General features: G+C 31.2%; 2 protein-coding genes across 2 annotated transcripts; one reads left to right on the top strand and one right to left on the bottom strand.

Moving 5' to 3' along the window:
- The first annotated feature begins 620 nt into the window (after positions 1-620).
- Positions 621-1,646, top strand: LOC125067818. Its single transcript, XM_047676605.1, has one exon. The coding sequence runs from the start codon at positions 653-655 to the stop codon at positions 1,610-1,612; it is 960 nt and encodes a 319-aa protein (XP_047532561.1). The 5' UTR covers positions 621-652; the 3' UTR covers positions 1,613-1,646.
- A 14,438-nt stretch (positions 1,647-16,084) lies between these two features.
- Positions 16,085-61,040, bottom strand: LOC125067920 (lachesin-like). Its single transcript, XM_047676817.1, has 10 exons — positions 60,868-61,040; positions 41,371-41,543; positions 30,424-30,631; positions 22,455-22,625; positions 21,137-21,265; positions 19,596-19,734; positions 18,045-18,196; positions 17,337-17,444; positions 16,446-16,508; positions 16,085-16,305 (listed from the first exon to the last, which is right to left on the bottom strand). Exons 1-10 carry the CDS (start codon positions 60,974-60,976, stop codon positions 16,085-16,087), a joined length of 1,473 nt encoding a protein of 490 aa, XP_047532773.1. The 5' UTR covers positions 60,977-61,040.
- Positions 61,041-72,089: the final 11,049 nt, after the last annotated feature.

Here is a 72,089-nt window from a genome sequence, read left to right as displayed (position 1 = left end):
TGGTCCGGAGTTTTTATTGCAAGATGAATCATCTTGGCCTACCTTGTCCAAAAATCTTCAACAAGACTTAAATGGTCTAGAGTTAAGGGCAAATGTTGCTAATCTAGATAATAGCATTTCATCGGTAATTCAATTCCATAACTTTTCTAAATTAAATCGACTAAAGCGAGTGTATGCATACGTGTTGCGATTTCTTTACAATTTAAGAAATCCTAAGTCTAAGCGTCTAGAAGCATTAAGTGTGCAAGAATTGCAAGGCTCGTTTCATTTGCTTTGTCGCGTAGCACAACAGGAATCATTTCCTGTCGAATACGGCTTATTGGCTAAAAATAGGACAATCAGTTCTCGGTCTAGCATTATAGCTCTTACACCTTTCATGGATGCTAGTGGATTGATACGTGTAGGAGGTCGCTTAGACCAATCGTCGCTTCCATTTGAGAGCAAGCATTCAATTTTATTACATTCATCACACTACCTAACTAAACTTATCTTTGAGCGGGAGCATTTGCATAAGTTACACGCTGGTCCACAGTTGCTTCTCGCTAGTGTGCGGAACTATGTGTGGCCCATTAATGGCCGGTGCCTCGCGAGAAGTACTGTGCACAATTGTTTACAGTGTAGGAAGGTGCAAGGCAAGACTTTGACTCCGTTGATGGGAAACTTGCCCTCACAGCGTATTACGGTGGACTTCCCGTTTCGTAGTGTTGGTGTGGATATGGCTGGTCCTTTCCTTATCCTAAATCGAAAGGGACGCGGAGCAAAAACAACAAAATGTTATTTATGTATCTTTGTTTGTTTGAGGTTTAAATGCTTGCACTTGGAAGCTGTCAGCGACCTTTCAAGAGAAGCTTTCATTTTAACTTTACGTAGATTTGTGGCCCGTCGCGGAAGGCCTACAGAGATTTTTTGTGATAACGGCCGAAATTTTGTAGCCGCCTCGAAAGAAATAGGCAATTTTTTAAAATCTAATAAGAATTCCATACATTCCTTTTGTAGTGAGGAAGAAATTAAATTTGTATTTTCTCCTACCTATGCTCCCCATTTTGGTGGCATCTGGGAGGCTGGAGTGAAATCCGCAAAGTTTCACATCAGGCGTGTTATGGGCAATTCGCATTTAACATACGAGGAGATAGGCACCCTGTTTGCGCAAGTTGAAGCCATACTAAATAGCCGTCCCATCTGTCCTATGTCTTCGTCTCCAAATGACCTTCAATTCCTCACCCCGGGGCACTTTCTGCTTGGTCGGCCGCTAACCGCATTGCCATCACCGAATCTCGTCGACTGCAAGGCTTCTAGTCTCCGACGTTACCAACGGCTCGAACAAATTCGACAACATTTTTGGAGAAGATGGCAGCACGAGTACTTGGCAGAGCTACAACAGAGAACAAAGTGGCGCGTTCCTGACATCCCTTTGAGGCTTGGAGACCTGGTGCTATTGCAAGAGGAAAATATGCCACCACTGTGTTGGCGTGTAGGGCGCATCAGTAAGCTGTTCCCTGGCGCTGACGGTGTATGTCGCGTGGCGGACGTTCAAACGACTCGAGGGACATTTCGAAGACCTTTCACACGACTAAGCCCTCTACCAGTAACAGAGAATCAAACTGAGGGTTAAAATCTGGTGATTTTAACGGCGGGGATGATGTTCGCGCCTACGACAACTAATTTATCTGTATATATAATACAGATCATTGATATAATTTTAAATAGCATTAGTTTCTCAATCAACCTTTTTTTACAACATTTTTATAAAAAAAAATGTGTCATCGCGAGTGTGTTGTTTTCCTTCTTTTGTTTTTTTTTCACTTACTTATAAGCCATCTTATTAACTAGTGATACAAGCGGCACTAAATTACAAGAACATATTATACAAGTTTTTCAAGCAAATTTTGTTTTATTGAGTTCGGTATCGGACTCCAATGTCTAAGTAATAGACAAATGATAACCAATCTGCACAAAAATTAACTGCTAATTGTATGTATCATAGTAGAACTAAACACATTGATGTAAGGCATCATTTTATTAGAGAAAACATTAAGAAAAATATTATTAATGTTAAGTATTTGCCAACAGATTTAATGATTGCTGATTTGTTGACAAAACCTCTGACAAAAGAGAAACATGATCAATTTGTGAAAGGTTTATGTTTACATAATTATGTTTAAGCTTTGTTTATATTTTTTGGTTGTGTTGAAATAAAATTGCATTATCTTAGTGATATTGTATTTAAGTTTTATAGACATCAATAAGTAAATATATGTTGATTATAATTCTGATAGATAACAACTTATAGTTAGTTATTATGACATCGGTTTAAGGGGTAGTATTAGAGCTGTCTTTATAAACGCAATGTCATAAGAAAATAATTATGAATTAGGTCTCACATAATGTCTATTGTAACTTACTCTGTAAATGCTTAATAATTGGGTCTTAAAGAATGTTCCTTAACTGTATAGTTTTTAAAAATTGACATCTCTCACTTGCTTCTAGAACGTTCTCGAATGTGTTAATATACGGATTAAAAATCTTTTCTCATCTCTTTGGTGTTTGCATTTCCAACATTAATCTATCACATAATACGTTGCAATATACCACCAGAATATTTTATCAATCAAATCTTAGTTTAATAGCTAGCAGGGCAACGATTATTTCGCCAATATCATGTAGGTTGGAAAAGAATATTTTATTTGCAATCAGAATGTCACATGAGTGAATTATTATTATTAGTCAGCTTAGTGCATAATAGATGTAAAAGTACTACTACTGTCATTTGTTTGGTGAATCGATAATTAATTCAACTTTTATAAAAATGAATATTTCTATCGATCAGTGATTATTATTTATATTTAAGGTTATTATGAAATCCACCCACACATGCAGCGAGAAATATTTGTTGGCGATATGTTATAATACGCCATGACACGTATATGGTAATGGCATAAAATATTATGTCATATTAAAAGATATTCATATAGATTTTTGAAGTAATAAAATGTAAGAGTTATTTAAAGAGGAATCTTTATCTATAAGAACATTATAATATTAACCAGACCACGTTTATAAACTAGAATTAGTTTAATTATGATACCCTTGCAATAATTAGAGTTAAAGCCTAGTGAATTAAGACGTGCATGTAGGACTGAATCAGGACTATGCCACGTTTATTGTAATTTCTATTCTGGAACATTCGTTACCCTCATTACCGTGTTTCATTTCACGTCTTTCATAGTCGCGCTACTTTTTCATCTTATTAAAATACTTGAATGTAGCGAATGTGATATGAATTATATATCGTGAGTTATAATATATAATTTATAAAGGCATTCGAGCAACTCTTTGCTGTCTTACCTGATCATATCTGACTTGTATGTGTGTGTGTGTTACTTTAAACTGACTCGAGTATTTTATTACTGTATGCTTAATTAAGAGCCACTATTTCAAAGCGATTTTCATCTTCAGCTTGACGGAAAATTCGTGAGGACATGTACAGCCAGTAAATTTTCCAGTGCTGGACTTTGAGGAGAAGGTTAGGAACACATTGCACCACGCTGCTCCAATGCGGGTTGGTGGATTCACATGTGGCATAATTTCGTTGAAATTACACACATACAGGTTTTCTCACGATGTTTTCCTTCACCGTCGAGCACGAGACGAATAATAAACACAAATTAAGCACATGAAACTTTTGTGCTTGCCTGAGTTTGAACCCGCAATCATCGCCTAAAATTTACTCGTTCTAACCACTGGGCCACGTCGGCTCTTCTTGTGAGGAAACCTTCATCTAATATGGAATAATATTAATATGTATATAACACCCTTCCCATTAGCAAAAGAGGAGACCTATGTCCAGCTGTGGGATATTCACGGGTTTTGAAAATCCCATTACTAAATTTTCCCTTGTTTGTTTGGGCGTATTATTACCAATTCGAGGGTCAACGCCTGTAACACTGATACGACGAAGTAAATAAATTACGAGTCTCCCAACCCTCTTCAGCCGCCCCGACAAGTAGAACAATTATGCAACCCTTTGTGGTGGACACGTATTTATTATTGAAGTAAAAAGGTTAGGTTATAGAACAGTGAAATACAGAAGAGAATGGCTTAAAGTATCAAAAACATACCTAACAAATATGATGGTGGCATCAGGACACTTATATTTTATCTTAATATAAATTGTTTAACGTATGTATACATTTTAATTAAAGATGAGTTTCTTAATAATTTGGATCTCGACTGCTTAAGCAACGGCTTCTTGATAGCATTTCTGAAATTATTTTCGATCTAGGGATGTAGGTCACAATTAACAGCGATATATTTTAAACCAAACTGTCAGTCAAGTTCGTAATTTCATTCCGCATTCCGGTCAATCGCAGATACCCCAATGAATACTTTATAAACTCTTTCTGAGAGCTAAATTTAAAACGGACTCGTGTTGCTGTATTTATTCAGAGTAATATCACGCTGTGAACATTTTCAACTGGTCGTTTCAGTTCATTTTACTTTATAATTTAAATTTATACATTCAAGAGTCTTAAATAACATTGATTTTTAGTCAAAGCACTCACAGCAATTTCTATATAATTCTTTTTTTTTGTAAATATGCGTAATTGTTGGAAGATGGTTTAACGAAAATGTAATTTGTTTCTATTATATATTTTATCAAATGTAAGATCTATTATATATTATAATATAAAAATTTTAGAAGCAGATTATTTTCGGTCGGAATTTCATTTTGAATTTCGAACGTCATTATAAAGAGAAAATATCTTCAAAACATTATTTGAAATGGACGTCCTTTGATCTTCCTGCTGTGGAGAAAATCAAACGGAAACAAGTAGGTGTAAAATACTCGTGTAATTTATTATTAAGTAATTTGTATATTTAAAAGGAGCTAGGATTATTCTTATATTTACCATTGAAATATATGGGATGTTATACGGTGGCTTGAAATCTTATACGTATATGTATGCCAACAATAGCATTTTTTGGAAAACATTTGATCTATGAAATATAATTTCTGAAAATCAACTGGAACCACGATTTTCACTCAAAACCACTTTATTGTAAAGCCTTTCATAATTTTAAAGTCCAAAATAAATCGGCTTTGTTTTATAATGCGCGTAAGTATTTCTTCATAAATGCGAATTAATGATGTTAAAAAAAAATTACCTCTTTTTTTATTTGTTTTGTGTTACATGTTTTGAAGAAATATAAACCAGTCCATTTTTTTTGTTATATATAAAGAATTATTACGCTCTTGGCTCTTGAATGGCAATTCCAAAAATGCTTTTATTACTAGTACTAACTGTAAACCTTTATATTTTTTATAATGTAAAATAATAATTCAAACGAAGACGAGAGATTTTGTTCATTTTTTTAAATATTTTTGGTTTCGTATTTTGCATACGTACATTTAAAGATTTAGATAAAATCATATATTTGATCATGACTTAAATTATATTTCTTATTCGGAGTTTAGATAAATTTGTTCAAGACGTGATTTGAATAATCATACAATATATATATATATATATATATATATATATATATATATATCATTTACTTGTAATATTTAAGGCGAATCGTGACAAACCTTGAGAAAAGCAAATATAATTATATGGAAATATTACATTGAAGCGCTACATTGCCTAAATATTGTCTACGTAGAGTTATGAAATTAAAAACTGGTATGACAATCAAATCTGGGCAAGCACCACGCCTTTTTATGTGTTTAATTTATGGGGATATCTAAATTTATCTCGTGATCGATGGTGAAGAAGCCCATCAATGAAATTCTCCTACATTTATATATCCACCAATTCGCAAAAAGCTGGGCAAAATGAACTTCAAACTCTCTACACGACTGGAGAGGAAAACTTTTCAGCTACAGCAGTCCGACATTTGCAAGTGCAGGCAACAGAGAACTGAAATTTGATTTCATCAATTTTTTGTTTTTAACTTCTAACTCATAGCTAATTCAAGAAATTCATTCATTCATTCATGGATTCATCAATCGAATTTAGCTGATCAACCAGCTTAAAGTGATTTTTTGTTTACCACAACAAGCCAAATGTTGTGTATAACATGTTATTTATTTCGGTATACAAAAGGAGAAGGAGACGACTTAGACGAACCAATTCCGTATCTTCCTAAATTGATCTTAAAACAATATTTATTCATACAAATTTTGAACATCTAAACCGATGATTGATTGATTGGGAGTGGAGGCCTTAGCCAAGCAGTGAGACATTGACAGCCTGATATTTCTTATTATACTGGTTTCGAATTAATAGGATGATGAATTAATAGTTATGATGTTTCGCATTATAATATTATGTCAAAATGCAGCCACAATAATTTATAGCGACAAATCTGATAGCTCAAAAAATGGTATATAAAATCTGCTGGTCTGCTGGGGTGTAAAAATTTTTCTCTGTGATATGATGTATATATATATATTTTTGTAAAATATATTTAATTTATCAAAGTATGTATTGTTGTTATTTATGCACTTTTGCTATCTCATCGGAAGTTTATTGATCGCTTTACTAAAAAAAACCATAGGGGCGAGAATCAATAAACTCTTTGAAGACGGTTTGGATTACCGATGCCGCATCGTAGTTGAACTTTTTTCCTTATCTTATATATAGTATCCTGTTGGAGCAAGGCCCGAGGAGTAGTGTGGATGTCGCAGACATTCCAATTGTAGCTCATCTAGCATAGTGGTTATTTATTGTGCAGTGTGTGGTCTTTGGCGTTGTCGTGAAGCAGTTGTGGCCTAGAGCGATTGACCAATCTCGGTTGTTTATCAGCTAGTTCTTACTAGGTTGTTTATAGTTGCTGACAATAGATATCTGCCGTAATCATTTGGCCAGATTTTAGATATCTGTAGTGAACGACACCAGCGCTAGTCCACCAAACACTCACAAGTCACTTTTTCCGAGTCAATTTTCGTTTAGGGCAGAATTTGGCTGGGTCTCCAGGGTTCAGCCGTTGCGACGAGCGCTTCCGAATATCGTAAAGTATCCAATTTTCATCACAAGTAATGGTTAGATTTAAAATACCTTCATTATTGTGTCGGTTGAGCAAAGTAACACAGCAGTCGACTCGTGTTTGCAAGTTCGATTTACTCAATTCATGAGGTTTTTTTAATTTCTCGATTTGCTTCAAGTGGATTAATAAAGTTTTATCACTTACTCCGAAGCCGAGAAGATAGCTGCAATCTCTGAAGTGCTTTGTGATGGATCCGCTTCAACAATAGCCTTTAATTCTTCATTTTCCATTTTCTGCCCGCCCACGGAGTTGGTTCTGAAAGTCAAAATTTCCAGAACGAAAACGATGAAATCAATAACGTACCATCCTTTATTTTGCTACAACAGCGCCTCACACATCATTAATCCTCCGAGCTCTTTCTGCAGCACTGGTGCTACGGTAGAACTCGTACTCGTAAATATACTTACCGATATTTCATGTTTTCCATTGTGCCAAAAAACAAATGAATGACTGTTGTCAAAAATCAAATGTACCAGCTAAATGAATTTATAATTTTGTGAATTCTTTACAAAGAGGAGATATTTCAGATCATAGTGGTCAGTACGTACGGTACTTTCATATGTAAGGATCTAATACTTATTCAATAAATGAATATGCTATTTTCTGATTTGCATCCGTAGCAGAAATTCAATAAAGTTTAATTTCATTGGTCAAGTATAAACAGCATTGAAAGTAAGTTATGAATCTTGTGATAAAATCATACCTGTCGTTTTGGTCCAGTTGGCGCCGTATAAACATATAAAAGCTATATTATTCTCGCATGTATATTTTATTATTTTTGGTTTACACTTTTTAATAAAGTTAAGATTTATTTGGTTGCAGTTGTATGTTAATAAAAAAAAACTTTATTAAGTCATCGACCTTAAAATTAACGTTAATATCGTTGAAAGGCTCGGTAATATTTATAGCTTGTGGTCGCGAGTAAATTAGCTTAGCCGTACTAAGCTATTTGTAAACAGGGTCGGTGCTTAAAACATAATTACGCGAGTCTGCATTTACTGAGCGTCGCTCTTCCCTTGTTTTATTTTAATTGCATTCTACGTAGTGTTTACCATTTTATTAACCCCTGACGCAAAAGGGGTGTGGTGGGTTTGACACAAATGTGCAAATTTTGTACCAGATTGTCCCGTTTTGTTGCATTTTTATTTGATGGTACAATTCAGCTGTCTGCCTCAACTCTGCAACTATACGTGTATTTAAAATTAACTTAAAAAATATCAATAAAACACAAATAATTTGCTTGAATGATCACTACCAAGTTCTATTATAGATCACTAAGTGATTTTGACTCACTTTTTATTATAATACTCTCTCTATACGCCGAGTATAAGGTGCGAAATAAAAATGAAAGAAAAACTAGTTTTTTTATGTTGTGGGTTAAGAAAGTTATTTAACTCGTAATTTAATCAAAGTATAATTTTATTATAGCAATTTAAGTTAGGTTATTAGTTGAATTTGCTGGTTTGGCAGTTGTATGCTGCTCTAAGTAGACTAAAATATTATAGGCCATTTAATTTTTTATTTAGAACCAAGTAAATAAGAAAACATTAGTAATAATGTATTCGCTCGTCTCTACTGTGTTCATATGTCTTATTGCAATATATAATGTAATATCATTATTTCTAATAATATATTAATTGAAATACGTACTTATGATTAAGAGAATATGTACTTTTCTTTTTACACATACTATTAATAAAAGACATAAAAGTAAACTTGTAAGCCCAGCTTTCCGCTTGCATATGTTACAGAGAACGTTTTGGGAAATGGTATACGCATAGTATATAATAAGATACCGGAAAATATAATCAATTTACAGTTAAACAAATTTAAAAGTTTATTTTTATTTATTACATTAAAATATTATTTTTTATAAAAAAACCGCCTTGATTTAGACTCTGGTACCATGACAGAAGAAGCATATACCATTGAACAATAATTGTGAATAATAGCATTGTAAATCTGTTTTTTTTTACCCTTAGTACGCTAAAGTTTGACCGTTGCCGTGCCTGATGTTAAGCATTGGCATGGTCTCTGATGTAGCACGCTCGCCTAGAAGATACCAAGATTATTATAGGAAATAGATCGTTTTGTCTAGTTTTGAAGACACCAAGGTTTTACTTATCGGGAAATATAGACTCCAGCAAAGGATTCCACAGCTTAGCGGTGCGAATGATATGAATCAACTTTGGATTTGAAGAGCTTCGTACGTGGGCGGGGAATTTCCACTGTGTACTTATGGCGCTTTGGCCGTGTTTGCCTGGCCGTTCTATTATTTGTTTGAAAATTTCGATTGTTTATTGGAAAGAGCAACTATGCGAGTTCCTTGTTTTTTTCGCTAGAGGCTGCCTTCCTGAAATGGTGGCTATGTTTATAAATAAAGTAAATTTTATTTAAATTAATAAAACTGATGAAAACGATGTCTTTCTAATAAAAATATATAATTCAAAAACGCCAATTTAAAACAAGAACACAACAACTCACCTTGATAGAATAAAGTTTTATTTTTAACATTGGTGTGGTCGTTTTCGAGAAATGGTAAACATCATAATACTAGTCGACAAATCTTCTCCAATTTTGAAGTAAGACCATTAAAACATTTAAATCAGCAACCTGTAAATTTCCCATTGCTGGGCTGAGGCCTCCTCTCCCTTTGAGGAGAAGGTTTTGGAGCATATACCACCACGCTGTTCCAATGCGGGTTGGTGGATTACACATGTGGCAGAATTAGAATGAAATACGTTGAATTTAGACACATGCAGCTTTCCTTAAGATGTTTTCCTTCGCTGAGATGAATTATAAACGCAAATTAAGCACATGAAAATTCAGTGATGCTTGCCTGGTTTGAACCCGCAATCATCGGTTAAGATGCACGCGTTCTAACCACTGGGCTAACTCGGCTCATACTGAATGCGTACAATTATTATATAAAAATAAATATATGAATTTCGTATGATGTCGCTATATTTCCGAAAAATATAATTGTCGTAATATTGAACTAAATAAAGGTCAAACATACGTCAACGATAACAATAGTATGAAAGGAAATCGATAAAACAGTAAATTATTTTTTATAATAAAATAAAGTACATAATATCTTATTGAAATATCCTTCTGCGGCCGTAGTTTGTTAAGCTTATGATAAAATACCATAGTATATTTTAAAATTATTCTGTAATTTATCTGTAATTTATACGGTTCTGAACAATTAGTTCAACTGAGCCCTAATTTAGCAGTATACATTATTACGCAAACTAAAAGTTTTGGTATCTATTAAAAGTTTTAAGTGCCATAATTTTAGATAAGAGATTCGTGATACATAAAAGTGTCATTATACTTTATACTTCTCATACACAGACCCCGGTGTAAATAATTATTTTGTAAATGTAATATTATTAACAAGTATACACATATGAAAGCATCATTATAACAAAATTAAATGTTGTAAATAAATATAGCAATAATTAAATTTTTCTATCAATGATGTAAAATTGATTCATAATAATGTTTTACATAATTTAATATATCGGAATCAACGTTTATTTATAATAATAATAAAAGGTATACTCAATATATGGCTATAATAATATGGCTCATTCGTTTTTCAACTGTCGTAGTGTATCAGTGAAATAAAATGATTGTTGGTACTCTGTTTTATATTTTTCATGGCACCAGACACTCATCCATTTGGAAAAATCCTTTAGCGTTAGATAGTCCACTAAACAATAAAGTTTTATAGACTACCCACATAAGAACGCGCTGCGACCCATGACTGCAATAGTAGCTAGTGACTAATAAAGACGGTTTTGCATTTGTCGTAAATGTTCATTATAAAGTATAATTTTTCTTATTTTCTTTTACTTGTCTATATTATATAAGAATATCATTGATTGATTTTTATCAACAAAATAATAAAACTTACCATTGGTGATCTTCCCAGATCCGTAACAGAAACCTTTTTGACATTTACAAAGTTGAAACCTAGAATTAAACCCATGTGTTATCGACCCTTTAGGTTTTCAATGAGCTCTAGGAGATCTACGAAAAAAATATATTGCTTAGGTCAACGTTTCTCATTCCCGAGTTTTATGTTCCTATCGATATGTATGTGCACCGCATTCACGGAACACGAACTTAAGGGCTCTTTTCATAAAAGGAACACGAAAGATCAAGAGGTCGATTCATTATTTAACTATAATTGGTTCATTCCGTTAGAACTCTCCCATGTCTGACCCTATTCCGACAAAGGGACAGACAGCATCCGACATTTTATTTATAAGTAGTTATTCGCCTTGGTCATCATTGGTAAAATACTTATCCTTTTTTTAATAATGATACATAATATATTATACTATTTTTGCATTTATAATATGATTTACATATATATATGTTCAAACCCAGGCGTGTACCAATGTATTCTATGCACTTAATTTGTGGTTGTGAAGGAAAACATCGTGAGGAAACCTGCCTGTGTCTAATTACAATGAAATGCTGTCAATGTGTATCCACCAAGCCGCATTGGAGTAGTGTGGTGGAATTATTTCCAAATCTGATCCTCAAAGGGAGAGGAGGCCTTAGTACAGCATATGAACGTTTACAGGCTGTTTCTTTCCTTACATAATACATATAAATATTGTTTTACAATCAGTATTGTATGCGCTTCTTACGATACGTAAATAAATATAGGGAAGTCTTTTTCATTAATTTATTCAAATAAAGTTTACCTAAAAAACCTTTAATATTATTTAAAAACATGTTAATAACTATGCTATTTACTTTAGTGAGGATACTATAGTACTAAGTTACCAATTAATTATGATACGAGATACGAGAATATTTGTGTGTATCATGTATATGTTGTCCACTCACGAAGGTGCGTCCCTTCACGATAAGTTATTAGCGTGCAGTGAAAAATATTCCTATCTTATTTGTATTTTTTGGAACGAATTCTTTTACGCAGCTTACACTAGAGTGAACTGACAGTAAATCATCATGTAAGGTAAAAAGTTATGGCCTCTATAGGGGGCTTCCCTCTCTTTCTCTTTTTTTCTGTCTCTTTCTTTTATATATTATAAATTTAGTATTATTAATGTAAATAATAGACAATACTAGCGACCGCGACTTTGTCCGTGAGAAAGTCGATTTTCAAGTCACCTCTGACAAATCACCATGAAAAATTCAGTCAGTTTCCTTTGTATTCACAGTCCGCGTTTCATACAATACACACACACAAACCATTGAATTAAGAATAATTCTCATGCAATACATAAATTCGAGAATGTATTTTATACAAGACAGTAACGGTTCATTCTGGTTGGGTTAGTGGTCATTTCAACTGTTTTATTATAATATTTATAGAAGACGATGATGTATGATAATTTTTTTTTCACCGTCATCCGATTTCAATGAAACCTAGCCTAAACTTTGCTCCAATCTGACTTTTATTTGATGAAAAATGTAAAAATGTTGGTTCAGTAGTTTCAGACATTAGCGTAAACATTCAAATAGACAAGTAGACAAAAAAAAAAACATTCAATTACATTAAAAAGTATAACATTCACCCCTCTTTTATCGCCCACGATTTTTTTTTTATTTTAATTTAGCTACTACTTATTTTTTATATTTATAAATACAGCTCATTTATTCATATAATAAATAATATTTAAACAAAGGTACTGAATAGGTACTAAATGCTGGCATTATTTTAAGGCTGATCTGCCACTATTACAGTCATTCCGATGTACGCTCGCACTACCGAAAATTTGCATGGACTTTTGATTTTGTAATCGTTTTTGTTGCTTCACTATAATGTTTTGTGCGCTCCATCTGCCGTTTGTTTTATAATCTGACTAGAGCATTATAAAGATTCAGAGTAATTTAAAATCAACTCTTGTCTATTGCTAACCTCAATCTATTGTTACATGAAATTACGGAAACGCCATATTTCAGCGAAACGACACACTCGCATCTGGTACTCCGCGTAAATGATGTTAAGTTTGACAAGTTCACGTTAGCACCGAGTGGCGCACACTTTTAAAACAAACTGCAGAACGTTTATTTGTCCGCATGCACGACATTAATTCTTCAACTCGACGATAGTAGTTCACTAAAGACATCAAACGTATCAATGCCAGACTCACCATGCAGTAATTTCGTTGGAAAAAGTTGTGATATCTCTTGAAAAACAATTCAGCTATTTTATTTAGTACCTAAGAAGCAGCTATTTAAAAACTTTGTCATATATAGTTTTCTAATAAGTTAACTAATAATATTTATAGTGACCGTTCCAATATTAGACATATTTATTTCTTATTATAATATATGGCTTCGAGAAAAGGATGTTTACGGCTGAGCGAGAGTTGTCGGGGGAACTGACGTACCCCAGATAATATCGCTAGAATATATTAGTCCCATCATAAACCACAACTTTTTGTAATTTGTGTTTTGTATGTAAATGTGTAAATGTTTTTTATCGGCTATCCGGCTTGGCCTCGTTCTTTTCCTTTATTTCAGCGACGACGATAACTTTTAAAGAAATAAGTTCTCTAAATCCACAGGAGATAATTTATAAAAATATTTTTGGGATTTGTCCTCGGCATCATGATGCTTCGTCTCTTCGATCTTACAATCCAGCTATTAGAGCTACGATGCGTTGATTGTCATTTTATACATAGCGATCCCCAAAATAAATTATCATTTAAATCGTTTTCGTCCGCAAATTTACATAACAAAGTGTGGGTGCTACGAATCGAATAAACAATAATTAAGGAAGCGAAAGTCTGTCTTTTATTATTTGATGATTGTAGGCTCATCGCAAAGCGTTGAACAGTATTTTTAATGCAGCTTAATTGGAATGTTTTCCTAACATATATTTAAATACTAATGCTGTGATCTGTGTAAACACATTAACATAAATGATTAATTGTTAAACGACTTCTGTTATCTTTTTTTTAATAATAAGCTTTAAGATAAAGAAAGAAATATTACATAAAATGATGTGGATGTTTTCATTTCATAAGTTATTTATAAATTGAATTAATGACGTCTTAACTTATACAGGTTATTAACCTGAATCTGACAGAAGGGCTGTATAACTAAATCTATAACCATGAAAATTCTCAGCCCTTTCTAATCTTTAGAATAACCCAAATGTGATTGTTTTTATTTATGAACTAAATTTAAATCAATTGTTAGCATTTCTGTTTAAAATACAACTTAAATAGTAAAATTCAACAATGTTGAATTTAAATAATAAACATTATATTAATAAACAATTTTATTGTTATATTTACATTACAATTCTATAGGCAGGTAACTTATTATAAAGTCTACATAGAACAGAGTATCATTGCTTATTCATAGATTTCTAATATTTACATAACATTCCCTAAAACTAAATAACGCTTACAATAAATAAACGCCACGAATAACCGTTTAGTACCAAGCCGGTAAACCTAAACAAAATGATCGCTTTTCGCATTTATATTTATTATTTTAATTGCATTGATTGGATTAATAAATTAGAATGTTTGACTGTACACGGTGTCGCAAAAGATGTCATCCATTAGAAGTCACCATCCCGTTGTAACGGTGCTGCCTTTGTGTAAGGCATTTATAATATACACGGTTTCATACCTGAAACGAATCATGACAATACGGCCTCCGTGGCGAGATTTGTTGATGTTCATACAAAATAATTCAGTTTGTTGAGTGGATGCAGAAGGAAGTGGGACCGTAGTGCGCAGCACCAAAATGTATATGTTCTTTTGCAGCACCGCGTGTCAACAGCCTATTGTTTAATCTAATCTTATAATAATCGTTAATTTATTTAATATATCTATATTTACATACAATAATTTACAATTTATTGATATGCTTTTTAAGATTAAATATTTGTACACATTTTGTGTTAAAACGTCACAAATATTACTTGTATTTACATAACGTATAGCTTTTGTATTAGAGATCATCTGTGTGTATTAAAAATCACTGAACCATTAATCTTAGATGATTATGATTAAGATTTACATCGTCAACAAGTAAGGTTTTTAAAAATATTCAAGATCGATTTTTATAGAGATATTGCTTTATAAATGACGAGAACTGTGAACGTGTGTATGTCGTTTCGTCGATATATGCCAGGTTTTGATCGTGGGCAGGCTGAGCTGGTCTAAAGGCCACGCTGCAATCAATTTTCGGTCTCTCATCCTTTTTCATTTTTGTATATATTGACTGACAATATAATCATGTTAATGTAGTTTCATTGTTATATTCTCTACCAATTTTAAGTCAATGACCTGTTGTTATATTCAGCTAACATGCATTTCGAAAGCTTTAACTAAATTGCACTGTTCCTGTAGTTTTTATTTAGTAAAGGAAGATTCGATTCGTAAATAAAGTTTTTAAAAATGATGACGTACTCAATTACAGAAGAAAATATGTAGTAAATATTATTTAAAAAATCCATTGCACTTATTAAAAAAATACTCAAACACATTTTGTTTTGAAAAATATTCGTATTTATTCGCTGCTGCGCTTACGTATTCGTTGGTTTTAATTTTTCTTATTCGCTGGTTTTTCTATCTATATTTTGTGAATATCGGGAATGCCAATTAAACAGGTGCATTACCTAATGGTTATAATATTATCTCAGATATAGATTTGCATTACATTATCAGTATAGGTACTGTTCACAATTAGATCTGCAATGTTGTGTTTAATGATATTAAAATTAGCAACAGAAGTAATACGATTCCACATGCTTCTAACAGTTATAACGTTGATAATACAAACGGTACTTCAGTTTATCCTGGTTGTGTTGAAACTCATTGTATTAGCATGTCGATTATTGCCTTAAATAAATGACTAATAAATTCAATGCACTTATGAAAAAGGTTGACTAGCTGTAACTAATCACAATTTTCACCATCCGCATATAATTATGAGCAATTTATATTAGATATCAATAATTTACAAAATAACATTACATTTGTATAACATTAAATTGACACATATGGCTTAATCACTAAACTTATCATCTTGCACCGCGTATTATTTGTTGATATCTAAGTTGAATTTCGTTTGTAAAATTTATTTTTAAATTAAATATAATGTAAAATAGTAGCTGCGGCAGCCCTGAGATCGCCGCGAGAGCGTGGATTGGCAAAGCTTGATGGGAGCTAAACGCTGTTGATTCTGCAGTCGGCTGCCAGTTATTGTCGAGGACGGACTGCTCAATCACATTCTGCATTGTATCTAATAATTAAATTAATTGGTCAATATAACTAAGCATTTTGATAAAAAATTACAAATATACATATTTAATTACAAAATCCTTAATGGTTATATTTTAAAATTAATCTCTTCCAATATTGAACAATAAATTCATATTTTACCGTATGTCGTAACATCTGGCGTATAAAATTTTTGCTCAGCCGGTTGTAACGCCACCACGAAATCTGTATGAAATAAAGGATTATTGTTTTGTTGAAGACAAGTTAGTTAGCATATACATAACTATAATTCATAGCTTGTTCCCATCGAAGAAATGAAAATATGACGCAAAAAAAACAGTTCGCGATCAACATATTCAATTTTTATTTCGAGTATTGCTAACAGTTTTGCTAACATTCAAAACGTCTTTTTCTCTTGAATCAATAATGAATCATAGAATTAACGAATTTTTTTGCGTTAATGTAATCAACGTCGATTCTTTACTTCTCTTGTTATTGTAAAATGATGTGGTTCTAATATTATACACGTTTAATAACTAAAGTGAGAAAATAACGTAAATTAAAAAAAAAAAAACCTTAGCAATTTCTTAAATTATTTTAAACCCGTTGCAATGTGTTTGCACATACATATTTCTTGTTAAGATAAACGAGACAAGTGTTTACACACGTGAAGAAATATAATACAGTCATAAATCGTAAGCAGCTGAACAAATAAGTATTAATATCAACAACGCCCCTGGGCGTCTGTTGCGATGATGTCTGCTATATCAGAAAGTACTAATTTGCATATTTGCTTAATAAAATTATAAGGGGTGAATATAGATTATTTCATTTGTTTAATTCTTGCTTCTATATAAATGTATAGGGTTGTTAATGGAGCTAATGTTAAGCTATTTGCTTAATCAGTCGTAAGCACACTTTCCAAAAGAGCTTTGTTGTTTCTCGAAGTTTTTTATTACTGTACATTACAGTAATTATTCATCGAAATTATTTATGTAGGTCTAAAATATAATATATTTCAAAAAGTGTATTAGTGTCTATATAAAAACCTACGTGGCGGTGTCGTCATCTCCGTCGTTGTTGGCGCCGGTGTGGTTGTTGTTGTGGTTGTCGTGGTTGTCGTCGTCGTCGTTGTGGTTGTTGTTGTTGTTATCTTAATCTCTGTGATTATTTTTAAAATATAAATTTCTTTATTTTTTCACTTTAGATAATTTTTTACTATATAATTTTAATTAATTAAGTTTGTGCCTGACTAATAATTCCATTAAAGTTTTTGGAAGCATTTATAAATCTTATTGTTATTATTTTTATTTTTTTATGGCATAGGTTAGCGGACGAGTATATGGGCCACCTGTTGATAAAGGGTCACAACCACCCATAGACAATGGCGTTATAAGAAATATTAACCATTCCTTATATCGCCAATGCGCCACTAAATTTGGGAACTAAGATGTTATGTCCCTTGTGTCTGTAATTACACTGGTTCACTCTTCATTCAAACCGGAACACAATACTGAGTACTGTTGTTTAGCAGTAGAATATCTGATGAGTGCGTGGCACCTACCCAGACGGATGAGTGAGGCTGTGTAATTACACGTATAAGGTATACCATTTTAGTTCCTATGGGTATAAGCAATCATATTATTGGCGTCATAAAGTGAAGGTATATTTTTTCCTTTTCTTTATAAGATTATCTAGTCTCTAATATGCGTAGATAATAATAATAATAGTAATATAAAGACACAACTGTCTATCTCTTACCATATAATCTTAATGTTCCTTCAGCCTTTCCTATAGTGTTTGTTGAAACACACGTATACGTTCCTGTATCTTCAGTTCTAAACTCTGTGATGGTTAATATCGTCCTCGTCTGATACGAGGAGACACGAATTTCGTTAATTTCATGCTTACCCCTGAAACAATTGATCTCTAATAATTAAAAAACAAATTTGTTTTTTTTTTCTCTTGATACAGACTTAAATACAAAAATTGGATGGATTTTTAATATCTAATAGATAAAATAAACATATACCTATAGTAATTGATAATATTATAAATGTGAATTTTTGAATAATGGACGTTTGTTACGCTAGAATAACTGAAAGGATCTGAATGAAATTTAGCACAGAGAGTTAGTTAGAGGTTAGTTTTTATCTCGAAAAAATACTAAATAATATCGAAATTTTTGTACTACCTTTTTGTTTTTTTTTTTAATTTATCAAATTATATCGATATTCATTTAGAACATATTATTCGATGTATATATCTATATCTTCTCTATCATCACATCATCTCATCTCTTATTAACATTTGACTGATGAGTTTATTGGTAGGTATGACAATAAAAGTGTGTAACACACGCGTGTACATTTTGAGGTTAGCTAGTAAAAAATGTAGTATCGTTACGACCTTTCGGGCAAATTTAAACAATCATCATCTCCTTAAATCGTTACATTGAAAAACTGTATCAAAATCCCAAACTTTTGGAAATCTACTGAACCATAAAGATTTATATTGAAGCGCTTTGTTTTATATTGTATGTAATGATTAAAAAAAACTTCAAACAAGGTAGCTTTGTCAGTTTTTAATAAAAGCGTAGTAGATGAACAGCGTGCGCCATTTTTCACCGTCGTTTCGCATTTGGGATATTTCTCATGCCGTGTCAATATATCTCTATATTTTATTTCACGTGGATGTTGTTTAATTGAAATGTACTAAAAACATGATAATGGCTTTTTCGTTCGGTATAATATACACGAAATTATTAATTTTTGAACTAATTTATTCCCTAAGAAGTAACCTTCAATAGGTTCAGGCCATTTTGTTCATGCAAAAAGGATCTATGCTTGTGATATGGCATTATAACTTAATAATATTAATCTTTATTTACTATACATTATCGCTTAGACACATTGGTTGTAGTAAGGACTCTTTGTAGTTTACTGAGGATAAAGATCACACACCCAATTCATACTTTTCTAGATGCACCACATACAGACATAAACTAACCGAACCGAATTTTATGAATAATCAAAATTATTTCGAACAAAATTATTTTTTAACAGATTTTTGAAACAGAGTTTTTACTATACAATAGATATATAGATAAGACGATATTTATTTCGATGCATTTGGAATTAAAATGTGTAATGCTTCAGACTTTGATTATGTATATTTCAGATATGAACCGATGACCAATTTAATTTATTTAAATTTTATTGTCTCTCTAGTTATCTCTTTATCTGTGAATTATATAATTTTTTTTCAATTATGTAATTATTTTGAAAGAGGACCTTTATTCCACTTACATACCCAGAGAGTATCATTTCTTCTCCACTTTTTAACCAATAGTTGATGGCCGGGGGGTAAGCTTCCACGAGACACTGGAGCTCGGCTTGCGAACCAGTGGGAACTCCTATCATTTTTGACGATATCATTATAGAAGGTCCAACTGAAACAAAAATATGCAGTAAATAACCAATATACTTATTGTTTTATATTACCCTTTAAATTTTTAATATATTGAAAAATTAAATTTAAGTTTAATTTGGGACAACGTTTTGATTACAAATTCAAATATCGAACTGAAAAGTAATTGTTAATTAGTTTTCGAAAATAATATTTAGATTCTGATGATAAAATCGGATACACCCGATATTTTATTAAAACACACAGAGTTGTTGTTAGCTTAGATTGACGGAATACATTAAATATTGAGAGACTGTTTAAAGGTTTTGATTTTTTTAATGATGCTACGTAGAAATAAAAACACGCGGGAATATAAAAAATAACGTATATCATAACAATAGAAGAGTATACCAAAAATACGTCTGTAGAGATTGAATTTCATTATTTAAGGAAAAAAAAAGGTTTTTGTTAGTATTCGAAATCAAAACTGTAAATTCTGCTGCAAAGTAAAAGTCACTAGCTTTTATTTTAAAAAATCAAAGCTCAATGACAAAAAATACAGTTTTATTGAGTTGCATCAATCCAGTTTATCCAAAAGGAATAAGTTTGAAATACTTTTATTGCGTTTTTGATACGATCCAGACATATAAAATTCTCATATTGGAATGAAATTTCCTTCGCTAACTTAGAAACTTATTTAAGAATATATTTTTGAGTATAACTTGGATTAGTTTTGTCCGGTTTTATTTTATTTTATACTACGTTAAATTTGGTAACTTTAAGTTGAAAATAATTGTTCTCAATAAGAAATGTCTTTTAAACATTTGTAACAAAAAAAAAACAACATTTAAACTAAATCAATTATTCTCTGAGAGACAGGCTGCCTGTATTTCTGTCACTGCCTATTTTTTCCGAATGCATTAGAAAAAAAGTTTCAATTTGGTTTACTGAGAAAAATTAAATGAAAATACTGGGGCTATATTTCCACTAAAACCTGAAAGGTACCTAATCTATTCAAGCAAACTCTTCACTTTGTTGAAATAAAACTAGTTTTTAACGGATTTAACCACGAACACTGCAAAGTGCTCGAAACGTCGGGATGTTAAAATAATTAATATACGCGATTAAATCCGTTAAAAACTAGTTTTATTTCAATGTGTAATAATCGCGAAAATCTAAGACAACATTATCTTCACTTTGTTGTTTATTTTAGATACATTTATTTTATAATTCCAAGATATGTATATATATATTTATGTTTAAGATATCAATTTACTGCCTCAAGTGGGATTTTATTTTCCACTCGGCCCTTTGTATGTTTACAAACATTTACCAGTAGGACATATGAATGATTGTAGAATCACTTATTCTATGTATTTTCATATGGAAAATATTTACATTTACATTCAAAAATATAAAGTTAGCTGTGTCGCAATAGTACTTACAGTTTACACTCAGCATTATCCGCTTGCTGACGGATGGCGGCACATCATTGGATGCTATACACAGGTAAGCACCCATTTGTCGTCGTTCCACCTTCGTGAGATTTAGTGAAGACCCCGTGTAGATATCAACTGCATAAATGAAGTATTATGTTATATTCCGTAACTTCTAAGCATTAAAAGTAAAGGCGTAACTGGTTTTTATATCATAGTAAACATAAAGAATTTTACAATTTTTTAAACAACAATTAAAATTAAAATTATAATTAAATAAAACTATTATATTTTCTAAAATGTATACTAACTTTATAATGTATAGTTTAATTGGAATAAATGTGTGAAAAAAACACAAGGGAAATTTCTTAACCTGAGTTAATAATAAATGTTAAATACCTTTCATCCTCAAGAATGAAAATATATTAACAATTAATTGCTTTTGTTTAATCTTCCAGGGATAAATAAGCGAAAACAGGGAATCATTTTCTCTTAACAATAGACGACACTTGGAAAAGAGGAAATAAAAGGCGCGCTTGACAGAGAAATTAAAGTATAAACCGTTTTTACAAAGGAAAATTTTATATAATACTTATCCGTGAAACGGACCTGTCACAGTCATTTATAAAAATCACCCCTAATTTTATTTTTCCGTATGCTGTATGGAAAGAATCTCATTTTATATCGAACTTTGTTCGCTCACAATGTTGACGTTGTATTTTGCAGTATTTTTTACCATTGGAAGTAAATAATTTTTATATATTATGTTTATGCCTAAAATGTTGTCTTTTTCTGAAACGTAATTTCAGTTATAATTTGAGTATGTAAAGGTGTACCAATGTTGCATATATGAATTTTAACATGTGTGTCATTGGCCTACCTACACTGAACACAGGATAAAGCGCATGGAAGTTAGTAATGGTTGTTAGGATTTGAACCTTTGATCCTGTGTTATTTCCACTGCGCCATCGCTTCATCAAATAATCTATCATCGTTTATTGTGGTAAAGAATATTGATAATGCTAAAAATACTCAGACTTTTTTTTTTTGTTATCAGTTTAGATTGATTGCCGAAAGGAATTCAAAATTTATCTGTATGTGCTTATATCTTTATTTTTGAAAATTAATAGATAGTATCTGCATGTTTTAATAATGTAAAAGGCAATGCCAACAGCTGACGATAATGCGACCTAATAAGTTAACCTCGTAATAAATTATCTAGGTTATATAGTATATATTATGTAGAACGTAATTATCTAGTTGAAACGTATAGTATCACCGAGTACTAAGTGACAAGGATAAAATAATGAACGTGAATTTAGGATACCTTTATAAAGCTCTCCCACTTCATTCCTCAGCTGTATGTTAGCGCCGTCTTCTCGCCTCCACAGTATTCGCGGTAAGGGTCTCCCGTCAGCTTTACACGAGATACTGACATCTGTGCCCTCTCGACCAACTACGTCCCCGCTGGTACCTTCATCTACTATGTTTGGTGGAACTATGTGACAAAATTAAATAGGTATAAATATAATACTTAATTCGAGAATATTTATTGATATTATAATTTTACAAACATATTCAATTGTTTATGGATACAAAATGGAAATATGCTTTTAATGTTGTGTTGCAATGATTTACTGAACTAACAAAAATTGCTTATGTCCTTACGCCATCATTGAATCAAATAAAATTCAATATTTTGTAAGAATATAGTTACAACAATAGTCGCAATTTTATGAAAGCAAAACTTATTTTAATCGGCGTGTGCTCAGTACTTAACAAAAAAAAAAAAAACATTTTTAAAATATATTTATAAATGTAAATTTCAAACTCTGTACATACATCATTACCATGAATTCGCGAGCATTACAATGCTATAAATTTTACAACGTACCTTGCTAAAAGCGATCGTCAATTTAAAAGACCCATCCCCTACAAATTCATCACGAAATCGGAATACATATTTTAATACTTAGCTAACACCCACCTGCTTCACTTGCTGGAAGTTATAACTTAGTAATAAAAGTGTCGAGTACGGTTCACAGGAATTAAATCCTAGGACGGAGAAAAAGACAAACCTATTCCCTTTTTAATCTAATTTCAACTCCAAGAAGTTGAAAGGAGTTTGTATAGACAATAGTGGAGGTGTTTATAATAGATAAACAAATGAAGTTAATATTTTTTGTAGTCTTTGTTTGATGTTCCATTTAATGAATGGAATAATCCTATATTAAATTATTATAATTGAAAAAAGATCAGCATTTTTACCACCACAACTGACTGTTGTACATTAAATGAAATAAAAAAAAATATAGTATTTATGTCCCTGTCCTTTCTTTGGTTAATTATTTTTGGAAGTTGTAAGTTCGCAAATGTCAAACGGGCAGATCTTTAATGCTTTGATTATTGACACATTAATTAAACTTTCAATGTCATAAGTAAACATCTTAATAACATAAGATATATCTATACAAAGTTAAAGATTTTTAGAATGTTTAGTTAGGAATGGTTGAACTATAAAATTAATTTTAATTTATATTTCCCGCGTATATGACTTGATATTATAATAAGATTGGTATAAGCTAGTTTCTTGTGCAGGTAAGAAAATAGTCAGGAATAATAACATCGCATTTATAATAGACAATTTAAATAATTGACATATTTAAAAATGCCTATATTTACTTTTTTAAACACCTATAATAATATAAACAAAGTTTCATTTTTAAAAAACTTTGATTAATTGGGAGGAAAGAAGAAGAGGAATAAAATTTTACTTCATTCAAAAATAAACATTCTTATTGTCATAATGTGATTATTCATTTTATTATTATTTTACAACGAACAAACTGATTACAATTACGTAAGTTAGTGTTGTGTTAAGATATTTATAATAAGTCACATCGAAAACAATATGTTATATATCATCTTAATAACGTTAGACGTTTTCACAATATCGATATTTTTCACAATTTTAATAAAGTCTACTACATTTATAAAAAGTAAATTTGTCTAGAGTGCACATGATGTAATAAAAAAAAACATAATAAACTCTTTTTTGTTTTCATTTGCATAAAGATTTTGCGGTAGTTTTTTTTTATATTTACAAGATACACTGCCACAATCACAATAAGTGAAATCCCTAGGCTGTAACTGTCGTACCGAAGTCAGTGCTTTGTTAAATTTTGTTAGACACTGAAAAGTCAAACGTTGATTTGTTTTCGTCGACCAAAATTAATGTATACATAGAGCGTAAATATCAAAACCATCAACGGATTTTAATAAAAGTTGGTTGGTTTTGGCTTATACTCCGCATAAGCGCAGTCGGGATCATTTTTCAAACTATCCTCATATTCAACTTTTATAATATGAGCCTCGTAACAATTTATATAAAACATATTTAGCATGATTTGTCGTTTATTTGTGTTGACAATCTAGACATTTTTTTTACTATTATATAATAATAATTTCACAGTAAAATGATATTAGCAGTTTCGAAATATTGTTTATTTTGAAAGTAATTGTGTAATTTTGCTTAAATTTCATATAAAATTCTTATGACGAGGTCTTGCAATAAACCTGGGCTTATTTATCATAAACTCCGAATAAAAATCTCGAACAATATTTTTGATATAAAATATTATACCAAGCGACGTCAAATAAAAAGTAAAATCGTGACGAAAACGGCCTTTTCATTTCCACTGTCATTATTTAATTTTAAGAAGAACATAAATATTTATACAGAGATCCTTATCCTTAGATTTATGCGTTCATTTCGGTCCAAAAAAGGGAATAAAAAGTAAATTATCCGGCCAGAATTTATTTCCGTTGGCGAGAAAAACGATTCTATGACGGCTGAATTACCGTTTACCGTTCAATGGCTATTGTTTTTAACTTCAATGCAATAAAAAATCGAATACCACAAATTATCATTACATATGTTTACAAAGGTATTCTTACCTAACATTAGTAACGTTGTTAGCGATTTATATTTCAAGGATTTCATTTTATTGTATTTCAAAGTCATTTTATATCATACAATCGGCTAAACAAATAAATACCTAGGCGCTATTGTTTGTAACAATGATATGTACAAATTACAGCAGAGTATAATAACTTAAATCAAAGTTATTAAAATTTAAAACATGTGAAAAATACATTCTGAAAACGTCTATCTGTATTAAGATCTAAAAGATGATGTTATTTCACATAACATTTCGATGTGATTTATTACAAATATCTTAACCCGACACTAACTAAAGCGATTGTAATAAATTTATTCGTTGAAAAAAAAAATCACAAAATGAATAACCCCTCTATGACAATCACAATGTTTACTTTAAACCAAGTTAAATTTCTTAACAGGTGCAAACAACAATTCCAGATTCCAAACAATATACAATATTTTATTATTAAGTTAAAATCGGTTAAAGCTTTTAAATAAATTTATTTTTAAGAAACAATGAGAAAATTTATATTTAAGTATTGTAAAAGATTTCCAACGATAAACAACAATTCTCAATTACTCAATTACTATAGTTCGCTACGCTATTCTTTGAAATAGTTTTCTTCAATTCATGTGCCTTCGGAAACATTTTCCAAATCTATTTTACAGAAATTGTCAATTAGACTAGCACCCATTGAAGTCGACAGCTAGGAGAGGAAGCTCTTATTACAGCGTCTCATAATAAAACGATTTAGAAAAAGCTTTCAAACAATAATGGCAATTTATTGTTATTAGACTAAACTCATATGAAACGCTTAAAAACTTAGCATACAAGAGCTACGAGAATACTATAATATATATATCAGAGAAAACTAACGCTGTTTAACTTAAATGCTTAATGTAATTAAAAAAAAAAGTTATCAGTTTTTAAGTATGTACTAACGCGTCGGTTAGTATTTGAAGTAATATTCTGTCTATGATTACAAGAATTTTCAAATAATTAGAAAAAAAATAGCAATATCTGCAAATATAGAATGGTTAATACCAAAAATAAATAAATTTATAGTTATTATAATGTAGTTTACATTCAACTTTTTTTTATTTTGACGTTTACGATTGACGTTTGACGTCAATTGAATGAAATATATTTAATTTCATAAGTTGATAAATATATATATATATTATAAAATCATAGGAAATGGAAAAAATGTTGACCAAACTATCTGCGGTCGTGCAGTTTATTTTACAACACTCGGTTTCGGATGGAAGCGCGAATAACCGCATTTATGGTGGGAAACATACTTTATTTTAAATAAAAGTCTTTATTACATTCCATGACAGTATAAAGACAACTTTAATTTCTGAACTAAGTGTACTTTATAAAGTGTATATCTAGAACGCAGACATGAAATCTCAAAACTTAATTAATTTTAAATGGTAACCATAATTTTATAGGAATGTAGTGTTTTTATTAATGAAACCTAACGGTTAAGTCGGCCAATACAAACTCAAGACAACAATCAGTTCAGCCAATGAGCTGCTATGTATTGCTGCGTTTGACGTATTTTTTGTGTTTTAAAAAAATCACAAAAAATTACTTTTTTTCTATAGTGTGTAAATTGAGAGTATAGTCTAGGCAGTGTGATTTAGAACTACACATAAAAACGCAAAATGAATCGTAAATATTGTATCGGAAATGAAATAACATATCGATATACACGCTACATTAAAAATACTCGGACTACCACACTATACAATTTCACTCAGTAAACTGCAGAGCACTTTATCGTTTTAATCAAAACGGCAAATTCTACGTGAAAACAGACACTATTCCTATTTATAAACGATAAAGCAAGTCCATCGATACACTATTGTGCGATTTTGTGATTTAATCATTGCATAGTGACAAGCTCCTCTACAACGATTAATGGATACATTTCATTGTTCATCAGTACAATGAATAATATTCAATGGAATATTCGATTCCGGTATTGTACTTAATATTGAACAATATCGAGTTAATTATGGATACGCCATTACAGAATCAAGTATCTTGTTTCGTGAATTTGGATAACATGGTAACAATATACGAATAAATAAGATTTTTACTTCCTCGAAGAATTTAAAACTAAGCACGAAAACTCTTCAGGTTCAAAAAAATCATTTTTTTTATATTTGAAATTATTAGACAGTTTCAGCCAGGTAAGTGGCTATGGTTCAATGACATTGGATCACATTACACATTAACAGCCTGTAAATTTCCCATTGCTGGGCTAAGGCCTCCTCTCCCTTTGAGGAGAAGGTTTGGAGCATATTCCACGACGCTGCTCCAATGCGAGTCGGTAATTTTAACGAAATTCTGCCATATGTGTATTCCACACATATGGCAGAATTTCGTTAAAAATTACACACACCATTTTTTTTGGTTTTGGTTTTCCTTCACCGCCGAGCACAAGATGAATTATAAACACAAATTAAGCACATGAAAATTAAGTGGTGCTTGCCTGGGCTTGAACCCAAAATCATCGGTTAAGATGCACGCGTTCTAGCCACTGGGCCATCTCGGCTCTTGGATTTTTATATTCTTGGACATTGGATCATTAGGAAAAATTAACTCAAATGTTAAATTATACTTTATTTATGTCGTTTCGTATAAGCACCTTTGAATCGTTATGTTACAGGATTATATCTAACGTAAAATTGAACCGGTTCGGAAAATTTTACCGAGAAGAACCAAATAAAAAGTCAGTATTTACTCTTTTTATGAAATGTATTTCTTGCATATTAAATTTTTTTAACTTCCTAAAAAGTTATGAAAACATACTCATGTTATCTAACTTTGTATTTTCACTAATTTTGTATTTTTATTGCTTGATTTTTATAAAATTACAAAATTAATTTATATTTTAATGTGCCACTAGCCTCATTGTTGTCATATCCCTCGTGCCTGTAATTACACTGGCGAACTAACCTTCAAATCGGATTATATAATACAAGGTATTTTGTATCTGTTAGTTTGGTGGTATAATAACTCATTATTATGAGGTCTGTACAAAGCCTAATCAGAAAAATGAATGAAATAATTTGAATACCGTTGATCATTAATCGTTTTTTTATTTGAAATGATGTCTCAAGTTGAAATTTTTCTTGAAATCTTATCAGAGATTCGAATTTGGAATAATCCTTTTAAGCTATAAATAAGTATATTCTCGTAGCATACAATAACTGAGGATTTGTGTCAATTTCATGTGAATGATATGCACAATATCTGGCTCTGAAATTGTCGATATCTACATTATTAATATCGTATTTGATTTATAACTCAGATGCGGCGCATGGAAAACGAGCTAGAAGTCTCGTGACTGGAAATATTTAGGGATATTTGAAATTATATCGTGCGTGTTGTAAGCGCCGCAGTGCTACTTTGACATATGAGCTACGATCAGTATAGCGTATCTCAGTGATACACTGTTTTTATCTTTTCGTTAATTTAAAAGAGGTATATATGTAGATTAAAAGGTCGGTCACTTGATGTTAAGTGGTCATTAGCAATGTAAGTAATATCAACCATCCCTTACATAGTGATTGTGCTATTGATCATGGTAATTATGATATTATGTCCCCTGTGGCCGTAGTTATACTGCCTCATTTACCCTACACATCTGAATACAAAATAGTATAAATGTGTCCTTTAATTTTACTTCTAAAAAATCTGCAGCAGATTATGAAAAACTTACTGGGAGGTTCTAAACCTTGTACATTAGTATGTAAGAAAGAAATGAATACACTTATTATTATATGACATGTATGACAAGATTGTGTGTAAATGAATAGCCCTATTTTTTTGACTGCCTCGTTGGTCTAGTGGCTATACATAGGGCTGCATATTCCAAGGCCCTGGATTCAAACAGGTCAGGCCGATTAAAAGTTATTGGGTTCTTCTATCGAAAAAATCTCCTGAAGTTTGTACACTCCCGCGCCTTGGAAATTAAGTAAAGCCGTTGGTCCTGCGCCTGAACTCTTTCCGTATGAATCGGACTCACTCATCAGATTACGAGAGTGAGGGAATAGAGAGCGCATCTGTTCTTTCGCCCACATTTGTGCACTATAATGTACTGCACAGGTGGTTAGTTTCCCTTGGGGTTTGCGGCCGAGGCAGAAATTGGTCAGGTTGACATCATCAGCCCAATTTTAATGATATAACATATAAATACATAGTAATCAGAAGACGTTATTAACCTTTTTTTATTTTGTTGCCTCAACCATATTCTTCCCTTGCCTGATATCCAAGTACAGAAAAACAAAGATAAACAAAAGTGATTACACTCATGTGTACTCTTCAATAATTTTCCAGTCGAGTTTTTAATTTTTTGCCACATCATCGTAGTGACAAACGGAAACTATGATCAACCGTCAACTGAGTGTATTCCAATAATACTGGCAATCGATGCGATGACACTTGCCTTTTATGAGGCTATTGTACCAATGACTACGATTAGAGTAGCAGCTCTATGCCAGATAAGCACTTGAAAAGCGTATACGCTGTTGTATGAAGGACTTTGCTTATGGCTTTAATCTAGGTATTTCTACTTTTTAAGTTATTCCCTATTTATAGCTATTTTAAGCATATTTTTAAAAACCAACATTATTTAAATTCGAGTTATATAAACGGCTTTGGCTCTTATATGGAATACAGAGATATGATATATTTTTGCATTCAATTGCATAATTTGCTCTATGTGCCTGAACACAACACTATACCAAAGCACAATTAGATGATAACTGAAGCATGAGATAACTGATTGTTAGTTACATAACACTATTGAATAGTGCAGTACCATCGCTGTGTGTATTGTTAAAGTAATTGTAGCCTGGTCTGCTTGCTTAATAATTGCTAATTACAGTAGTAGCATTATATACTAGGTAGTCCTCTCTTCGTGAAGTTTAGAGCTTATTGTGTCAATGTGTTTTACTGATAGATTTTCATGCATAGATCCAATTTTGTATACGATATTTTTTCATCGCTAAGCATAAGATAAATTTGTAACACATGAAAACTTAAGTTTTAAATCCACAATGCTCTATTAATATTCACGTGCTCTAATCACTAAACTGAGATTGCTCAGTTGCTAGAACATCAAATCCAGACACATATACTTGATCACTTTTAATGCTGAACTCAGATAAATTATAAAAAAAAAAAATATATTTCTGATTATAAAAAAATTGACCAATTCCAAGCCTTTATTTTGAAGCTCCCTTACTAAAACTTTAAGTATAAACACTTATATACGTGGCTGTTTACATTCTAGTATTACTAGGTTAATTTACTGAGCATAAAAAAAAATCTTACCTAGAACATCAACACATCCTATCTGTTTCTTCATTGTGCTTGTGTTGATCTGGCACATGTAACAACCTCGATCTTCAACCTTCAGTGGTCGGATGTGCAGTTGCCAGGAGTCTGGAGAATCGTTGGTGACAGCATAGCGAGAACTGTGCGTCACCAGCCGCGTGTGTAATGTGAGTATTGTCTGGTCGTCAGCTCTTATCCATGCAACCTAAAATAAGTTATTATTGTAGTCACATATTTACTACTCATTTTTCGTTATATACATTAAATAGACTACTTATTGTGAAAGCCTGTGAAATTAATTGAGAATATACATATATCTGTCGCATCCGGTCAAGTGTACAGACACTCAACGGAACGAAATGCGCGCCTATGGTTGTGAACTTGACTTCGGTGTAGTTCGGTGCTAACTTCAGCGCGGTTTCGACAAAATCGTGAAGGCTTCGCTCGGGTCGAGGCAGATGACTTACTGCAACGTATTAGCCGAGTGAGGTTACGGAACTGTTCTACCGTTCCTGAAGTGCTGAGTGTTATCATTCTTATTTTGATTACTTTGTGTGTTAACCTAACAGTGTAATTAAATATTAACTAAGTGTTCCTTGTATTATTTTCACGATTACCCACTGTACGCCCACACGATAAAAAATAATAATGACAATAGATCTGATTTCCCCCCGATATATCTTTAATCTATGACTCATGGGGTGAAGTTTGATACTGGTAAAAACGTGAAGATCAACTAGCCAAAATTAAAACATAAAAAGTAATAACTAAACACAAATATACGATAAACATACTACAATCGATCCGTTCAAAGTGAAATTTAGCATCCGGATAAACTTACCGTCGTTTCCAAAAGGTTTAAATTCCATAATACCATTTTACAAATAATTGCGCTTCATTATTAACTAACATAAGCTATAAATATACTCGCATGTCATGTTTGTGCTATAGGAGAGGCGATACTAATTTCAAACATGCAACGTAAACCCTCTGTTTATGGAATTCCGTTCAGAAGAATGTAATTATTCGCCCATCGTTTGTTTTGTCATAAATTATAAATAGACTGGAAGAATAATTTTTATTATAGCAATAATTGAGTTATGACAATATTGTTTCTCGAATGATTTAATGTTTGCTTCACCAAATGTATGTGTTACTTGAGTTTAGTCGTTCTAGTTCCAAATGGAAGGAATTTCAGTACATTTAAAGATCAATTTTCCCATTTCACGTCTTGGAGAGAGATAAGTACATAGGTCTACCAAGGTTTTCATCAATTCATCTCGGTATAAACAACATTTCAAATCATGAAAATATGACAAATAAAAAATGCTTGTTCTAAGTACCTATTTCCCTAAGCTACTTCTATGCCTATTTTAACTTTAAAACAAATACTTGCCAGCAAATAAATCGTTTAAAATAAAGTCGTACTTATCCAATTTATAATAAAGTATATACTCGTTTACAAGAAACATTATACACAATCTTTTAGAATTACGGTCAAAAATTTACAAGATGTAACATCATGATTACAAGATCTAAATTTGCAAAAAGTCGAATATAAACCGATTGCTATTACGCCCGGGGTCAGAAATCAAGTGAAATCGTGTTACTGTAATGATGAAAAAGAATCCCTTGTAAAGGAAAATTACTTATTCTATCACGGCCCCTTTGTATTTCTTCAAATTCAATTCGATGTTATATTATTTAAGCTGAATGTGTGCGAGGTTGACGAAATATTTAAATGTCATAAGATGTTATCAATTGTATAACATTATATTCGACGATTCGTAATATTTTTAACTGAATTCGAAAAAGAGGAGGTTGTGTTACAATTTTATTTTGGGTCGTTTTTTTTTCTTGTTACCCAATTGTTCGATTATTTTTGTTATGGGCTCGAAATAGCTTCAAGTATGCAATTTCGTTTTATATTGGTAAAGAACATTGTTAAGTATTTTTTTATGAGAAGACTAAGGCAAATTTTAAAAGTAATTTTTCGCTAGCTTACCAGTATTTTTTTATATATTTTATTTTAGTATAACTGAACACACAATGAACACAGAATTATTAAACGTGAATCCAGGAAATCCAGGCAAACATTACTAATTTGGTCTTCTCTGGCTAAGGCTAAGCCAACTTTCAAAATTGCTTCAAATTAATTACTCTCGAAAAATTTAAACACGGTAACTAAATATTATACTTTTTTGCAATGAGATAATTATAACAAAATGACACCATAATTTATAGGTAACGAGGACGCATTTAAGCGGGACGCCACGTGCGTTGGGCATATTGCCCCGATTCATGACAGGAAAACGACGTTAAGAGCGGAAGTAGCGACGAAATTTTTCAAAACGATCTCGCACAAATTGTTTTGTCATAGATTTCCAATTATATATTTATGTTCTAAAACATTCGGTTAAATAAACTTTACCTTCGCTAGTTTTACCTTTAACAAAGTCGTATTTCATTAATTCAATCTTGTATCCGTCAAATAAAATTTTAACAAAAACTTTATTATGACATAAAAAGAATATGCAACTAGATTTAAATTGTCGCTATCCTATAGCACTTTGCATAATGGTCCCTTTTAATATGCAACGGTAAAACCATGTCAAGTGCGCTGACAGCATACAAGAAGAAAATTGCATTGCAAGGAGCTTTAGAAATAAAACCACAAAACGAAGTGAGTGCATGATCCAACTAGCTTTATGAATTGTATTAACTGAAACCGTATATTCCAATCTTCGAAATGATATTTGTAATCTCTTTTTAACATTGAAATGTAAGATTTAATATACAAAATGGCTTTTCCATTGAATAATTCCGTTCTGATTTCATGCTCGAATTTGACGTTGTATTTCGCTTTAGTTATTCAAGGTTGATATTTTTATGTACATTCGGAGTCGTTTATTTACTCTTTCTATTTCTCTTTATTTTGGTAACTTCAATGTATTATAACGTCCGTGTAGTTATTAAAGTACCGATTTACATAATATTCTATTAACATAAGCTTAGGTTTAACTTGTTTCATAGAATGCGTTATATTGACAAATGATCTTATAATAATAAGATATTTATAAATTGTGCGAAGGCTTAATTCTATCCCAGATACTCCATCGCTATCAGAAATATTTAATATTGTTGTATTCCGGTTTGAAGGGTGAGTTCGCCGGTGTAACTCGAGCACAAAGGACATAACATCTAAGATTTCAATATTGTTGGCGCATTGGCGAGATAGGGAATTGTCTGTTGGCTGAAATACCATACGGGCTCCAATTTTGATGTTGACCACTTATTATCAGATGATCCATAATCCCAATTTTAGATTTAAAAAAAAAAACAAAGTTATTGAAAATATGATAATTGAGTTATATTCTATGCGTTAAGTGAAAGTAAATATAACTTTAAATAGGAATTCAGCCGAGCGGCGGTTATCTTAGAAAGGACCATCCTAGAACACAGCCTTAAGACATCTATACATAAACGCGACATCAGAGTCGCCGAGGCTGTACTTTCTGTAATCGAGCTCGGAGCAGGGTCCGCTGGTTTACAGGAATAGGATTAAAATAATTACTTATATATTATTTATTATGGATTATATATATATTATTTTTAAATGAAAAGAGAGAAGACGACAATCTTGAAATCCAGCGAAGATCTTCCAAAATATATAAAAGTAAGTAATATAATCGTGTGATTAGATTTTTAAGCATCATGTTTGTCATCTTCCTCAAATTGTTCAATTTATCGCCCAAATATTGTTAGTCGACAATGACCCGGACTTCTCCGAGCACAGACAATGTCCTTTGTGATTGGAATTTAATTGAACATTAGATAGAGTTATCGGACTATACGTCAGTGTTAAATTTGAGAGGACTAGCAAGCTCATCCTGTCGTCTTTTCACACATGAATACGTTGTATACCAGTATATCCACTCAAGCCTTTCTGATTGAGAGTCGCATATTTTGACAAAGCTAGGTATTTGCAATTTGAATTTATCATTTTCTCATAGAATTCCAGAAATAATACCTATTTTAATTAATTATTTTATTGTTTTAAACAGTATATATTTTTTATTTATATATTAAAAAAATGTTTAGGGCCTTTTAGAGCGGAGTTGCGTAAATTATGGTAGTTGTTGGTAATCGCGTAATATTTTTTTCGACATGATACACTAATCAGTCAACAACATAAATACTTATTGACGCTATTTTGGTTGGTGGTTGGGTATAACTGGTGAGATAGAAAACATATGTTTGTAATGTTTTTTTTTTCGGTGATTACAATAAGATATCCTAGCGGTTATCGTAAATACAATGTTGCATGAGTATATTTTTTAAAAACAGTATATTAACGTACGTTTTTATAATTTATAAACGTCTTATTTATTTGAGGTTATATTACCGGATAAGTAATAAACACAAGACCACTTCGTTGCTAAATTTGTAACCGTTAATATTTTTTAAATAGTACTAGTCCAACAAAAGACTACGGATTTTTACTAATACCTGAGAAAAATAAGTCCTTTCAGATGGTCGAAGAAAAAATATATATTATAAATGGACTGAGGAAAATTTAGAGAAAGTCCAAGAGTACTTAGCAAATAAAAGGATGGGTATAAACGCATGTTATTCGATTTTGTAATAACCAAACCTACGACCTGCGAATAAGCCAACTGCTTCCTGGGTTGTTGCCGAATCTACTATTGAGTGCAATTCTAGTAAAGTAGATTCAATTGTTTCCGAAGTTACTACTACATGAGGCTGAAGCTGTTTACTTTGCATTTTCAGTAGCTTAATATGAATTTTATTTTAAAGGTTAATTAGTGTCTTGTATAATATGAAAAGTAAATGTTAAAGTTAATTAATTAAATACATACATATATTTTAAAGTTTTTGAAATCGCAATATTAATTTATGTTCCTATGGATGCCTTTAACTGATCAGACGGTGGGGTACAATCTGAGAAACCTTTTCAAATCAAGCCTTACACAAAATTAGCACATTATGTTGAACTATTACGTAGTTTTTATAAAAAAATAACAGACTTTCATAACTAACGAACTTCTCTGTCAAAATTCAAAAATTCCTTAAAGGGGACAACATAGGCTACTTTACCCTATACAGAAGCTCCTTTGCCCATGATTTCGTATCTGCATCGATCGTTTTTTTTATGGCAACATTAAATGCTCATTTTTATTTTTCAAATAATAAAATTCCAATAATATTTTTTCTAGTCCCGTAATATTCTTGGATTAATTTATATTTTTACAATTACTAATTATTTACTGAGTTTAAACTTTTACCTCAAATGCGACTCAAAGCATTTTTACTTACTACACATTGAATGAGCCTACAATCCTGAAAATGATTTCGCTGTACTTTATGTTCATTATCAAAGGCTTAACGTTAAGTCTGCGTTAACGAACGTCGTTTTTTTGGAACTAAAGAACGTCCATATTTATTTCACCTGATAAAATGTGATAGTTGCCTTGCCGATATTAATTTTTGATAATATTAATATTTTTGATGAACTAAAATTCAGAAATACAACGTCGGGCGATAGAAAAATTCTAGGAGTGTTATACTAAAATGAATATGTACTGGGACATAAAAAAATAAAGTAAATTTAATATATATACACTCTATCTATACACTGTTAGGTCAAATCATGAGTGAGTGAGTGGAATAGAAATTATTGCCTTTTTTATTGTTGTTAATAAAATAACACGTGAAAAATTAGTGCCAGTTCAAATAAGATCATAAAATTTTTTCACTTTCATTCACTCGCTACAATGTACAAGAGCTAATAAAAAATTACAAATTGTTTGAAATATGAGGAAAGAAAATTTCCAGAATTTCATTATCATTATAATATTTGTAGACGAACTTAATGATAACGAAGGAAAGAAAGCAAAACATAATAAGGTAACGCCTCGAAATGCAAATGAATTTGCCGCTTGGATGGTCACAGCCGGGTCCGGATTGAAAGTAAATTGAAGCTGACGGCTAAGTTTGAACGTTCGGGAAAATATAACGCTTTTGATTTGTAAAATACGTTTTCATGTGCGTTTTACCTTTTGTAAAATAAAAATGGAAGGACTGTGTTTATTTTAAACTACAACCAAAGTTTGTATTTAAAAACTTGAACAAACCTTACAAATATTAAAATTTGGTAATTCGTTTTCAATTAGCAAATTCCGCATCATGTATTGTTTCGAAACTAAGTCAATATTTAATTCGAATCAAATCAAATCAAAATATACTTCATTCCAGTAGGCTTTTACAAGCACTTTTGAATCGTCATTTAACAAACTAAGTATTTAAAGTAAAGCTATCACCGGTTCGGAATGTAGATTCCACCGAGAGGAACCGGCAAGAAACTCAGTAGTTACTCTTTTTTCAACATCTAAAAATACAGTGAAGTTAGTTAAATACAATTATATATGTATGTTATCCTCCTGAATGGAAGTCAACAAGCATTAGCTCCACACTTTTTTATCATCAATATAATCTTGTATCGTATAACATGCCTTCTTTACCAATGTATTTTTTACAAATGACTTGAATCTATGAAACGGCAAAGTTAAAAATTGCCTCAAGAATGATCGAATTCATAATGACATACATTGCTTGTGATTATCACATAATTAATAACTATATGAACTACAAATTACAAATTACAAATTTAATCATATATATGAATTTTTTTTTCAGTTGTTGTACCAAATATGAAAACAAAAATAATAATATAACGGTAGCAATACATTAGCAAAAGTGAAATCGAGCTATTTTAATTAATGCATTTGAACATTTAAATTGATTTAAAACGTACTTAAAAAAATCTAACACATACTCAATTATTAAATGGGGAATGAAACATTGGTTATGTTTTTTTTAGTATCTCGTTGGATATACCCCACTCCTTCCACTGGCTTGTAATCATGGATTGAGAGATTTTTATCTTGTGTCTGTAAACATCCAGTGTATTCAGTCACAAGATATCTCGATCACTTTGTATGGAACACAGCAATACAGAGGTTCATTCGCTAGAATCATTTATGAGTAGGTAATATCCACACAGACGGACCAGCACATAACCTCTGTACTCAACTTAATATTAAAAAGAGGTCGGCATAAAAAATGTTCTCATGTAGCCCCCGCGGACATAAAACGCGTAGTTAGTTCATATTCCATTTTAAATATTCCGACTATTTTGCTTTTTAATTTGAAAAAGAGTAAAGTAGACTTTAACTTAAAACACGCCAAGCCGTTTTCTATGCTTGAATACTACAGAATGCATTTAATTCTTCGTAAACATTTGCGCTAAAAGACTGCAGGCGTGCTAATTTTCCGTAGTAAAAACGAACGTTGCGAATGGCTTTTATTTCATCGTTAGTGAGAACTATGTCTACATTACTAAACGTTATTATTTTCATTTGATACTGTTTTAGTATACGTTTGATAAATAAAGAAACAACACGGCAAAAAAGAAACTTAAATATGCGAATTGAAAAACTTATCCAGTTCTACTGCTGGATAATATTTGCGTGTAAATAAAAAAAAAGATAATGGCAAACGAAAACTTTCGATATAAAATCTCCTTCGTTATATTTTGTGTAGCAATTCTAACATTCTTGACAGTTTTTTTTATTCTTGTAATACAAAAGCAAACAATATTCTTAAAGAAGAAATCAGTCGTTTGTTTTTCCTTAGCCTATTTGAAAGGATAATATTTATCAGATTTCTTTTTCGTAACCGACATAAGAAGTAAAACAGACGATATTATACTGAATAACAAAGTGAAAATACTTGATACGTTACTTTATTGTCATATTTTTAGGGTTCCGTAGCCAAATGGCAAGAAACGGAACCCTTATAGATTCTTCATGTCTGTATGTCTGTCCGTCCGTATGTCACAGCCACTTTTTTCCGAAACTATAAGAACTATACTATTGAAACTTAATAAGTCGATGTATTATGTGAACCGCATTAAGATTTTCACATAAAAATAGAAACAATATAAATTCTGGGTGTACCCCATACTTAGAAGAGAATCTTAAAAAAAAAATTTTCTACAAACCCGTGTGCGGTATCTATGGATAGGCCTTCAAAAATGATATGAAGGTTTCTAGCATAATTTTTTTTTAAGGTGAATAGTTTACGTGAGAGACACTTCCAAAGTCGTAAAACGTGTCCCCCACCGATAAAACTAAAAAAAATATATAACGTTAACGTACATTACCGTGTAAACTTCCACCCAAAATTAGTTTGAACGAGATTTAGTTAGTAGTTTTTTTTAATTTTTTAAATCTTAAACCGCAATTTACCTTTCATTTCAAAAATATATATATTTAGCATCATAAAAATAAACCTTGTTACTTGCTGCTACGGAACCCTTCATCGGTGAGTGCGACTCGCACTTGGCCGCTTTTTTAAGGTATACAATTAGTTTATAAATATAATAATTGTGTTAAAAATAACATTTTTTATCAATTATTGGTAACCCTTGTAGTACCCGTATAATTTAAAATATCGTGTTCTTCGGATTTTGTAAAATTGCTCACAGTGAAAGGAGTTTTCGCTTAGTGTAAGCAAGAATAAAGATTGATCGCTAATAAAGGATGATATTTTATTCTAACCCTCGAAAGTTCGATTATGCGATGTAACACGCAAGTCATCGAGATCATCTCTAAAACACTGTTTAAATGTCATTAACGTGATCGATCGCCCTCAGGACGGCAGCTCGTTTGTCATTGAGGCCACTAAATGGGTCCTCTATAAACGAGGTTATTTACGGAACACTTTATAAAAAAAGCACACGAAAGAGTAAATCCAACAGATAAAATGTTTGGAGTTTCGCATTGGAAGATCATTAATTTTGTTTTCTTCGGTCGCCATTTTGCGGGAATTTGCCCTATTGCAGCTGTTTTGTAAAGCGAATAATAAATAGCTCTTAACTTTATCTTTATCGGCCATACTCGCCGGTTTTGTAAGCAGCTTGCAAGCCTTTTCGGAAATTACGTGCGTACTTTATATATTTTTATAAGAGAGATTTCATTTTTGTTAAAATTATCTATTGAAAATATTTGAACTGTTTTGTCATTATAATGTATAAAGTTTGCTTAATATATAAAAAAATTGTATTAAAAGGCGTTTACGTTTTATAATTGAAACTAAAGTAAATTATATCTATAAATTAATTTAATGTACAGTAATATCTAGTGAATTTCATTTTGCTGGTAAAAGAACAAAAGTTATTGCTAACAAGAAGTATAAGGAGTTTATTCACAGGTCTGTTACGGGTAGGTAGGTATAAAATATAGGTAGGTTTTATAAATGTTATATATAAATCGGTTTTTCCATGATGTTTTCTTTCATCGCTGAGTACGAGATAAAATATAAACACAAGCATTCATACATTCGGATTTTTTAAAGATTTTCTATTTCGCGGTAGTGTTTTCGTTTTTTATTGCTATTTAATATAGGTTTGAAAAACTTGAAGTATTAACTTTTTCAAACCTATATTCCATTTCAAGTACAATTAAATAATAATAATAATAATGTTTTAAAATCATTGGATATTAAGTAATTTAATTTACTAATACATCATTTAATCGATGTAACTCGTTGGCGCGTGTAAGGTAACGCTTAAAAAAATTTTAAAAGTCAGAACTCTCAGATCAAGCCAGCTCATCGAAAATTGTATTAATGTGTCACTTTTGTCCAAGACATAACTCCGCAAATTACGCGGTAAAAAATCCAAACATTACTAGGCATACAATTTACTTGGCGGTAGGGCTTTACGTAGGCTCGTCTGAGTAGGACTCAATTAGTATCAGATGTTTTTCCGTCAGAGTCAAACTTAGTGTTGAACAAACTGTTTTGTTTCAATTTGAAGGATGAATGAGTCAATGTTACTAAAGGTAAAAGGGATATAACGTCTTAATTGGTTGGCGGCGCATTGGCGATTGATTAATATTTTGGCGGTGGTGACCACTGACCATCAACGAATCTATTTTCCCGTCTGCCAACATTTATCATAAAAAATGTTGGCAGACGGCATATTGAACGAATTACCTAGCTTTCGAAACAAAATAGCAATATAATATATGAACGTAAATAAATAGACATACATGTGACGAAGGTTTCATTTGATGGCTATACTTTCGAATACTTCTATTTATTATTATTATGTGAAAAGAAATCTGCTTAGAAATAAATTATCGTGAACTACTTGTACTCACAGAATCATTGAGAAAGACGACTGGCAAAGAATACTCTTACTTGTGAGTATTTATTCGATGAAATTTCAAATTGTATGTTAAAAGAAACTATTCTCAAACGAAACACTATTTTACTGCAAAAGGAATAAGATATAGATTACCTTAGCATAAAGGTAAGACTCGTGTTCGAGGGCTTAATAGTTTAACGAGTTCGCCTCCGAGTAACGGAACACATAAATTCAGGATAGATTTTTTTCTAATCCAATTTTGTTTCAGGTTATGATTTGAAATGGCGCTGTTGGATTCAATTTTGAGGAAATGAGATAATGTAAGTGGATATAAATTATGTATATTAGGAATGTATGATGGATTAAGGTGGTTTTAGTAACAGGGCGATAAGAATAACGATTCTGAAACGGGAAGTCAGTGGAAACCATACTGATAATAGAGAAAATATATATCTAATAGAACTGTTTTCTACATCTATTATAAATGATAAAACAACACTAATTTTAAACGAAACCACCTGGATAAGACAACTAAACTGATCTTAATTAAATCGTTAAGTAATGATGGTTAATATTGTACGTTTATAATTTGTAATTGAAACTAAATTACTAATTAAAATTAAAATACTTATATAATTAAGTTATGCAATATAATGCACTACGATTCTAATACTTCTCATGAAGTGTAATAATATATAAGCAATATTTACCTTATAGTCACCGATGTCGGATACAGAACAAGTGAGCACTGCTTCTCTGCCCAATGCAACCGTTACGTTTTCAATGGGACCAACAAAGTTAGGCTCACTGTCACGGAGCGACGCCGTTGGTCCGACTCTGCTTAGCGGTGACGTCGTCTGATACCGCATACTGCTTTTCACTACTGTAACAAATAATCAATTTAAGATACAGAATTATTCAAGTTATTTTTTTTTAAATATAGATACGAGATGGCCAAGTGTCAATCCTCCTTCTTCTTAACAACCCGTGTTATATTTTATAATATTGTCTATACTAATATGTTAGACAGTAAACATATTTTGTTTATTTGAATCTTATCTCAGATCTCGACGTACTAATCCGATTTCAAAAATATATTTTTTCAATATTATAAATAGAATTTAAAAATATAATATTTTAATCCTATTTGTAATTTTATCTATAGTAATAATTCGTCTAATTTTTTGATTGATTGATTAGATAATGATGGGATAAAGTTCAAGCCGTTAAGATATCTCTGTAAACAAATTACTGTCAGTTAAAAATCGTATTCTATGGACATCATTATAAAATTTGAATTACTTTTCATTGAAACAATTACGAAATATGTCATTATTTAAAATAGATAATACACAGAAGTATGTTTGCTGTTTTTATTAATATATTTAACTTTTACAAAAATACTTATTTAGTTTGAGATGGGTCGTTGTTGTCACGTTTCATTTTATCTGATATTCAATATCTCATAATAATACTTTTTTTTAATCACTTTTATGAAACTTTATCATATAAATAGATTATTTAATTACACAGATAATAACGATATGTCATTTTACCTACCATATATAACATTTATAGTAACATTGAGTCGTTTTTACGTAGGATAACTTTATTCATTATTATCTCAAAATCTCAACGCACAAATTTTAAGGTCGCTCGTAAAGCCATTCAAAGTGGCGTCATTTTATCTGCATTTTTCCAAGGCCTAAATCCTTCAGTGACGATGTCATAACAAATTTAATGGAAGGGATAAAGAATTTAAGGCGGTTCTTCTTTTCTTTTATAAATTGTTGACCCTTTTTATCGGCATTGGTTGGAAAGGTTGGATGTTGGGCGTGTGAAGACGATGTTTGGTTCAGCTTCTAATCTTACCTCTGCTTGCGAAACGCTTCTCACGATTTTACGAGGCCATTACGGCTTTCTACGAACCAGTGTGTTAAATTGTGGACGAATAAAACCGAAGCTCTTTCATTATTCGGCTAAAATTTGGGGTGTATCTTAGGTAATTTCATTGTTATTAGGAAGTAAATCTTTCTACATCACGACTTCAAACTTTAACGCTTTTTATTCAGGTAGCGTTATAATTTTGTCGAACATTTATTCAATTTACGATTCATTGATCGCAATTCATGGTGACGTCGAATTTAATAATGTCGAGTCAGGGACGCATTTCTATTCACAATCTATCCGTAGATTATAGTGATGTATCTAAGGGAATTTTGAAGTTGCTTTTGAGACTGTAGCCCTAGACTTGAGGCTATACGTTAATGTATAGCCTTAGCTATTAGTTTGGATAACGTCTCTACCATTATATTTAGTGTGTGTGTGATTTGTACTATTTATGTAACAATTGTTTACACTGATGTTAGGTATTTGCAGGAAACTTGGCTAAGAGTCTAAACAGTTTCTTAGGCTCTATTCTTGGAAATTTTCTGTAAGCTGTATTAATTTAAATACGAAACTGCTATTTAGTAATTGGTTATGGTATGTTTTTTCTGAAACAAGATCGATGTGTCTAATCACGCACAAGAAGTACCCTGTTTAATATTTACGGATAATAAATTTAAACATCAACCTTTTTCATATAATTTATAGTACATGTACCTGATATCTTTCAAAGATAAGTATTACATTGAAAAAGCATTCGCATAGTTTTTATATTGTTTTTTTACTTGGTGGCGGGGCTTTTTGGAAGCCAATCATCAAATATTCTACCACCAAGCAGAAGTACTCAGTTCCATTGTGTTCTGATTCGAAGTCGCGTTTGAGTGAACAATTTTAACGCACAGCACAAGGGAAATAACACCTTAGTTACCATGGTTGGTGGCTCTTTAACGATGTAGGTATGTATTGTTAACATTTCGTACAGGGCCATTGTCGTACAGGTGATGGTGACCACTTAAATTCAAGAGATCCATTTGCTCGTTCGCCTATCTACATACCAAATATATATATACAAAATAAATTATTCCTATAACTATATATGTTAAATTAAATTTACAACTTGTTAATTATTATCATTACGTCAGCAATGACTCTTAATCAAATTGTTTTTTAATATTATTTAGAAAGTTAGACGTATCAAATAATTATTTTTATTCAAACTTAATTACAATTGTTGAGTGAGTTGGAATAATTAATTAAATTTAATTATCTTTAATCACTCCAATCAACCGAATTACAGCAACACGAAGCTCTACCACTGATAATATGTACGAGTATATCGGTATTCACTATGCTGATGTTATTAAGCTCAATCTTATTATATAGTATATATATTTGAAAACAACGACTTGGCAAAGTGCCATTTATAGGTATCTAGGAACTTTGCCAACATAAATAGCACTGTTTAGTGTTTACCTTAGTAATTAAGTATTATATTACACTTGGTTTGTTCAGCATTGTTCGAGGGTTTTAAGTTTACTGTACTAGCGTTATATCTTGTCATGCCACGACACCCTATAGACTGTAGTACTGAGAGAACTGCTGCTCAATTTTCTTTATAGTATAAAAATGTTGAAGACTAAGTATATTACTGCTGGATACCTCTTATAGTTAAAACAAAATATCGAACTGTCTGACGAAAAGCTACAGGTTTCATTGCTATTGTTTTGTTCATCGTCAAATCCGGTTTGGTAAGTCAATAAGTCAAGGTAATGTTGGTCATTATTAAATTGATAAAACATAAAAAAAAATTATATCACATATAACACAATAATAACAGTTTTGCTCTATAAATGTATCGCAGTCCATTGACTGACATAATCATAGCGACTTTATAAATAGTTTTGAAGTAATACGGCGTAAAGACACTCTGCTATTCATGGAGCCGCGAAGCTAATGTGTCTGTAATGAGCTGTCGTAATTAATGCTGTGTTTATAATTCATTTGTAACAGGCTTAGAACTTGCGAAGGCTATAATATAATTCGTATATAAGAACTAGCCAAGACAGACCTTAGGCTACAATATGTTATCCTTAGTTATAAGAAGAAATGATATTTTATGTAGTTATAAATACATTTCAGGAAAGACCATTGTACTTGGCACCCATTTAGATCTCACTTCTTTTGTCGTTGAAGTCAACAACCAAGGTATATATCATAATATTGGACTTGGCTCTCGTTTTTACATTTATGGTTTTGATGGGTTTTATCTTAACTAGAATAAACTGTAAATATTCTAGGAATAACCGTAACAAACTCCTTTAATGAGAAGTGCAATAAATTTAATTATTATATTTTTAACATAACATTATAACATTAACAGCCCCTAAATTTCCCACTGATGGGCTAAGACCTCCTCAAGGTTTGGGAGCATATTCCACCACACTTGCTCCAATACGGGTTAGTAAATATTTTTTTTTATATTTTTATCTTAAAACCATTGTTACTTCTGTTGAATGTTTTGAGTAAATAAATAATACAAGGGTAGTGTATATAGTTATATAAAATGCCACCTTTGGCATATTATTTTTGAAAAGTGATTTTCAAATCGAAATAAATCATGAATATATATTGGTAATTAGTAAAAAGTTATTAAAGAAGATTGTCAGATGTGAAGTGTCATACATTTGTAATATTATAGTAATTTTGAATTGATTTGTTACATATGAGAATATTTGAGCATGTTTGAATAGACACAAAAGGGCAAACCGTTACAGACAATGAGAATACACAATAAATTAAGAAAAATAACGTACGCAAGATCTAGTACTAATGAACGAGCGAATAATTTCCAAAGTTGTTTGAATGGCCCATTATTCTTTATGAGCAGGCAATCTATCACGTGAGCTTTCAGCGGCCTGTAATTAACGTGTGGCGAACCCCTAACGTTACATAGGTCGATGTTTATAACATAAATATATGCTTTATATAAAAATGGTAGACTAAAACCTTTTTCCACTAACAATCCATTTGCATGGAATAACAAAACATTTTTATTTTGTACTAGCGATCCGATCCGACTTCGAACGGATCCAATTCATTAATAAATAAATTGTTATGATATCAATATAATTAATATCCTATTTGTACTTAAGCGTAATATAGTATTCTATCAATGAAAAGAACAATTAGCATTGGATCATTAATTCCTGAGATTACTCCTTCCTACAAACAAACAAATGACTCTTTATAATATTACTGTACATAGTATAGACAAGTATTTTAAAATATATCGATGAAAAATCTACTTCTAATACGCTACGCATAATTTATGAGTCATGAACAAAAATTAACTATGAAAACTTAAATAACAAAAGTAAAAATCAGTAAGTGCAGATTAGCTAAGATCTCATATCCGTTTTGTGAAGAAGATTTAGAGCTTACTCTAGTTAGAGCTCTACTATGCGGGTTTTTGTATAAGAGTAAACGTTGGAGTTTTTCATACGCTACATGCTCTCCACGATATTTTTACTCACTAAACACACACGAGATGAATTATAAATAAAAATTAAGTACATGAGATTACAGTAGTGTTGGCCAAACTTTGAACTGAAACATCTGTTACAATTTATGTCTTTCAACCAATAGGCCATAGTGGCTCACGGATAACAAATAATTTAAAATTGCAATAAAATATTCAAAATAACCACATATATTCCTAGATAAGGCATTTTTAATAATAAATAATAATAATAATAAATATTGGACAACATCATATACATTACTCTGATCCCAATGTAAGTAGCTAAAGCACTTGTGTTATGGAAATCAGAAGTAACGACGGTACCACAAACACCCAGACCCAAGACAACATAGAAAACTAATGAACTATTTCTACATCGACTCGGCCGGGAATCGAACCCGGGACCTCGGAGTGGCATACCCATGAAAACCGGTGTACACACTACTCGACCACGGAGGTCGTAAGAGGTTTTAAAGTCTATTAAATTAAAAAAGTAAGCTAAAAAGGTTTTTGTTAGTATTAGCAATCAAATATCGAAACAGATTTTATCCATATGTTATGATATTCTCCGTTAGAACGTCAAAAAATTTATCCAATTGAATATTGTATGTATGTAAATATTTGAATAAAAAAATATTACAATTCCAAAAAGTGGTGGACTACAGTAAACTAATTGGTTAGGGCGGTACTGATTGTTGATTATCTATATAATAAAACACAGCGGTTTTCTCGGTAATTATCTTTGATTTCCTTCCATCTTTATCCCAATATAACATTATTTTTTCCAAGGTCATCCAGGTTACATAAAATTAACTATAAAATCACGCCCTAATACACTTCTGCCTTATATACAAACCTTTTTTGAATATCGATTTTAATCTATAAGTTATTAAAATATACATCGCATATAAAACTAGTTTATATAAAATATTATGAATACCAATATATATTCATACAATTAAAAAAAAAGGAAATTTTTCGGCTTTATTTATCGCACAAGCTAATATCTAGTTATCATTAAAAACTATAATGTTCGATAAATAGTTCGATAAACAGCTTGATTTGTTGATAACAAATCTGTTACTAGTTTATTATTGAAATATGTTCGATCAACAGTCCGACATTCAAAACCACATTAATCCCTTGTATCAATTAGACGGCTCGCATGATGCCCCAAATTAGGATTATTACTGCACTATGCATACCTAGGTGTTAATACGGCGGAAATAATTTAAACAGTATAGTTATCGCTGTGAGTTATTTACAAATTGATAAATTAATTACGAACTCTCGTAGGTCATACTTATGACTGTTGGTTTGTTGATATAATGAAGGAAATTAAGACTAAGAGACAAACAATATGAAGCTTACTCGTGAGATAGGTGCCCATATTTATTTACTAAATTGTGAAGTGTATTTTGATTTCCTTTTTTTTATGGCATTGGTTGGTGAAAGAGCATATGGGCCATCCGATGGTAAGTGGTCACCAGCGCCCATGGACAAAGGCGCTGTAAGAAATCTATACCATTCCTTACATCACCAATGCGCCATTAACCTTGGGAACTCTCTTGTGCCTTTGATTACACTACTACACTACACTGGCTCACACACCCTTCTAACCGGAACACAAAAATACAGAGTACTGTTATTTGGCGGTAGAATATCTGATGAGCGGGTGGTACCTATTCAGACGGGCTTGTACAAAGCCCTACCACCGAGTTTTGTGTATCACACTATATATGTATGACTATATGATACGTGAGATAGCATGTGTCAGAAGAACATAGATAAAATACAAAAGACATGGATTAGAAAGATACAAATAGAAAATACCCTGTGCCAACCCCAAATAATTGAGATAAGGGCGAGTGAATATAAACATAATTATATCTAAACTGTAAATTAATTCAATCTTTTCGAGAGACTCGCCTAATTTGATTATACTCGTACCTAACATTTAAAGTGTAATAATTATCTCAGAGGACATTGCCACGAGCGTAGAGGATGAATACGAACAAATACATAAAACTATCAATATGACAGATGAAACTATCTGATCATTACGCTTACAATCGATGATAAAGATCTGACTTTACATTAATACAAATGGTAAAGACGGATAAATATCTAGAAGCATCTAGCTGCGTGGATGCCAGCTCATGTATTGGTCAGGTTATCAGCAGCAGATTTTTTTCCGAAACATTTAATTTTGAAATCGGTAACCTCTATCTTGGTATCTTGGCTTATCAACTTATTAAAAATTTAAAATGTCCGACTGACACACAACCAACAGACAAAACTGATGGCCGTAGCAGCATGAACTTAAGTACAGAAGGAGGATACTACGATGTTTTGCAGAATATTTGTATGAAAGTTCTTCAAATAATCGTTTTCCGAATAATGTAAGTATCCGTTGGGATGTTCCATTGCGTAGACGGGTAGTATATACAAATACATCACTATCTAATCGTATCGTACATTCTGTTACAAAAAGCAAATGAAACTGATTCAAATAGTGCAATTAAAAACCATTACAATATAGCGATAATATATAGGGAAAAATAATAACTAAAAAAATTACGGATTTGTTCGAAGTACTGACCAATTTATAAGTGATTTTTAAAACCTACGTTTTCATTTACAATAACGGTTTGAATAAAACGAAAAAAAATATTCGAAAACTGTTGCATTAAAATATCCACTCGCATAATAACGAAGCTCAAATATTTAGCAAACTTTATATGGTGTAGTTATAAGTGCAGGTACAAATTTTAATTGGTGGTTGAAACAAAGACAAATAAGAACTGCTTTTATATTTCAAACAGTTTTAAAAATTATTTAATTATAATATTTACCATCAATATTATTACTTTTATTATAATTTTTTTTTTCTTATTAATATGATAAAATTATTTTTTCAACAAATAATAACGCTAATCTTATATCGTTTTACGATAGAATAATTTATAAATATAGAACAATTTTGAGAAATACTTCGAATCTGATTCAGTAAATACCGAGCCCCGTGAGATTCAATCAAACTTTGAAGTTTAACTTAAATATCTCTTTGATATGAAAACCCTTAAACTGTATTATTTATCTGTAAAGTATTTTTGATTTTTTTTTAATATTTTTTTTTTACAAATCAACAATAAGTTATTTAAAATAGAAAGTGTTTGTTTAAGTTTATTATAGCGCAATGTAACTTAACTTAAAGATAAAAAATATTAAAATATTTGTCATCGCCGATTACAATACTAGATCTATTACTATTGCGACCAATATCGGAGACCACCAACAAAACCTCGGGAATACCTGAGATTTAACAATAATTTAAAATCGTACACCGTATGTTTTTCAATTTTTAATCATACAAAAAGTATCAATTTATATCTAAAATCTATTATTCTTTTTATAAACTTTGATAGTGTTTTAACTGTCCTTGTTCATTTGAAAGGCTTTTCATCGGCTACATCGTTTTGTATCCCATTTTGTTGCGATATATATAAATATTTGGAATCCGTGTCGACACCCATTTCGGAAAACACGAAGTTTTCTGTTAAAATTTCGTTAGAGTGTAAACGATACTACTGAAACTAAAATAGAAAAAAATGCTAAAAACACACAACGGGACAAAACTGTTCTAAATCTGTTAATATATTTAGTAAAAGTGTCCGAAATTTTTCCGTTATTTCCCAAACAATGACAAATATTTTTTGAACGTTTCATTTGCAGTTTTCATGTTTCAGAACAAAAGCCATTACTTGTTTACTGGAATGAATACTCACAACCTAGGTACTGTTATTCGAAGTTCGATTGTTCAGTTTTAAATGGGTTACCAAACATTCACATTTCAACGGCATTTTTCCTCACCAGTTGGAAAGTTGCGTACTAACTAGTTAGTGGAACGCTAACGATGCAAGGTAACTTTTTCTAATTTATGACGTGATTATTTCTCTCCTCTTACCTTTAGATGTAATAAAAAATTTGGCGAGAAGTTTTCTCTGGCTGCATTTGCATATTAAATTTTATAAAACTGTAACCAAATTTACGTACTTATTATGGATTTATATATATCACTATCAATGAATGTTATGTCAAGTATCTTTTGATATGAAAATATTTTATGTATATCAGGTAAATATATAGTAAGTAGATTTTAACAAAAGATCAAAACAATATGTTCGAACACGTTTCCATGAACCCGCAGTACTTCTGCAAAGCAAATTTTGTTTCTAAACCCTCCTCCAGGAGGAAAGAGAGTTGTCTAACTATGGGAAATTTATGTTACTTTACTTTTCTAAGGTACAAAGTCGAGTCTAAAATAATAAACCATGAACATATACATTTTTCTTTTAAATGAACCACGGAATAATTTAGTAGGCTTTTAAGACACATGCTATTGTTTTCCCGACGTCGAGCAGTAAGATAGGGGACCGGATGTACGAGGTCAGTACGGCGGGCTGTTAGCCAGAATGAACTGGTGTTAGTGGGCGACAATGAGAGCTATATTTCAGGTTGCGAACGCTGAGCTGTACAAAACGAAACGGTCCACGGATAATAGCCTCATCAACATAATAGTAACGGGATTCAATGAAATATAATCGGCGTATCTTTTATGCGTTTTATGTCGTGTTTCAATCGATAAAACAGATCGCTCTCGACAGATGGGGTGGTGGGTTTTATTGCTACGTATTATGGCGCTTGATAATTTTGTTAACTAAACGACCAGATATTGCGATGTGATAGTGTTTTATTCATATTTGATATTATTTGGATATTGTACGCATAAAACGATGATATTATGGTAATAACTGTGCTTAAATTGGTAAATAAATCTGTATTTTTAACATCAATTAATTTAGTTAATTAAAACATGTTTACGCTTTATTTAGCGTTTTTAGCTTTAATATTAATGAACATTGAGAACATCTCAAAGTATTGATTACATATCTGAGATAATTTGGTACTAAAGATTTTTTTTTGTTAATGTTTTCATGAAAGATATTCTATTTTTTTTCGTATGATATTAGAAAAAATAAGGTCTAATAAATCCATTAGTTTTGGTAACTATTACAACAATGAATATTATTATTTCTTTGTTTTTTTTTTAATTTTCCGTACCTCGAAAAGTATGGAGACCCGTTGGTCGTGCGTCTGAGCACTTTACGATTGAGTCGGATTACCAATCCCATCGTACTATGACAGTAAGAGAGTGCATTTGCATACATTTGTGTATTATGTCTTGCCTGAACTCATCCCGATTCGATTATGTGAGTAAGGAAATAGAGTGACATATTGTCATGTCCTGTGCAATCGAAATCAATCCGGATGATATCACCAACACTGTCTTGCGTAGGTGGTTAATCACCCAAGGAGGTGCCCACCGGGGCCGAAACAGGTCGGACAACAGCTTAAGTGTACACGCGGGAAAACTCGAAAAGGGTCTTATTTATCTGAGTTAGTTATATTACACACATTATATCCGTTAACAATAATCTTCGTTACGTATAAAAAGATGAAAATTTACAATCTATATGTAACATGTCAAGGTCGTCGATCGTCTTCAACCTTAACCTAGAACGATATGGCGTCCCATTCATTCCACGGTGATTGATGAGCTTGATATAATAAATATTTCAGTAAGCTCTTACAGTAAAGACGACTCATGAAGACGAAATGTTCAGAAAGTTAATTTACCGAGAAAATCTCAGAAACTATTAATTTATTAGCAAATCATGTAGGTAATCTTGTAATATATTTAACGTATAAGATTTGAATTCATTTATTAATATCAACTACTGATTTTCACGCGCAATTTCATCCACATGTGAGGAAAAGTAAGTATCTACAAATTTCATGATGATTGGTTGAGTATTTAAGGTGCGAAAGGTTAAGTAACAAACAAATAAACTGATTAACTTATACCTTTACAATATTAAATAGACTTCCGGTCTTAAAACTTTTATCGAATACTATTTAAAATGCTTCGAGAATATTTCTCTAGCTATACTAAAAACGTATTTTATACAAAACTAGCGGCCCGCCCGTTTCGCATAGGTGCAATTTATTTATAAAGAAAGATCAATTTTATTGTAACAGGCAGACCACATCATACACATCCGACTGCCCGTTTCGCAACGAACGATATTTTGGTTGCACATCATTTGGAATCGGTGATACCTTCCAGTGATACTCTGTTTAAAGAGGTTTTTCATTCCAACTTGTTAGAGAAAAATTGTCGTAGGTCGGCTATAGTATAAATATAATATGTTATATAACACTCAGGAATAGCGCAGCTTTCTACGAGTGAATTATTATTTGGAATTGGATCATTATACCGCATACATACAAATGAAAAAATTTTACCTGCAAAATAAGACTAAACTCAAATTATAGCTGATACTGATAACTGCCTTAATATTTCTGAAATTGGTATCTTATTTTTAATATACTTCATAAAGAGATGTGTTATTAATTCGTTTTGTTAAGTGTACGCTAAATTTTAATTCTGTCTGTTTTCGTCGACTTTTTGCCAATTTATGTAGTTATTTTTTTAAATAAAAAACTCTTAAACATAAAATCGGTACAATTTCATTTCATGATTATTCGTTCTCATTTAGGCAGTGCGTTTAGAAAGCTTTTTAATATGAGTAATTTATTTTTTTGCAGGGCTTACTTATTTATGTATTTAGAATGCCTATTGAATGTATTTTTGTAATCAGTTTGAGTCAGTACAAGAATATCAAGACTTATCGATATAAATATTTATGTTTATAAAAATATATATTCAAATATAATTATTTCAAAAGTAAATTAAATAAAAGCGTATACTTAAGCCCGTGAAACTTTATAAATTAACCAGAAACAAAATCGTATACGATGATGTTTATAAATATTTCAGCATATAAAATAGACAAGTATCTTTTGATTTTGTTAGTTTTAAATAAATCCAATCAAAAAAGTTTTGTTTTCTCGTCCGACCGTAAACTCCCCTTTCAATACCCGTTGGAGTTGAATTACGATAAATCCTTCTGAACAGATGGCAACGACACTCGAATAGCCCGTGTCTACAATGTCAAGATATAACGCGGCGTTTTAAGATATACAATGACAATAATAAATATAAATGTCACTTAAGAGTGCAAACTCTTTTTTGTTGGAAATTTATAAATGTAATGGTGCATGTGAGAAACCTGCTTAAGATTTTTTTTAAATTCATATTCAAATATATATCCCGATGGAATTTAATAAATAGTTAATCTGGGTAGATTACCTCTAAACCGCAATAGTTAGTATTGTTGTGTTCCAGGTAGCGTCAAGTACCAATACACCATTTACAGCCACAGGGGTCATATCATTTTAATTTCCAAGATTGGTGGAACATTAGAGATTTATATGAATGGTAATGATGGCAATTAACCCATTTCATAAATAATACATATCTACATAATATAGTTACATATATCATTTTAAATTAAATATTTTCGTATTCTGTGCATAAATATTTACTGTAGACAACCAATACATCATTAACAATAACATATTCATCGTTGTAAATTATTATATCCTGAACAAGCAATTCGAATTCACTGACTTCATATAAATTGATGTTTTCTCATTTCAATTTACATAATTTATTTTTCTTTGTATTACACACAAGCGCTTTAATCGCATTCGTATTTATTACCATTTTAAATTTGTTCGCAGTTTAGATAAAGGAATATAGAGATTAAAAATAGTGTTATGACATTTACAATGAAAGCTCAAACGACGTCTAACAATAGCGATACCCTGGGGTGACTAGAGTAATGACATAATCAAATTGTCCTGCGCATCTGTCCTATCCTGGGGTTCTGTCTATGGCTGCTACCTCAGAACAGTGAAAACAAAAGTATCATCAATCATTTGTTGATCGCAGCACAATATATCATATTATAACAATGAGGTAACATTTCGTTTGGTACAAATGTATAATATGGGTACTCAATATTATAATAATGAAAGAAATAGCAATATGCTCTGACTGTTCACCTTAGATAATCATCAGCCTACAAATATTCTTCAAGGTTATATGTACCTAGTACCCAAAATCTTCTAATATTTAATGATTGTGAAAATGTAAGTATCAATAAGCGTCATATATTAGCATAAAATTATAAATTAACAATTTGACAATATTTTTAAATATAAATATTCGATTTATGAGTCTAATGGGATAAATTATTATAAATTATATTTAGTATTTTATATAAGATTTCAAAATATTCTTCAGAAATAGGGTATAATTTTGATGATCTATATATTTATATATCAATGCTACTTCCATATATCCTCTGTTCTAAGGACAATACGCACGAATACCCTCGATAATAGCTTCGATACATGCAGGCACAAGGTGATTTATTACACCTTAAACGGATTGTTGGTGCAGATTCGCTATATCGATGTTCGATAGTTTTACGCTGCTTCAGAGGGGATGAGTCGTATCGCCCCCTTTGATGATGTTCAATTTATACTGATATTTTATACCGAATTTCTATTTCGTTATTATGTCTCCAGTTCGTATTTACTTATTATTATTATGATATATAATAAAATATCTTGCCTTCGAAATATTTTTTAAGATGTCTTCGTAGAATTATTGGAATATTAGATTTGTCCATTTCTCTTGCAGATATTTAGTAGCAGATTAATCAAATATATTTGTCTTAAGTAATTTATATTTATTACTTATTTCTGGATGGAAATGTAAAATAACATTTATATACTTTTGTTCAGTACGAAATGATGATATCGAGATTTTATACTCTAAAAATAATATGTTATGGTATTTCAATCGTTTGAAATGTAAATTTTTTCAAATATTTCTTGTATGCAAATTATTTTCGTATGTACCATTTCAACAAATAAGCCTTCAGAGTGAAAATAATCAGGATGTAGTTAAATTAAGATTGTTTTTATTAACAATGAGATTAAATATTTAAAAAAAAATACAGATCAAATATCGATACAAAGTGAGAAGTGAATAGAAACCTGACAAATTTATCATGAATATATCAAATAACAAAAACTTAATCATTTCCAGTCAACGAACAGAAATATTTTAACATTCTCTCTCCTTTTAAGTCACCAGTTTTTCGTAACGAGTTTCCGTAAATTTGGTTGCTACGATTTTTTTTCTACCTAAAAGTTGAGAACGAGGAAGGAAAACTGGGACGCGCAAACATTGCGACGAGGGTGACTGAAAGAAGGGAATAAATCAGAGAAAAATAACGAAATTTTAAACGAACGCTACCGGGGGAAACGGATAGTCATTTATAATTTAAGGAATGAAGCAAGGGTGAGCCTCTTAAAAAGCAATTTCCTTGCTGCCAACTTAATCTCTAGAGGGAGAACCGCAAGGGTATATAAAAAATGAAACGACCTCTCTGGACAACAATGCGATTTACAAACACAATAGTCGGTGACGATGGGATGACAAGAGCGTGCATATACTGCACTAGTGATGGACGTTTTATCGTAACATATCGAAAACACAGCAATACTTCACCATAAACGATGGCTATCGTTAGTGTGCTGACCCGTTACTATAATGTGAGCACAGCAAATATTTATTTTATCTACTGAGAGTTCTATATTAAATCATTGAATAAATAAAGATAAAATGTATTTGCGTATTGCTTAACGCTGTGTAAAGGAATTACTTTGACAGTTATTTTTATCTTTGATAATAATGCGGAGACTCATTTTGCCTTTTATACCTAACAGAAAAACTACCAATAAACATAAAACTTTACCAGACGATGCATCGTATGGAGAAGGTTTGGTTATATTCTAATATTATATGACTAGCTTCGCTTAACAGTTACGCCCGCTTTAAATTCAGACTATTGACGTGACGAGCGTTCACAATCTTGTTTTATTATAAACTGCAATATATTTGCACAAGAACACACATAGATTATTATCGGCATATTTTTGTACAGCACTCAAATTGATATGACCCTTGCTGTCAAATCCAAGGGGAAATACAAGGGTAGTATGGGAGACGTAAAATGTGCAAACAATTAGAATGAGCTCTTTTTGCGGGGTGTACCTACAATGGCACTTTATGGTAACGACAGCTACCATTTAATATATAGATTTTAAATATGAAACCCCATTAGCCGTGTGCACTAGACATCTGTTCGTTTCGCACTTCCAGTGAAGGATGCTTTAAAAGCTTTGAGTAGTAACAGGATAGACTCTGCATATGCTAATCATCATGATATGTGTTTTGAATAGTTCGATATTGTTTACAAACAGACTAAATAAATAATATATTTTGTTATCTCATTGGTCTAGTTGTTACTTTATAAGGATGTAGATCCTGAGATTATGGATTCTAAGTAGTAGTAAGTTTAAGAGACTACTAATTCTTTCTTGCTTTAAAAAGTGTATAAAGGTTGGTCCTATGCCTGAGCTCTCTCCGGTCGTGTCGGATCTCCGACCCATCGAGTTACGAGCGCGAGGGATTAGGGTGCACAGTGTTTGCGCACACACTTTAGCAGTAAATTATGTCCCGCGCAGTTGGTTTTTTTTGTTAACAATGATCACAATCACCGATACCATTCAGGCGTTATTATATCAAATACATAAAGATAAGGTAGAGTTATTAATTTTAACACCGTTTAATAAACGGCTATGTACTAAAATCAGTATTGTTTTATTTTACGAAAGAGTCAGGCAGGTGGACTGTCTGCTAGTATGTTGTTACTTAGATGGCTCTTGTTGAGGATAAAGTTCTGATCAAATTTTGTCAGTATTTTCAAGATATTTTTCTTCACCGCTTGAAATGATTTTTACAAATTAAACACATTAGAATCTGTTGCGCTTGCCTGAGTAGAAACCTTTATTCTTCGGTTTAAAGGAGATTGTCCACTTAGTATGGGGACTTTGGCCTGACGTGAACAGACATTTTATCATATTTTTTGTAAGTAGTTTAAAAGCACTAACTAGTAATAATGAGAATATGAACTTAATTTTGTATCAAAATGTTTAAAAAGAGATTTTTGTCATGTGAGGAAAAACAGGTTAAAGCGAAATAAAACAAAATTTTTTATGATTTATTTTTATTCTGAGACATCATATGTTATTAATATATATTGACTGAACCTGATTAAGATCTAGACTATGTCGCCTTTGCTCTATCAAATCAGTTCCACAGTTTATGCATCTCAGAGATACGGATTGGCAAGAAGTCACTTCTTCTGTGTGCAGACTATCATGAGACACGCTTTGGTTTTGTTCAATGTCCATATTCAAGCCGTGGTTAGCGATTGAGCTAGTTTCGGGGTCCATATTACGTGAGTGTTGGTCATCGTTTATGCTATGTTCGGAGTCCATAATACAAAAGCCAGGGTCATCGTTTGAGCGAAATTCGGGGTCCGTAGATGTGCCGGGGTCATTGGAAAAAGATAGGTCGGAGTCCATAATGAATAAACAATCGTTGAAAGAAAATCCACAATAAATCAACACTCTTAATGTAGGAAAACAAAGCGAATGTAAAAATCAGTCTGTGACATACCAATGTCAATTTGTATTTTTTTGTTTTATTAGTGTTGCATTAGAAAAAATCATTACAAAATCGATCGAAAACAGATATGATTACGTTTAACATTCTTCATATTTCAGTTTATAAAACGTTTTAAATGATGAAACTAATTAAAACAAATATTTAATTTTTTTTTTTTTGTATTAAATACTTATAGTTGTATTAAGTACTGCGAGATGATTCGATTTGACGCAATCGTTACTTGATCTCGCTGGTAACACAAAACGTGGATCAATAAAGCAAATCAATGAAGATACTTTAAAAATATTTTTTCAATAAAATACAAATGTACACTCAAACAATAATAGAATGGCTAGCTAAAAATTAATATTATTTTTTTCATAAACTTGTTTTTTTGATAGCAGCTTGTTCACGCTAGGCCAAAAATGGACATTGCCCTTTACGTGTTCTAGACGCCGAAAATTAGGTTACTCTAGCATCTGTTATATATATACTATATAGCATCTAATATAGAATCAAGCAACGAAGCTGTAAACATAATGATTTCTTTTCTCTTTTCCTCATAGGCCGCTTTCTTTCATTTACCCACGATATACTACCCTACAAAGGACATCTTATATTTGACATTGACAAAATTTTATCTTCTTAGATAAGGGATTAGATGGTTATTTAAATAGTTTTATTTTAATAACCATCTATTTTGATATTTCACATCTGATATCGCTATCACAATCAAGACCTGTTTTAAATTTATTTTAAATTAAATGTAAACACATTTAAAGAAAATCAGTTTAAAACAAGAACATAATAGTTTCGTTAGTATAATAAAGTACATTAAAAAATCACAAATGTATACGCACCACGCACATACAAGGAAGTCGACAGTTGGAAGATAAAAGGAATAACTGCATAAGAAAACGTCATGCCGTGTGCCGTCACGACATAAGAGACGCTCCTACTATCCGCTTCAATAGATATTTCATGGCAATAATTTAACAATTACAAAACAAGGGAGTGCTTATAAATTTAGCTTAGTTGTTACTTTGCTGAGCTCTATGATAATAATTTTCAATTTACCGCAATAGGCACTGCAAGATTTATGTGACATCGTCTATTTGTATCTATTGTAAATATTGAATTACGATCTCGAGATCCATTTTTCTCTTAAATATATAAGCAGCGGCAATCGGAACACAACGTGGATCCTCTCTGCGTGAACCCATTCGATCTCATGCATTTAAATTCAGAATTAGTGAAAAGCTTTGCCCACGTTACTTTTTTCCCGAGGTAAGCAAACGTTTCTTTAAATTCATTCCGATAGCAGTTTTATTGAAAACGTGATTGGTTTAATGGACTTTGTTAGCATCTTTTATAGCTATTTGATATCAGAATCTTAGAAATGATACTCTCCGGTTGGATTTATCATTGTAAGTGAAATTACTTTTTGATTACTTTTGTACGATCTATTCAAATCCATTAAAAACAGGTATCGACTGTTCGAATTGTTAGTTTAAAGTTCGGTTGTATAAACTGCGATCGGGTAATAATTTAGCATGTTTTATGGTTCATGTCCTAGCCTCTATTATGTGCAATGTTAAATTGGAATTCGTTGGTCCGTTACGTATTCATTGAATTTAGTATTCAACATGACCTCTTTTATTTAAACTTAATCTAGCAACTCTCGTATTCGTAGGAAACCAATACAAATTTTAACATATTTTCTGAATTGTATTGACCAGGATTTGTTTCAATAATAAATTCTGTATTATCCATTGGTTCGTAATACAAAATAATCTCAAAGTTAACATATTACAAATATAAAAATAAAGTACCAGCCCGTAAACCCGCTGCTATGTTCCTCCTATTCTAAAGTAGAAAGCTTGGAGTATATTTTACAACGCTGCACTACTGCTGGTTGGTGGATATGCATTTAGCAGAATTATATCATTAAAAATTAAAATTAATATCACAAAAATATTTCCCCAAGATAACGATATATATTATAAATTTATATTCACAAATGCACATGAAAACTTAGCGGTATTTCCTCAAATTTCGACACAATTTTCTGTTAAAATTCACGTGTTTTATCGACTAGTATATCTAATTTCATACAATATAATGTTACAATACCGAGAATCAATAATATAGAATCAAGCAACGAAGCTGTAAACATAATGATTTCTTTTCTCTTTTCCTCATAGACCGCTTTCTTTTATTTACCCACGATATATTACCCTACAAAGGACATCTTATATTTGACATTGACAAAATTTTATCTTCTTAGATAAGGGACATAAGCATAATATTCCATTCGGTATCACCCATATTTCCTTCATTGTAATTGCAATTTTTCCGCTTGACAGGGGTCGCCACTAGCAATCAGCATACCTTTCCGCGAACAGAGAACGTAAATAATCTATTCGGGAACGAGTCGCCTTTTCCTGGCGTTGGAAAAATGTATCTGCGACATAAAAGAAGGGGGGAGTGGTTCGTTACGTTTTGTCGCCCTCTAGGGAACAACTCGGTGGCGTCTCTACAACATGAATGTTTTACATTGCCGTCAGAGTTCTGATTTGTAACCACTATTCGACTGAGTTTATGGCTGTTATGGTTCTACATTCCACAATAGAGGTGCATTTATTGTATAGACGTTAATAAAGATTAAATTGTGCATTTATAATGCGTACAAAAATATTTAGCGATTTGTACTCGCTGTACGTCAGCAAGAGAAAATTAGATTAGACATTTCGTCACGTCTTAATAGTGCTAATCATTTGAGTGCAAATTTATATAAATTTTAAATATACTAAGGTTTATTTTGCTATTTAAAATGAGTAATAAGAAAACACTATTAAAATATATTATACTTACTGGCTAAATAAAATAAATGTTAGTTAATTACAATATAAACAAATTATGTGTCGATATATAATTATATAGATAGGAAATTTTAAGCTGGTTACTATATGTTAAGCAATATTACACAGGGATTTAGCTGTTACGGGATATTAGGATAGTAAGCGGACGAGTTAGCTTGCGGGCTTTAGCCGTCACGAGCACGTTATTGCATTTTAATATCCAATTAGTATAAGATATTAGTTTGTATTATTTTATACAGAGTTTATTCTGAGAGAATTTAATTTTAATTTTTAATGTGTCACTTTTAGTGTATCTATTACTGAACCCTAACTACAACTAAAGTCAATGTAAAATGATAATGCTTATTGTTTAATAGATTACCTTTTGTGCTTTCAACAACGCCGTCGATTCTCCAGAGAAGTAGTGCGCCGTAGACTGTCAGGAGCATTTTGTAGTCGTGGTACAAATAGATTTCACGGATCCACCTCATCTCTTCCCAATCTCTTGGCAGTGATGCCCTTGACACTCGGAGGCACCATTAGATTGTCCCTATTTATAGCAAAGTCCTTGATTCTACTTTGTTTCTTTCTTGTTTCTAGAAAGATTTAAATTGGAGAAACATTGCTTGAATTACATACATTTTTATTCGTTATTTTTTTTTTAGTTAAGCTTCACCAATCAGTCATTCAAAATATATTAGATATTCGATTTATGAAAACTAATTAACTCTTAAAGAAAAATGGTTTTGTTAAGTTTATAGTAAGAATAGATGAAAAAAATAATTTGAAGAGATTGAATAACCGTTTTTAATTACATCGGTAAAGATCACGCCTCGATTCACCACCGAAATCTGAAACAAAGATAATTTTTTAATTAGTTTGGAGTTTCATCAACAATAAATTGTTCAATAACAATGTTTAAAGGATACTTTTTTTTAAGCTGCGTAAAAGTAAACGCATAAAAATTCCGTCACAATGCCGTCAATGTCTCAGTTACGGGATAAAAGGATTTTGTGTAAAGATTTTAAAGGGCCATTGTAGCTGTGAAAACATTTCTTTTTACTCTCGGAGACGTTACGGGTTGCTTGTTGACGTCATTTCAGAGGGATTCCATTACGGCAATGATGCTACTTATGTGAGTGGCTATTTTATTTTAAAGGCCACCTTGATTTAGGCTGAACCGTGCACCTTTCGTTGAAAGCCGTCGTGGTAATGTATCGTAATATTCTCTCTGTCAAGTTGATTCATTTTACTGCAGCCATCAAAAATGTTCAACGATATTAAGTTTCCCTTTGTTCTAATAGTCGCTGAAGACTATTTAAGAATTGTTTTATTTATTCTTCTCCTTTTGATTTAAAGTATCTTGACAGATACTAGAGCAAAACGATTCATATTTTGAGACACGTATAAAATTTGAAACAAATTGTGTACTGTTAATGATACAAAAATATTTAATAATAAGTAAGAGGAAATTGAAAATATCAAATGATTGATTTTTAAACATTGAACTAAAATCATACGTTACATCTATCATCGACCACTTTGTCTTTTAAAATTATAAAGTGAATTCATTGATATCATTAAGAAAGTCGTGGTTACAGAATCGAATAGAGTTAAATAATTTAAATTATAAATTTCCTTAGTAAGGTTGAAATAACTAACATTATACCTATCTAATTGCTTTTAAAACTTCACTTTAAATTTAAGCAGCTTGAACTCCAAGAACAAAAAGGCATAATTATGGCTGATTTCTTTTGTTATATTCATCATTTGAAACATTTATTAAATGTTGTTTTCCAAAAGAGATTATTTCAACTGCATACATTTATTGCATTATTATTTTAAATAAATTAAATTATTATATACAAACATACATATTATAAAATAATTTTTTGGCCACCAAATCATTCATTTTTAGCCAACTAAAACCAGTACTTTCAAAATTGGCGAGATGCTTCACTAATTCAGTAAACAAATGTCAATCGTTTGTATATATCAAAAATACACATACATACTTTAGACAACTTGATTTTAGGTTTTTGACGATACAGCAATTATTATCAATACAATATCCACGATTGATTAATCAAATAACTTCAACAGCGATCAGTTAATACTTTTATTTATTACACGTTAAACATACCTACTTAAAGTAAATTATCTTTATAATAATTTGCGTCTATTATAATCCTGCTCTATTTTATAATTGTATTCCTGCAGCATGATCTTAATGAATGAATCTTATCTAACTTACCTAGAAAGAGTATAAAATGTTACATGGCATATTTTTTAATTACTCGCTTAAGCAAAAACTCCTTCATAAAATGAAGGTAGTACAATAAACGTCGTATAAGACAAATATACCGTTATTATCCTATAATCCTATTCAATGGACGTTTTTTTTTTCAACTAAACTTAATGTAATCTTATACATTCCACTTTATCACATAAAAATGCCTAAACATTTGCAAAATATCGCCAGTTAGTTGCAAAATAACGCCTAACAGGTTTTATTTAGTACCGTAATCTCGCCCGTAAAATGTATTACGGTACCTGTGCTGTAATCTATAGCTCCTTTGTGTAAGAAGATACGAATGTTCTGTTTAAGAATGAATAAAAGATTTTATTTTGTCTCTTAAATATTTTAAAATAAATATCAACTAAGTAAATGTTAATTCCACCTTGACAAAGGTCTATCAGGGTCTACGCTCCATTGCATATCGGCAAATCTTAAACTATCCGAAACTCCGAATGTAAATAACACCACAATTATAACATTTAACTATCATTACTGTAGTAAAGTATAATATAGGATTATTTTTTAAAATGGATAATAAATTTTTACTAACCTGACTGTTTTTTGGGAAAAATCATAGATTTATTCTAAAAATTGGCTTACAACTGAATAATTAAAATTTTGATACCTGTTATACAAATCATATATCGCGTTGATTCATGATCGGTTATGAGAGTAGTGTACATTTATAAATAATATCAGGAAAGTGGAGACATTAGGTGGAATGTTTTACATAGTAAATATAGATATATAAAAATAGAAGGAGAGGGAAAGCATAAACTTGACTCTACTTTAAGAGTGCAACACTGACAACTATAAAACTCAACTACTGATAATAATTTAAATAACATTAAAAAACCATTAACAAAAAATAGCCTCAAAAAATTTAAATGGAACCAAATATATAAATATATATGCATATGACGGAGTTCTGAGGTAAGAAACAAAAAAATAAAACAACTTAATTGATAAACCCCTCTTTCTCTTTTTTTCAAAAAACAGTTTATAAACAAAATTGGTGTTGACCCTACAGCCTCATAAAAATTGCTATGCAATGACCGTAACAAATCAGTAGGTCTTGTAGTTAAAAATATCTAAAAACAATACTTAAAGCTGGATCTTTAAAAATTTTATACAAACATATTTAACTTTCAAGAACAATAAATTAGAAATATACTTCAAAAAATTGTACAGTATTTTATTTTTAGAAAATTAATTGTACGCATTCGCAACTTTAAACATTGTGCGAACGAAATTTCAAAGCTAATTATCGTTATCAAAGTATAAATATTCCACGCTTTTTGTAGTCTGCGGGTATAAAAAGAAATGAAAAACCAAATGTTTCCCAAGGGAGCCATTCCCTTGTTTTATTCTTAGATAATTAACTCTTTGATGTCTGAGGACATCTGTTTACACTGTAGCTAAATTTATACGACGTTTAAAACGAACACAGTTTCCTAATTAGATTGATACCTATAAAATGATTTATGTGGAGTTAAATTTTAAGATCCGGTTACAGAAATAATTAAGTATGTTCTTTGAAAGATTGCTAATGTTAATTTGTTAAATAACACGGCACTACAGGTGGAGAAAAATGTCGTTTCAATATTTGTTTTTTGTGTTTTATAGCTACATAATATTATTACAAAATGAATTGAATGTCAAGTAGAAATATTCAAATAATTATATGTATTGTGTACTATAAACAACACGGTACAAAGTAAATATACACAGTGATCAGTTCCAAAACAATTTAATATAAATCTTTTACAATTATGAATAAAAATTAAATTAAACTTAAATGACCCCGATGACGATTCCAAATTATCTGTACAAATTACCTTTATAAAGTTTCATTCCGACCTTTCTTATGAGTTTAAATACGATACCTCTGTTGAAAAATTTTGAGAAGTTGCTTTGTTGATCTTCAAACAACTACAAGTTGGTGGTAGGGCTTTGCGCAACCACGTTTAGGTATGTACCACCCATTCATCACATATTCTAATACCATACAGTTTTATTTAGTATTGTGGTGTTCCGGCTTAAAGGGTGAGTGAGTGTAACAGGCACAATGGGTATAACATCATAGTTCTCAAGGTTGGCGGCAAAATGGCGATGAAGAAAAAAGCGTCAATGTCTAGCGGTGGTGACCACTTACCATCAGGTGGTCCATTTGCCCTTCCACCTATTTAACTTAGAAAAGTAAAAAAAGCTGAACAGATTTTCTTTAATCATACCCAAGAATAGTTTCTGTCAACTGACACTTTTCATACAAAGAAATAAATTTGTTGGCAGTTAAAATATCTAATTTTAAATACAGTAATCATTTTAAAAACTTCTCCTAAAACATCTTATTAACACGCTATCCTTTAAAGCTTATGTAAATGTAGTTAGTTTATAAAACTAGCGTGTGTACGAAAAACAGAAAATATTTGCGACAAACGAATGCATTCGTAAACCTAAAAGACGACCTAACATGTTTAGCGTCCAGGGACTGTGTCTAATTTACAATTCCCTTTGTCTTTTGTACTCATATTAGTTTGTATGTATTACATTTGTACGTATAAACTCATTTTGTCCCGTCTAATATTTCCCCGCTTGTGAATAAATAATCATAGAGGGGTTACACTTTCGCGCGTGACGCTCGGACAAAGCCTCTATTGTGCTAACCTCGAAAGAGACAACAGCACTATATTTCAATAGTGTGATAGAGACGGTGCGAGACGTGGTGTGAATAATATTACCAGTATTTCCTGGCTACCAGTATTACGTACTTTTGAATTGAGTTAATAAATTTGACTTAACTAGTAAAATTTTGGAATACATTTCGTGTTTTTAATACCTTTTTGTTATTTCGAAATAGGTTATAAAACAGAGATGGAATTGTGCATTATCTGCGTTTTATTTCGTTTGTCATTTATCATTTATTGTTGTAAAAAGTTTACTCTTACATAGATAAGAGATAACTTATTTTGCATAAAAAATTTCGTCACTTAAATATTATTTAAAGCTATCGTAAAAATGTCACGCTTGTGAAGAGAAATGATAAGAATAATATACACAATATATATACTCCTAATATTTTAATTACAATGTTTTTCGCTATTAAATCCGAAACTTTCTAAGACTGAGAAATTCAATTTATGTACTTTGCAGCGCATACTTGGACAAAAGTTACGTGTAGAACTAACAAGAAGTTTAAAAAGATTAATAGTTACATTGTAACATTGTACAAAGTAAGGTGTTGAAGTTAATAATTAAAGAAATAACCAACTTTTAAAAAATCAAAATTTGCTTCACCGTACGCTTCAAATACCTAGATGACCCAATGGTTAAAAATACGTGAATCTTAAGGAAACACTGCGGATTCAAACTTGGGAAAGCAATACTGAGTAACTTTGTGTTGATGATTATGAATCTTGTGCTCCACGGTCATGGGAAAAATAGTAAGAAAATTTGGTTGAGATACATACAATTCTGACAAATGTATGTCCATCATAGATGATGGTACAGATGGTAGATATGGTGTAGAACAGTTCACTTCAAACATCTCCTCACTTGAAGTTCTTAAAGATAACATTTATCATTATTTCATAGATTTTTAATTATTGTAAATAAAAAACCTAAATCGAATTAAAATTTCCAAAGCAAAGTAATCACAATACTTTCCAATATGAATGCCCGCATGATATATATGTTTAGTCGTGTAAAAAGCCTTTGTTTAAAATAGTCTCTTAAAAATGTTTGTCAGAGACTCTATACTGTCATAGCAAAAGAAGAATCGTTCATCAAAGCTTTCATGTTACATATGCATTTTTTATCTAAAAAGGAACTATTAATAACTCGAAACATGAAATCTATGATCAAACTTGAATTCTAATTTATGGTACAAAGAAAGAAATATCAGGAAGCCAGGTAAAAAATGGGTCTTTGGTCACTTTTGTTCTTATATACAATAGTAATTATTTATATATCTAAGGTCTTATGTCTCTCTATTTACCAGTTTATTAGCCAGTGTGAATGAGTCCACTTTCACTTCAAATTGAAACATAGTAGTACAGAGTATAATTGATTGTGGGTGGTAAACACCCAGGCACGCCTGCACAAGCTCTTTTACCGGCTTTTAAACAAATATTTCGGTAAAATGAAATTTTCTTTGTTTTAAGTGTAAAACTTATCATTATTGAAAATACTACTTAGAATGATATCTTAAGAATTATTTGAACGTGATTGTCGTACAGTTTTTATCAAATCCAAAATAAATTGAATTACGAGTATGACTTCTTTAATTGTCTAGGTAACGCCAATTCCATCTCATAACCTTCTATCATTATATTTCTCTTATATTCGGCGTCTTATCGGTATTGTAGTTTTCAAAATGATAATTCAAACTAAAATGAATCAAAGTATGACACATTTGCCAAATTAAATCCGAAGAGTTTTTCTATTAAATTTCCAAATAATTATTTATATATGCAATTAATATTCCTCACATTTATGTATTTATTTCTGTAAAAACTAAAATAAATTGAGCTACGGCCTCTTTAGCAGACCGAATACGAATATTTCCATCTACTAACACTTAAGTGCAGCGACTGGAATCTTTATGGCTTGCTTTGGCCGCACAAAAACCAAACATAAACCATTGCATTTGCTTTGATGTTACGACTAATGATGCGAAAATAGACACGGAAGTCGATTGTGTGGAGAATAATCGTGAATAAAAAGTTAAATATTTGATATAACAGAAAGCAACGGTTAACGCTTACACTAATCCAATTGTAAAAATATATTACCTATATCAAAATATTTTCAAGGAATAATCCTAAATAATTTTGGAAATACACAATTGTTTTCTTTACTTATTTGTTTGTTTGTTACGCTTTTACGAATTTGGACCTCAACTGATGAGCATACTCGTTGTCATGAGTAGAAAAAGGACATAACTTACTTCGACCTCCCCCTCACACACAGCTGAAAACTATTACACATTAAAAACCCAGACAAAGCTGTAATATAGTTGCAATTTAAGCCCAAACATTCATAAGCATTAGCTTACCTACTACAATTTGTTCAAATAATTAAGTAACTGTTCACATACACGTTGTAGTTTGTACAAAGTAATTTATGAGCTTGTTTAAGATTTGTGATTTAAGACATTTATTTCTCAAAAAGAAAACAATTCAATTAAATTGAGAAATACAGCTTAATCGTTAAACTGAAAAGACGAATTACGGAGTAGGTAGATCGTAAATAATTAAGTTAATTGTATAGCAAGACGACCGTATGGTTACCGTGTGTCGGGCAGTACTAGTGCACGTCTTAAATATATTGGCCGCCTTTATTGTAATCTATTGGATGTCGTTTTTATATGGATAAAAATGTAACACGGTCTTGGAAGTTGCTGCACTACCTGACGCCCTGGATGTTGATTTTTTAATAGAAGATTTACTAGATATTTTCGGGAAATATCATCATACAAAGATTACAATATACATAAAATTAATAATCTTAACGATTACCAACACTGTAAGAATGTAAGAGTGTACTGTCTTTAGGTTGGGTACGTGAAAGGATTCGCTGCGGTATAAGTGACAACTAACATTAATTACGTAAAAAGTCACTAAGATTACGTCACTAAGGCCACAAAATGATTATTGTAATTAGACAGATATTATAAAGAAAAAATCTTTTTAGAATTCTCTAGTATGAACAATAATGTTACCAATGATTATTACTTAAATATTAAAAATAAGTACTGTATCATAAGAAATCATTCTTACATTTCAGGTATATGAAATGAAGATTAATATATATATTTATACATAGCTCCAGAACAATTTCCGTATCAATCTCAAGAGAGGTATGTCAATAATGAATAGCGGATTCGTAAAATTTTGTACGAATTACCAAATTTCCCTGAGGACGTATATCAGTGGAAAGCCGTAATAAAATCCCATAACATTAATTAGCCGAGTACAAATTGTTATCTTTTAAATACTTTTACTTGATAAGTACCTATCAGCATCATTACTAGTGTTCCGGATTGAAGGGTATGGGTACAAGGGACTTCTTATTCCCCAAGATTGGCGACACAATCGCTAACATATGTTTTCTGTCTAACTGTTTGTGATAAATAATATAAATTTTAACAAACAAATAAACTACTTCAAATTAAAATGGGACCAAACGGTAAAAGTATTCAACCATGGAGGGTAACCCTTAAACAATAAGATACCAGGCGAAAAAAAATAATGAAAATTTATGTTTTTTTTAATTGAGGAAGCAGACGACTTATTCTTATGATATGTGGCTTAACCTTGAAATAATAAGTAACGATTGATGACAAGTAACATTAATCATTCCGTACAAATTAAATTCGTAGCTCACTAAGAGTAGGTAAGTGCTCCTTGTATGTTTAAATACAGTCATCCTAATCCTTATTAACGGCATCCATCGAAACAGCAACGATATTTGGCATTTGAATATATGACCAGCAATTGTTGCCTACATAGATTTCTATTACGTGAAAATTTTCTAAAAGCCTAAATTTTATTTTACTTGACACAGAACGTCCGAGTATGATCCCTTTAGACAATTGTATAATAAGAAATAAAAGCAAATCCTCACGCTGTCAATGCGCCTCCGCTTTGGGATCTAAATGGTCACGGGCCTATCATTGATCTTACTCATTATTTAAGCCTGAATACAGAAGTACAATGTCTTGCTGATAAGTAATTGATGAGTGGTTACAATCGCTCGGGTAAAGAGCTAATTGTCCATGAATAAATTGAATGATTAATTTTATAAAATAACAATAAATTAAACAATTATTTTTTAACCTGTAACTCGTCAAACATTACATAGAATTGTTGATTAAAAGACCCAATCAACAGAGCGATGTCGTTGTTAATGAAATGTTCAGTCTGTTTGTAAATTTATAATTACAGGAAAGCAAATTTTGAAGTCAATTCCGGGGAAAATGAGATCACTAATTAGTACGGCTGGCCATTTTGCTGTTGTGACAATACTCCAATTGATAATCAAAATAAAGGCCGGCCGAACCAAATTTACCCTTCAGTTTTAATAGTTGACGCTGTTTAAAGCAGCTTTCGTAATTCGATTCATTACCGTCTATTCTCCATAGCACTGATTAATATCAAAGTGAATTTATAGTTGAATGATAAATAAGCTAGATTGACCATGACGATAGAACAATTGAATTGTAATCAAAGATAAGTTAAATTATTTACGACCTAATATAACTTTTGTTTTGTAAACGGTTGTTGAGAGTTAAACTCTGTTTTAATTTAACTCTGGTTAAACTTCTTATCGGTAAAGAAAAATAAATATTAACATAAAAATATTAAGTCATAGACATTACGTTGACGTGCGTTTTTATAGAGAAAATTCTAAATTATTCAAGCTTTAATCGCCTTTAACTAGTTAACATTTAATTATTCAACGCTGCGTGTAAATATTATATATATATTTAATATTATGTTCCATATTTTAATTAGTCTAAATGCTTCCCAAGGGCTGTGATTACATGGGCCTTTGAAAATCCCGAAATATAGTTGGTTCTTTGGACTTTAAAGGCGAGTCCGGGCCAGCACGAGCGATACGCTTCCCATGTCGCGTTGGCGTGAACATTAAACGGAATTTTAACGGAACGTCTTGATCGAAAGTGAACGTAAATTTTTATAAATGTTTACAAGGATTTTAGAGAAAAATATAGGATTTTTTGTTACAGACCAAAAGAAAAATAAATACATAGATATGTATCTTTTTACAACGTTGTAATTGACTATGTTTATTATAACGTTTGTTATTAAAGTAAGTTGAAATTGATAAAAAACAAAATCGTATAAAGACATTGTTTTGCTCGTAGTAAACTTGTTACTGAAAGTTTCTGAAGTTATTTTCGACTTTTACCTTGTTCGAATCTGATAAAAAATTGTTCTCAAAGAAACTTAATTTCAGAAAAGAATACCCTTTAATTCTCTTCGGGTTCTTTAATGTAATAAACGTAAAGGATGGACGATTTCTTTAAACTAGATATTTTTCTAAATAAAATTGTATTAGATAACTAAAAACAAAACACTACAAAGGAATATTATATAATATAAACTACGTTTACGGTAGCTTGCTACAAAAGGTATCCAAATGATAATTAAATTCAATAAAAATATGCTATAATTAAATTAAATTTAGACTTCAAATAATTAAATGTACGATTTTAATAAAACGTAAACCAAACCACGAGGCATGAAAATATACTATTTGGAGATCATGTTCCTGTAATTGAAATTGATCGTTGATATTTTATTTAAAATTTTTGCAAATAGTCCCTAAAAAAAGTATTATTATTTTTATATTATTCTTATTGTTCGTAGAAGAACATTACAAGAACAAGCATAAGTATATGTGTATATAAATGACAAAATCGAACAGAAATAGAACATATTTTACAGGATTCGCGTAACAGTTTGACATTTAACGTTTTCTCGATATTCAATATAACGTTGAAGTCTTTGTTTTTAGTGTCAATTTTGAATCTTATGATAACGATTATATCAAGTGTATAATATATATATATATATTCCGAGTCAAAACAAAGGTATCTACTAAATATGACTGTTATAACTGAATATATATCAAAGCTAACCTCAACTAGGCAACAATACTTGTCAGATTAACCTCCAGGACGACACTAAGTTTAATACAAATTTCCCGTGATAAATATATTTACCGACAAATTGTATCCGCGACGCGGACTGTAGCCATCAAGTGACATTTTTATTAATAAATTTCTAATAAGAGGTACCGTTTTTGTAATTTTTTAATATAGGCAGCAACAATAAAAAAAATATTCTTAAGATATTATTTTTTGACCTCTCTAAGGAAAATAATATTCTTAAAGAATCTTAAAGAATTCCTGGAACAAAAACTCTACACATTATTATAATCGTTTTAATATCACAACACTGCCTAGTGCCGCTTTTAACTTGTCGCTTTTTACTTGTCATGCTATGATTATAAACAATGAATTCGAATCTAGTCTACGTCAAGATTCGAATTCATTATGATTGGTCATAATACTGAATATATGATAAAGAAATGGGAATTGATATTTACCCTTAATAATTAGAATATTTAAATAATTACGCGTCAAAATTTTACTCACGTCTTTTATCGAATGTCAAAAATATTTCATAATGTCTTCAATCACTCCGAGTACGAGTACGATTTTAGTTAAATAAAAAAATATTCGCCCAGATTCGAACACGCGATATAATATCCAATGT

The sequence above is a fragment of the Vanessa atalanta genome, chromosome 12 (genome assembly GCF_905147765.1).
Source record: "Vanessa atalanta chromosome 12, ilVanAtal1.2, whole genome shotgun sequence".
NCBI lineage: Eukaryota > Metazoa > Arthropoda > Insecta > Lepidoptera > Nymphalidae > Vanessa > Vanessa atalanta.
Note: the sequence above shows the minus strand (reverse complement) of the source record. Positions and strands in the feature narration are given on the sequence as shown.

Excerpts from the sequence above, each read along its gene's own strand:
- LOC125067818 (XM_047676605.1), top strand. The coding sequence starts at position 653 with ATGGGAAACTTGCCCTCACAGCGTATTACGGTGGACTTCCCGTTTCGT.
- LOC125067920 (XM_047676817.1), bottom strand. The coding sequence starts at position 60,976 with ATGAGGTGGATCCGTGAAATCTATTTGTACCACGACTACAAAATGCTC. Across the intron at positions 41,544-60,867 it reads CGTTGTTGAAAGCACAAAAG|TAGTGAAAAGCAGTATGCGG; the intron begins GTAATCTATTAA and ends TATTTGTTACAG. Across the intron at positions 22,626-30,423 it reads AGGATGTGTTGATGTTCTAG|TTCCACCAAACATAGTAGAT; the intron begins GTAAGATTTTTT and ends TTTGTCACATAG.